At 44.1% G+C, this 72,089-nt stretch overlaps 2 pseudogenes; one reads left to right on the plus strand and one right to left on the minus strand.

The window, feature by feature from the left end:
- Nucleotides 1-28,616: 28,616 nt before the first annotated feature.
- LOC123041444 (23.2 kDa heat shock protein-like) lies at nt 28,617-29,588 on the plus strand (annotated as a pseudogene).
- Nucleotides 29,589-29,881: 293 nt separating this feature from the next.
- LOC123041446 (syn-copalyl diphosphate synthase-like) lies at nt 29,882-45,336 on the minus strand (annotated as a pseudogene).
- Nucleotides 45,337-72,089: the final 26,753 nt, after the last annotated feature.

Raw genomic sequence — 72,089 nt, forward strand, 5'->3', positions numbered from 1 at the left:
GAATTCTTAGGATAATAGTAGAAGTTTTGCACGAAAGTATTGGTGAGTAAGAGATACTGTTTGATCCGGTCGTGGAGGAAGTCGGTGAGGCCTGCATTATCAGCCAAAGAATAAAAGTCTTCATAAATCCCGACTGCTCTCAAGAAATTATCACAAGGCCATTCACACAGCCGTACTTCCGCTACACGTGGAAGATTATACTTGGCCTTTTCTTTCTCCTTAGCTTGTTTGTCCTTGGAGCCTTGGCTAGAAGAGCCCCTCAAAAATCTCTTCATCATTTTCTGAAAATGTCTGAAATTTTTAGTAACTCAAAATAATAGTGAATCAAACTCAATAAAACTAATACCAACTACTCCCACAAGTGCCTAGAGCCTATATCATGCATTAGAATTACTTGGGACCTCATAAATTTGACATGCAAGCTCAAGAACAGGGTCACCTAGGTAACAAAAATTTGCAATGAATAAAGCACTAGAACAAAAACTAATTGGACCATTGGAGGAGTCACATACTAAGGAACAATCTCCCAAAGCAGTTTTGTGAATGGAGCTTTGAACAAGGAGTTCGAAAATCGTAGCAAAATGAGCTAGAACTCGTGCTTGCGCTGGATGGTGATTTTTTTGGGAGGAAGATGAAGTGTGTGGGTGCAGGAATAAGTGGAGGGGGGCCACCATGGGCCAACGAGGCAGGGGGCGCGCCCTGGACCCTCGTGGCCAGGTGCTTGTCCCCCCTACTGTGTTCTCAGGGCCTAAAATCCTCAAATATTCCATAAAAAATCATACTAAATTGGCAGGGCATTTGGAGAACTTTTATTTTCGGGGTATTTTTTATTGCATGGATAATTCAGAAAACAGATAGGAAATACTATTTTTTTGCTTTATTTATTCTAAATAACAGAAAGTAAAAAGAGGGTACAGAAGGTTGTGCCTTCTACTTTCATCCATCTCATGATCATCAAAAGGAATCCATTAACAAGGTTGATCAAGTCTTGTTAACAAACTCATTCTGAATAACATGGAACCGGAGAAATTTTGGATAACACTAGGTTACCTCAACGGGGATATGAACATCCCCAATAATAAGAATATCATATTTCTTCTTAATAGTAGGAAGAGGAAATTCAAAACCTCCAATAATAATACTTATTTTTCCAATAGAATTGATACTGTGAACTTGAGGTTGTTTCCTCGGAAAGTGTACCGTATGCTCATTACCATTAACATGAAAAGTGACATTGCCTTTGTTGCAATCAATAACAGCCCCTACAGTATTCAAAAAGGGTCTACCAAGGATAATCGACATACTATCGTCCTCGGGAATATCAAGAATAACAAAGTCCATTAAGATAGTGACGTTTGCAACCACAAAAGGCACGTCCTCACAAATACCGATAGGTATAGCAGTTGATTTGTCTGCCATTTGCAAAGATATTTCAGTAGGTGTCAACTTATTCAATTCAAGTCTACGATATAAAGAGAGAGGCATACCACTAACACCGGCTCCAAGATCACATAAAGCAGTTTTAACATAGTTTCTTTTAATGGAGCATGGTATAGTTGGTACTCCTGGATCTCCAAGTTTCTTTGGTATTCCACCCTTAAAAGTATAATTAGCAAGCATGGTGGAAATTTCATCTTTCGATATCTTTCTTTTATTTTTAATAATATCATTCATATATTTAGCATAAGGATTTAATTTAAGCATATCAGTTAAGCGCATACATAAGAAGATAGGTCTAATCATTTCAGCAAAGCGCTCAAAATCCTCATCATCCTTTTTCTTGGATGGTTTAGGAGGAAAGGGCATGGGTTTCTAAACCCATGGTTCTCTTTCTTTACCGTGCTTCCTAGCAACAAAGTCTCTCTTATCATAACGTTGGTTCTTTGATTGTGGGTTATCAAGATCAACAGCAGGTTCAATCTCTACATCATTATTATTGCTAGGTTGAGCATCAAAATGAACATTATCATTAACATTATCACTAGGTTCATGTTCATCACCTGATTGTGTTTCAGCATCAGAAATAGAAATATCATTGGGAATCTCAAGTGTTTCTACAACAGCTTCACTAGAAGCATGCAAAGTCCTACCATTTTTGTTTTTCTTCTTTTTAGAGGGACTAGGTGCATCTAAATTATTTCTCTGAGAATATTTCTCAATACTCTTAGGGTGGCCTTCAGGATACTCTTAGGGTATCCAACGTATCTACTTTTCCAAACACTTTTGCCCTTGTTTTGGACTCTAACTTGCATGATTTGAATGGAACTAACCCGGACTGACGCTGTTTTGAGCAGAACTGCCATGGTGTTATTTTTGTGCAGAAATAAAAGTTCTCGGAATGACCTGAAAATCCATGGAGACATGTTGTGGAATTAATAAAAAATATTGGCGAAAGAATCAACATCAGGGGCCCCACACCCTATCCACGAGGGTGTAGGGCCCGCCGCCTGCCTCATGGTCCCCCTGGACCTCCACGGAGCTCAACTCCAACTCCATATATTCACTTTCGGGGAGAAAAAAATCAAAGAGAAGGATTCATCGCGTTTTATGATACGGAGCCGCCGCCAAGCCCTAATCTTCCCCGGGAGTGCTGATCTGGAGTCTGTTCATGGCTCCGGAGAGGGGGAATCCGTCGCCATCGTCATCATCAACCATCCTCCATCACCAATTTCATGATGCTCACCATCGTGCGTGAGTAATCCCGTTGTTGGCTTGTTGGACGGTGATGGGTTGGATGAGATTTACCATGTAATCGAGTTAGTTTTGTTAGGGTTTGATCCCTAGTATCCATTATGTTCTAAGATTGATGTTGCTATGACTTTGCCATGCTTAATGCTTGTCACTAGGGTCCGAGTGCCATGATTTCAGATCTGAACCTATTATGTTTTCATGAATATATGTGAGGTCTTGATCCTATCTTGCAAGTCAATAGTCACCTACTATGTGTTATGATCCGGCAACCCCGAAGTGACAATAATCGGGACCACTCCCGATGATGACCGTAGTTTGAGGAGTTCATGTATTCACTAAGTGCTAATGCTTTGGTCTGGTACTCTATTAAAAGGAGGCCTTAATATCCCTTAGTTTCCAATAGGACCCTGCTGCCACGGGAGGGTAGGGCAAAAGATGTCATGCGAGTTCTTTTCGATAAGCACGTATGACTATATTCGAAATACATGCCTACATTACATTGATGAACTGGAGCTAGTTCTGTGTCACCCTATGTTATAGCTGTTGCATGATGAATTATATCCGACATAATTATCAATCATTGATCCATTGCCTACGAGCTTTTCACATATTGATCTTTGCTTAGTTACTACTTCGTTGCCACTGTTACGATTGCTACAAAACTGCTACTGTTACTTTTGCCACCGTTACCGTTACTTCAATACTACTTTGCTACTAAATACTTTGCTACGTATATTAAGTCTTTCATGTGTGGTTGAATTGACAACTCAGCTGCAAATACTTGAGAATATTCTTTGGCTCCCCTTGTGTCGAATCAATAAATTTGGGTTAAATACTCTACCCTCAAAAACTGTTGCGATCCCCTATACTTGTGGGTTATCAAGACCCTTTTCTGGCACCGTTTCCGGGGAGCATAGCTCTATTCTTTGAGTCACTTGGGATTTATATCTGCTGATCACTATGAGGAACTTGAAAGATGAAAGAACCAAGATTTTCCCTGAACTACGAGGGGATGTAAGGAACTGCCATCTAGCTTTGCACTTGATTCACCTTCTGTTATGAGTAAATTTGCGACACCTATACTTGCACCTAGTATTGATTCTGATATGTCGCATGTTATTGATGATGCCACTTCTGCTATGCATGATGCTTATGATGATACTACTTCTATGCTTGATAATACTGTGCCATTAGGTGAATTTCTTGATGAACAACTTGCTAGGGTTAGAGAGAATGAAATTATTGCAACTGGTAATATTGATGAAAGTGTTGATGAAGATTCTCCCCCTAGATATGAATTGCATGATGTGCTTGAGAGTTATGTTATGGATGAAGAAACTGCTAGAGACTTTTTTGCTTGCAAAGATACATATGATCTTAATAAACGGTTAGCTAAGCTGAAAGAAAAGTCTTTGAATGCTAGAATGAAATATGAATTTGCTTTTTCTACTTCACCTATTTGTATCTCTGATAAGGATTATGATTTCTCTATCGATCCTAAGTTAATTACTTTGGTTGAATCTGATCCTTTCTATGGCTATGAATCTGAAATTGTTGTGGCACATCTTACTAAATTGAATGATATAGCCACCCTATTCACTCACGAGGAAAAAATTCGTTATTACTATATCCTTAAATTGTTTCATTTCTCATTAAAGGGTGATGCTAAAATATGGTTTAATTCTCTTGCTTCTGGTTGTGTGCGTAGTCCCCAGGATATGATTCATTACTTCTCTACAAAATATTTCCCCGCTCATAAGAAACAAGCTGCCTTAAGGGAAATATATAGTTTTGTGCAAATTGAAGAAGAGAGTCTCCCACAAGCTTGGGGGAGGCTTCTTCAATTACTTAATGATTTTCCTGATCATCCTCTCAAGAAAAATGAAATACTTGATATCTTTTATAATGGACTAACCGATACTTCTAGAGACCACCTGGATAGTTGTGCTGGTTGTGTTTTCAGGGAAAGAACCATTGAGCAAGCTAAATTTCTATTGAATAATATATTGAGTAATGATAATTATTGGATACTTCCTGAACCAACTCCTAATCCAACTCCAAAGAAAAGGGTTATACTATTTCTTAGTCCTGAAGATATGCAAGAGGCAAAGAAATCCATGAAAGAAAAAGGTATTAAAGCTGAAGATGTTAAGAATTTACCACCTATTGAAGAAATACATGGTCTTGATAACCCGACATAGGTAGTAAAGGTAAATTCTCTCTATAGATTTGATGAAGGTGATATCCCTCATAATAAGTCTGCTAGCCAATGCTTGGATGAGTTCGATAATTTTATTGTTAAACAAGAAAACTTAAATGCTTATGTTGGTAGACAATTGAAATGTAATGCTTATATGGTCAAAAATTTGAGTGATTATATGTCTAGAGTTAAAGGTGACCTTAAGCTTATTAGTAAACATGCATCTATGGTTACCACTCAAGTAGAACAAGTACTTAAAGCACAAGATGATTTGCTCAATGAGTTAGATAATAAGAAAAATGATAATGATGTTAGAGTTATGACTAGAGGTGATAGAATGACCGAGGAACCTTTGTATCCTGAGGGCCATCCTAAGAGAGTTGAACAAGATTCTCAGAGAACTAATGTTGATGCACCTAGTCCTTCTAAGAAAAAGAAAAAGAAAATTATAGGGCTTTGCATGCTTCTAGTGAACCTGTTGTTGACACACCTGAGAATCCCAATGATATTTGTATTTCTGATGCTGAAACACAATCTGGTAATGAACATGAACCTAGTGATAATGTTAAGGATGATGTTCGTGTTGATGCTCAACCTAGTAATAACAATGATGTAGAGATTGAGCCTGCTGTTGATCTTGATAACCCACAATCAAAGAATCAACATTGTGATAAGAGAGACTTTGTTGCTAGGCAACATGGTAAACAAAGGGAACCATGGGTTCAGAAACCCATTTCTTTTCCTCCTAAGCCATCCAAGAAAAAGGATGATGAGGATTTTGAGCGCTTTGCTGAAATGATTAGACCTATCTTTTTGCATATGCATTTGACTGATATGCTTAAAATGAATCCTTATGCTAAGTATATGAAAGATATTGTTACAGATAAAATAAAGATACCGGAAGCTGAAATTTACACCATGCTTGCTAATTATACTTTTAAGGGTGGAATACCAAAGAAACTAGGAGATCCAGGAGTACCAACTATACCATGCTCCATTCAAAGAAACCATGTTAAAACTTCTTTATGTGATCTTGGAGCCGGTGTTAGTGTTATGCCTCTCTCTTTGTGTCGTAGACTTGATTTGAATAAGTTGACACCTACTGAAATCTCTTTGCAAATGGCCGATAAATCAATTGCTATGCCCGTCGGTATTTGTGAGGATGTGCCTGTTGTGCTTGCAAATGTTACTATTTTAACGGACTTTGTTATTCTTGATATTTCCAAGGACGACAATATGTCGATCATCCATGGTAGACCTTTTTTGAATACTGTAGGGGCTGTTATTGACTGCAGCAAGGGCAATGTCACTTTTCATGTCAATGGTAATGAGCATATGGTACACTTACCGAAGAAACAACCTCAAGTTCATAGTATCAATTCTATTGGAAAAATTTCAACTATTACTATTGGAGGTTTTGAATTCCCTCTTCCTACTGTCAAAAAGAAATATGATATTCTTATTGTTGGGGACATGCATATCCCCGTTGAGGTAACCTAGTGTTATTCGAAAATTCTCCGGTTTCATGTTATTCGGAAGAAGTTTGTTAACAAGACTTGATCAACCTTGTTAGTGGATTCCTTTTGATGAGCATGAGATGGATGAAGTTAGAAAGAACAACTCTCTGTACCCTCCTTTTACTTTCTGTTATTTAGATTAAATAAAGCAAACATAGTATTTTCTGTCTGTTTTCTGAATTATCTGTGGAATAAAAAATACCCCCAAAATAAAAGTTCTCCAAATGCCCTGAAAATGAAGTATGATTTTTGTAGAATATTTAAGAATTTTTGGCACTTAGAACACACCATGGGGACCCACCATTTGGCCATGAGGGCAGAGGGCGCGCCCACCCACCTGGGGCGCGCCCCCAGTCTCGTGGGCCCCACATGCCCCCCTTCACTTATTCCAGCACCCACTCACTTCGTCTTCCTCCAGAAAATATCATCCCATAGCTCAAACTCGTGTTCTAGCTCGTTTTGCTGCCATTTTCAATCTCCTTCCTCAAAGCTCCATTCATAAAACTGCTTTGGGGGATTGTTCTTCGGTATGTGACTCCTCCAATGGTCCAATTAGTTTTTGTTCTAGTGCTTTATTTATTGCAAATTTTTGCTGCTAAGGTGACCCTGTTCTTGAGCTTGCATGTCAAATTTATATGGTCCAAAGTAGTTTTAATGCATGATATAGCCTCTAGGCACTTGTGGGAGTATTTGCTATCAATCTTGTTGAGTTTGGTTCACTTCTATTTTGAGTCACTAAAAATTTCAGAAATTTTTTAGAGGAAGAAAAATGTTTAGGAAAATGTACCAAGATGCTTCCTCAAGGAAACAAGAACCAAGGCTCGCGATACGTGAGCTAGACGATGAATCACCAAGGGAAGCTCAAGTGCGACCTTGTGAATGGCCATCAGAAGAGTTTATGGCCCAAGCAGGCTATAAGGATGAATTTGAAGCGTACGTACGTAATGCTGAGCTTGAGGACTTCGTGTCAGATAAGTGCCGACAGTACTACTACCTCACTGATTCCTTTGTGAGGAGGTTTAAATTTTCATCCACACGCAACTCTCACACTGTTTTATTTGATCTCTATGATAAATCATATACCATGGACTTGGAAGATTTTAATACTGCTTGTAAAATCACGCAGTGGGGCAATGTTAGTGAACCACACAAATTTGAATCTAAAGACTTTCTTGCTAGTATCACTGTGGGAGAAACTAGAGATATCACACAAGCTACCATAGGGAGCATTCATTTCCCTTCCATACATTATTTTGCTCTCTTTATAGGTAGATGCATTAACGGTAAAGATGAGGTTTGTCACATGTGCGTTCCAGATCTTAGTGTCCTCAAGAGTGCGGTATTAGGGCATAAACAATATAACTTGGGGGCCATTGTTGCACGGTGGTTGCATATTAACGGTACAAGTGGAGATTTGTTTGGTGGAATTTATGCAACTTGTGTAGCTAGTTATCTTGGTGTACCCATAGATGGAAATGATATTGAGTTGCCACCTGCTTATCTAGATTATAGTGCTATGGTTCGCCATCAGTTTCTTGAGAGGAACGAACAGTTCCTCCAGTACCGACTAATCTTTTACAGACGGTATACTGTCCATGTTACTCTCCCTGCTCCTACTTTCTTTAACTTTCAGACAAAAAGGAGATATTTTATAACCAGGGAGGAGGCAAACGAATATGAGAGGAGAATGGAGGAAGCTCGTCTCCAAGCAGCAGTTCTCCACGTAGTAGTTGCTGCATCTTAGTACAACCCCAACTACGATTTTGGATATCTGCCAGGCCAGCCGTGGCCATAGACCAACTTAGGCCAAAAGTCTAAGCTTGGGCGAGTACGTATTTCTCACCGACATTACATTCATGTTCACACTCATTCTAGTTGTCGGTGCTCATACTTTTCATTGTACTATCCATGCTAGTTTATTTTCTTTTCTTGCTTTCTTCTTGTGTGTTTGAAAAACCTTAAGGAAAACTAAAAAAATAGTTGTAGCCTTTAGCTAGTTTACTTTCCATGCTTGTAGTAGTATTATTAAAAGAAAACACAAAAATATTTCTCGTTCTTCTTTTGCTTGTTGGGAGCTTTCCCATGTAAATAGTTTTAGTTCTTTTCTTTTCTTTGGGGGTCGAGAGGAGAAGACCAGGATGAAAATGTTGAGTGGCTCTCATATGCATTATTGTTGATCCAACCAAGAGCCCATATTACCTTGTCTTCTCCTTTGAATTAAATGTTTGTAGATTCCAACTTAGTCCAATGCACATGCACTATTATTATTATCCACACAGTTCGGTCATGCAAGTGAAAGGCAATAATGACGATATATGATGAAATGATTGAGATGAGAGAAGCTGGTATGAACTCGACCTATCTTGTTTTTGTAAATATGATTAGTTCATCATTCCTAATTCAGCCTATTATGAACGAAACATGTTTGCAATGACAATCATAGATTATAGTTGCACATGCCATGCTTAATTGGCTACGAGTTTATAATGGTTTGTCTTGCATGCCAACATGCTATTAAAATGGTTGTGATGTGGTATGATAGGGTGGTATCCTCCTTTGAATGATTTGAGTGGCTTGACTTGGCACATGTTCACACATGTAGTTGAAACAAAATCAACATAGCCTCCACAATATTTATGTTCATGGTGATTTATATCCTACTCATGCTTGCACTCATTGCTGGTTAATCTTAATGCATGTTCATGACTCTTGTCGCTCTCTAGTTGGTCACTTCCCAGTCTCTTTCTAGCCTTCACTTTGTACTAAGTGGGAATACTGTTTGTGCATCCACTTCCATAAACCCCAAATTTATTCCATATTAGTCCACCATTCCTTCCTATATGCGGTATTTACCTGCCATTCCAAGTAAATTTGTATGTGCCAAACTCTAAACCTTCAAATGAAATTCTGTTTTGTATGCTCCAATATCTCATGTATCAACTAGGGCTGTCTATATCTTCCATGCAAGGTGGGTTATTCTCACGATGAGTGGACTCCGCTCATCATTTACGAGAAAATGGTCGGTAACCGGAATGCCCAGTCCCATGCTCAAATCAAATCAAAATAAATGCAAACAAAACTCCCCCAGGATTGTTGTTAGTTGGACGGCACCCGTTGTTTCAGGCCAGCCATGGATTGATGCTCGTTGGTGGTGGGGGAGTATAAACTTTACCATTCTATTTGGGAACCGCCTATAATGTATGTAGCATGGAAGATATCGAGATCTCTTGGTTGTTATGTTGACAATGAAAGTATGCCGCTCAAAATATTATTTATGTCTGTTTCAAAACTCGAGCTCTGGCACCTCTGCAAATCCTTGCTTCCCTCTACGAAGGGCCTATCTATTTAGTTTTATGTTGACTCATCATCCTCTTATTAAAAAGCACCAGTTGGAGAGCACCGTTGTCATTTGCATGCATTGCTATTAATTTACATTGAGTATGACTGTGACTGGATCTCTTTTGCCATGAATTACAATGTCTAGTCAGTCCTTGATCTTCAGGGGTGCTCTGCATTTATGTTTTGTGGTCTCAGAAAGGGCTAGTGAGATACCATCTAGTTATATCATATTATGACTGTTTTGAGAAAGTGTTGTCATCCGAGATTTATTATTATTGCTCGCTGGTTGATTATGACATTGATATGAGTAAACATGAGACCTAAGTGTTATTGTGAATATGGTTAGTTCATAATCTTTGCTTAAAACTTGAATGATGGCTTTACATATTTGCAATAACAAGATCAAACAGAGTTTGTAAAAGTTTTTCTTTATCACTTTCAGTTTGTCAACTGAATTGCTTGAGGACAAGCAAAGGTTTAAGCTTGGGGGAGTTGACACGTCTCCAACGTATCTACTTTTCCAAACACTTTTGCCCCTGTTTTGGACTCTAACTTGCATGATTTGAATGGAACTAACCCGGACTGATGCTGTTTTCAACAGAACTGCCATGGTGTTATTTTTGTGCTGAAATACAAGTTCTCGGAATGACCTGAAAATCCACGGAGACACATTTTGGAATTAATAAAAAATAATGGCGAAAGAATCAACGTCAGGGGGACCACACCCTGTCCACGAGGGTGCAGGGTGCACCCCCTGCCTCGTGGGCCCCCTAGACCTCCACCAACCTCAACTCCAACTCCATATATTCACTTTCGGGGAGAGAAAAATCAGAGAGAAGGATTCATCGCGTTTTACGATATAGAGCCGCCGCCAAGCCCTAATCTTCCTCGGGAGGGCTGACCTGGAGTCCGTTCGGGGCTCCGCAGAGGGGAATCCGTCGCCATCGTCATCATCAACCATCCTCCATCACCAATTTCATGATGCTCACAGCCGTGCGTGAGTAATCCCATTGTTGGCTTGCTGGATGGTGATGGGTTGGTTGAGATTTACCATGTAATCGAGTTAGTTTTGTTAGGGTTTGATCCCCAATATCCATTATGTTCTAAGATTGATGTTGCTATGACTTTGCCATGCTTAATGCTTGTCACTAGGGCCCGAGTGCCATGATTTCATATCTGAACCTATTATGTTTTCATGAATATATGTGAGTTCTTGATCCTATCTTGCAATTCAATAGTTACCTACTATGTGTTATGATCCGTTAACCCCGAAGTGAAAATAATCGGGATACTTACCGGTGATGACCGTAGTTTGAGGAGTTCATGTATTCACTAAGTGCTAATGCTTTGGTCTGGTACTCTATTAAAAGGAGGCCTTAATATCCCTTAGTTTCCAATAAGACCCCGCTGCCACGGGAGGGTAGCACAAAAGATGTCATGCAAGTTCTTTTCCATAAGCACGTATGACTATATTCAGAATACATGCCTACATTACATTGATGAACTGGAGCTAGTTTTGTGTCACCCTATGTTATAACTGTTGCATGATGAATTGCATCTGACATAATTATCCATCACTGATCCATTGCCTACGAGCTTTAAACATATTGATCTTTGCTTAGTTACTACTCTGTTGCCACTGTTACGATTGCTATAAAACTGCCATTGTTACTTTTGCCACCGTTACCGTTACTTCCATACTACTTTGCTACTAAATACTTTGCTGCAGATACTAAGTTATCCAGGTATGGTTGAATTGACAACTCAACTGCTAATACTTGAGAATATTCTTTGGCTCCCCTTGTGTCGAATCAGTAAATTTGGGTTAAATACTCTACCCTCGAAAACTGTTGTGATCCCCTATACTTGTGGGTTATCAATGATGATAGATTGAAAGTTTTCCGGTGAAAAAAAGACAAAACTATGTTCGATAAGACCAGGTGACAGACCTAGTGAGCTATCCAGACAATCAACAGTGATAATTGAGCTGAATGCGATAGGCCTAGAATCTACTCTTAGGGTTTGAACGACATAGGCATATAAGCTCCTCTCACGTATGAACATCATGATTAAAGCTAACCAACATATCTCAGGTTCTTATATTTTCACCCGAGTCAACTCTCCATATCATGACCTCCTTCATAAAAGTGTCACCCTTAAGAATATTGCGGAAAATATAACTCATGCCTGCGACTATTGTGCTTCCAAGATGTTCCCATGGGGGGATTATTTTGCTTGCAAAACCTGGCCGCACAAAGAGTCCGGGTTTTAGAGGATTCGCCATGCCTGTCTTGTAAGCATCACTACGTTAAAGTCCAGGTTTCTAATTTGATTTAATCACCATAGAATTTTATCGGATGCAAACATTGATTATCTTATAGTACACAAATATAAGCATTAATTCTTAGAAAAGACACTAAAGGATACCATTGTATAATGTGTTTTATTGTCAACTTTATATATGGTTGCTTCAAAGAGGCTACCTTCTCTATGCCGATCGGAGCAACTTTGAATAATCACCCCCTGATAGCCCACAAGTATAGGGGATCGTAACAGTTTTCGAGGGTAGAGTATTCAACCCAAATTTATTGATTCGACACAAGGGGAGCCAAAGAATATTCTCAAGTATTAGCAGTTGAGTTGTCAATTCAACCACACCTGGATAACTTAGTATCTGCAGCAAAGTATTTAGTAGAAAAGTAGTATGGAAGTAACGGTAACAGTAGCAAAAGTAACAGTAGCAGTTTTGTAGTAATTGTAACAGTGGCAACGGTAAAGTAACTAAGCAAAGAGCAATATGTGAAAAGCTCGTAGGCATTGGATCACTGATGGATAATTATGTCGGATGCGATTCCTCGTGTAATAGTTATAACATAGGGTGATGCAGAACTAGCTCCAGTTCATCAATGTAATGTAGGCATTACTCCGAATATAGTCATACGTGCTTATGGAAAAGAACTTGACATATTTTCTCCTACCCTCCCGTGGCAGCGGGGTCCTATTGGAAACTAAGAGATATTAAGGCCTCCTTTTAATAGAGTATCAGACCAAAGCATTAACACTTAGTGCATACATGAACTCCTCAAACTACGGTCATCACCGGTAAGTATCCCGATTATTTTCACTTCGGGGTTAACGGATCATAACACATAATAAGTGACTATAGACTTGCAAGATAGGATCAAGAACTCACATATATCCATGAAAACTTAATAGGTTCAGATCTGAAATCATGGCACTCGGGCCCTAGTGACAAGCATTAAGCATAGCAAAGTCATAGCAACATCAATCTCAGAACATAGTGGATACTAGGGATCAAACCCTAAGAAAACTAACTCAATTACATGGTAAATCTCATCCAACCCATCACCGTCCAGCAAGCCTACGGTGGAATTACTCATGCACGGCGGTGAGCATCACGAAATTGGTCATGGAGGATGGTTGATGATGACGGCAGCGATGAATCCCCCTCTCCGGAGCCCCGAACAGACTCCATACCAGCCCTCCCAAGAGAGTTTAGGGCTTGGCGGCGGCTCCGTATCGTAAAACACGATGAATCCGTCTCTCTGATTTTTTTTCTCCCTGAACATGAATATATGGAGTTGGAGTTGACGTCGGTGGAGTTTCAGGGGGCCCACGAGGCAGGGGGCGCGCCCTAGGGGGGCTCCCCCCACCCTCGTGGACAAGGTGTGGGCCCCCTGACGTTGATTCTTTCGCCAATATATTTTATTAATTCCAAAAAGTTGCTCCGTGGATTTTCAGGTCATTCCGAGAACTTTTATTTCTGCACAAAAATAACACCATGGTAGTTCTGCTGAAAACAGCGTCAGTCTGGGTTAGTTCCATTCAAAGCATGCAGGTTAGAGTCCAAAACAAGGGCAAAAGTGTTTGGAAAAGTAGATACGATGGAGACGTATCAACTCCATGATTCATTTCATTTTTCCTTGTAGCTAGTTGTTGATTTAGTTCTAAAGACGCAACCCAACTATTCAGGATAACATGTCTATCATATCTATTGCGTGAGTCCACTTTATCTTATCATCTAGCTACCTTTTGACAAGAAACATTGTGTTTAGATTTTCTTGAGAGAGACTTAAATTTGTGTTTGTGAAGTAAATTTCCATTAGCTTTTCTTCGGAAGCACACTTTAATGGGGGATTCAGTGACAAACTGGCTATATTAATACAATAGATTCAGTACAACATAACAAAGAGGAACGAACACAAGCAATAGAGCTCATGCGAAATGGTTGACCAGCCACCACAAACCTTAGTACTATGGAGAGGAGTACAACAATGTTTACGTTTTTTTGACCACTTTCCTTTGCCTTTAGTGCCTTTCCTAGTGCACGGAGGCAATTTTAACCATGCATCATTGTTTGAAGAGTACGACTAAGTTTCTTCTATCTTAGGGTTGTGTGTCGATGATGGCGGCATCTCAATGATAGAGACCATGTAATATAGGGTGTTTGGGTCCCATGAATTGACTCTCGACAAGACTTTATATAGCGGCCGAGGGAGTCTTGAACTAAGGGGTCCTCGGGCTGCCGGTCTACCTCTTATGGGCCGGACAAATATGCCGCTTTTGTGATTATTGTTGAAAGGTCGAGCTATAAGGTGACTCTGTGTTCGGGAAGGAAACCTCCGAAGCCTTGGTGTGTTCTCCAAGTCAAGATAGAAGAATTGGCATGTTTATCCCCTAATGGAAACCGACCATGTGTAACCCTAGGTACCCCTGGTTTCTATACAAAACGGAGGGTTTATTTCATAGAGGCTAGAAGAACCATCATCCTACTCATCTAGAGTTTAGTTCATCTGATCTCGTGGTAGATCGACTTTGTAACCATCATACACACATCAATATAATCAAGAAGGGCGTAGGGTTTTACCTCTTCTAGAGGGCCCGAACCTGGGTAAATATTGTCCTTGTGTTTCCTGTTCCCCATTGATCCAAGATCCACAGCTCGGGACCCCCTACCCGAGATCCACCAGTTTTGACACCTACCGTGCCCAAGATGCGATTCTATCCCAATCACGTGATGAATTCATGATTGTGGCACAACTGCATTTTGAGCGCATAGCAAGGTGGATATCATTACAACATACCATGTACTGAATAGATGAGAATACCAGATACAGACTTACACTCGCCACAAGCTACAACATGAATACATCAATACATAGCAATCATCATACAAAAGAGCACAATTCGACTACGGATGGAGAAAAATGAAAAAGAAGAATGATATGGGTCATGCTAATCCCAGGTTCTTGACCGGGATCCCATCCTCTGATCGATGAGGAAGAAGAAGCATAAGAAGAACTCCAAAAGCAAGTTAGCATCACTCTCACGTCAAAGCATCGATTTACCTACACCTGCACCTGTTGTTGCAGTAATCTATGAGCCACGAAGACTCAGCAATCTCATTACCAAGGGTATCATGACTAAGAAAGCTTAATGGGTATGGAATGGTTAAATGGTGAGGTTGCAGCAAGCACTAAGCATTGTATGGTGGCTAACTTACGAGTACAAGAGTAAGAAGAGTAAACTATGCATAACGATCACAAACTAGTAATGATCAAGAAGTGATCCTGAACTACCTACGAGTCAAACATAACCCCACCGTGTTCTCTTCCCGAACTCCCTCGAAAAGAGACGATCACGGTTACGCACGCGGTTGGTGTATTATATTTGAAGTTTAGTGTCAAGTTCTCTACAACTGGATATTATAAATTTTCAGGCACACGGATTTTGAAAAGATTTAACCTTGCAGGGGTGTCCTAGCTTAGTCCATCATAAACTCTCATGATCTGCATAGGAAAAACCTCCATCTCGGGATGACCCGATTAGCCTCAGAATCCCGGTGCATAAGACATTTCGGGAATGGTAAAACAAAATCAGCAAGACCTCCCGATGTGCCGACACCACTTTAGGAGCCGTGCATATCTCGTCTCAGGCCACGGTCGGATGGGACATCCTATGAGTAAAACCAAACCTTGAGTTTCCCCGTGGTGGCCCCACAGTCTACCCGGTTTGGACCAACACTCATGTGGAGCACTGTACCAGTTTGTTGATTAATTATCCTCGGGTGCTAGCCGGTCTCTATGCAAGTTTTAGTTGTTATTAGGCAAATGGTAAAACCAAAGTTGGGCCTTACTAGAACAGTTTTATTCAAAGCAAACTATAAAGGGGGGCCATACACCCCGACCGTATAAGGAACGCAAATCAAGGAACATAACACCGGTATGACGGAAACTAAGGCGACATGACTGGAACAAAACACCAGGCAAAAGGTCGAGCCTTCCACCCATTACCAAGTATATAGATGTATTAATTAAATGAGAGATATTGTGATATCCCAAGATATGTCCCAACATGGAGCAAACTGCACTGCACCTGCAACTAGCAACACTACAAGATGGGTTGAGCAAAGCGGTAACATAGCCAAACAATGGTTTGCTAGAATGGTGGAGGTTAGAGAGGCCGATCATGGCATATTGGAAGGCTTGACAAACAAGTGGTAGGTAGCGCGACACAATGATAGCATTGAGACAAGTAGCACAGCAAAGATAGTAGTGATATCCAAGGTGACCATCTTGCCTGGAATCCCGCTAGGAAGAAGACCGGATCCATGAAGAAGATGAACGGCATAGTCGAACGAATCATCACCATCATAACGTAACCGGAACTATTGAGAAGAAGCACAAGCGGAAAGAAGCAAACCACATGGTAAACAAACAAACACATGGCATGATGCACAATCAAGTATGATGCATGTCCATTTTAATGAGGCATGGCATGGCAATGTGCAACAATCAAATACTACAAATTAAGTTGAGCTCAATATGCAACGAGTTGCATACTAAAAAACACCACATTCAATTATTTAGTTCGCTCTTGTTTATGTACATGACAAGATTAAATGTTGGTAAACATGGCAAGAGGTGAAGCATAAGTAAACTACCTGTTTAGGCAAGTTTAAATGAGGCCGGAAACAACAAACAACAATTCCAAAAAATCCCCATATGTAATTTTTGAATTTGCTATTCTTCTGCCTTATACACAATTTTAAAGTTGTTGAACATGCAAAGTAATGCCACCATGTCATCCTACACATTTTTCTACCCCATTTACTTATAAAGTTCATTTAATTTGGAGTGCTTAGTTATGAAATAAACCATTTTAGCATGACATTTATGCAAATTAATGCAAACAACAATTTTAAACATCTTAGACATGGATGAAAGTTGGATATTGTGAACTACATGAAATTCTACCCAAGTTTCATATACAACGTTTTTAATCCGATGCATGGTTAGTTAGTTATTAAATGCAGGAACACAAGGAATTTTCTATAAAATCTGCAGTTTTTGGATAAATGGCAAAATTCGCAGTGCATGGAAAAAATATGCATGGGCCGAATATGGAAGAGAGGCTGAACAAGCATGGGCGATTGATAATAACAAGAGAATTGAGCGCTAAACATCACTAACGCTATTGGGCCAGGCCCAACAGCAAATGGAGGTGGAGCTCACCTTGCGGCCCATCGAGTCCGGTCGGTGGGGATGGGCTGCGGATGGGCCTTGGCTCGCGGTTGGAGCGGCGGCCTAGGCAAAGACACGAGCGAGGCTAGCGGCGTTGGCTGTGTGCGTTGTCCCGCTTGATGTAGATAGCGGTGCGGGATTTGCAGGACTCCAGCGAGGTGTGGTGGTCGCTGGCAGGCAACATGATGGGGGCGAGGTCGAGGCAGGGGCGCGGAGCTCGAGCACGGGACTGTAGGGGAGGAGCGAGCAGCGGCGTGGTGTACCGGCGGCGGGGTTTCTCGGGCCTGCGATGGGCTCGCATGGCTGCGACCGGAGAGGTGGGAGGTGGCAGTTGTGGAGTGGAGGAGGCTCGTGGTGGTGCAGATTTCGAGGAGGAGGCTAGGGTTTCCAAACCAGGAGGGCTAGGCCTTCCTGTTATAGGCAGGGATATAGGGTTAGGGGTTTTGGGGGTTTCGGAGCCCTCCGATCGCGATCTGACGACTCCGGTTGGAGGGGTAGGCTAGGTGGGCTACAATGTGTGTGTAGAGAGGGCTTGTACTGAGATAAGAGGGAATTGGTGCGTCCCGGCAACAGTTTCGGAACCAAAAACGTCTGACGCTTATCCGACTATAGTGCCTCTATAGGTTTAATGGTTGGGCTATCAAACCACCTCCGAATGCGGCAAAATTTGGCAGGTGGTCTATCTACAATATAACAAGACCGCACACCAACTTTCAACCCATTCCGAGGATGTTTTATTCCCACTTAGAAAATCATTTACCGGAGATGCCACAGGTGCGTGCGAGTGTGGTTGGTCTGGAAACGGTCAACGAAGAGGACGGGAAGAACCAACAACTACGAATGGATGCAAGTTTTGAAAAATGATGACAACAATGCCGATGCAATGCAAATGATGTGATGTTGAATGCATTAGACAAATAAAACACACGGCAACAAACAAAATAACTGGAAGGCATCTGGAGTGTCGGTCTCGGGCTGTTACACTTTACTTATCCAAACCGAACATTATCGGCTTAGATTTTCTCTCTAAGAAAGGTTTCTTTTATTGGATCTCCTCTTGTTCCTCAATCTTCAAAGAATATGGTGTGGGATTAGAGGCAAAAAACATGACATGCAAACATACTGCTAAGGCTTTTTGTAAGCTTACATTCCCGAGCGGCGGTCAAATGAAGGCGTGAATGCGGTAGCTTGCTCACAAGCAAGTGCTTGCTTACGCTTTATGTACAAGTCGGCCTTCCTAGCAAAATGTGCATGGCGAGCATTGTTTTAGCTTATTTATAAGTTGTATTGTTCATTTGTTTTCAGTTTATGGTGTGCTAAAACACTAAATTATTTTTGAGCCAAGTCAAGCGAAAGACTTAATCGAAGAAATTTTTAAGTGAGTTTGTTGTAGCATTGTAGGTCGCCGGGGAACCAGAAGGTTGCCATGAATACAGTTGGGAGACCAAAGAGTAATAAGACAACAACCAAGTGTTCCTGCGACCAGCCATGACGCTCTTCTCCACATAGGGTAGACATTGAATGAAGGTTATACATAGATCCTTTGATATCCTTGGCAGTCTGAGACTACACCATCGCAACAACTCTAGTGGGACAAGGCGAAGAGTAAGCATCTAACTGAATCTTTACAACTTGGAAAGATGGCCCAACCCAACCAATAATGATTCTTTTAACTAGGATAACATGTTGGGAATTCACTAGAGTTTGAGTGATTGTTACGCAACATTGGTGATCAGCTGATGGCAAATGAGAAGCTATTCAAGAACATAATAGTCTAGCTCGAGTGGCTTCTGTCAATGGTTAAGGTTGAAGGCGGATATGGTTTTTGGGTTTCATCCTTTCATGCTCTTGGCCACACCTTCCCTGACTATCGAAGAAAGAAGCGATAGTTCAACATATATGTTACAAGAGGTGTCTTCGTGCCACAGTGTTCACAATGGCATTATGTGCTCACCTATAAAGATGAGGACTTATGCAACTCTTAAAATCCTTTGAGGTTAGCTTGGCCTATGAAGCAATAGCATGTTGCAACTTCTTTACCAAAGAAATTCAAGGTTCAAAGAATGGTGTTGGCAGCAACGAATACGGATGACTTTAATAGAATGTGTATTTCTATTTTGGATTTGCTTTCTATTTCTTTTCATTTTAGAGATTTGTTGGCTTACGTTACGCAGTTTACAAATCAGGTAATGTGTTTGCTTTAAGTTCAACTCGGCCTATTGTAAGCGCAACTAAGAACTTGTTCCATGAGCCTAGCCACTGTTTCGTTCTAGCCTGCTCTTATAGGACCTCTTTTTTTGAGAAATTCTTATATGACCTCTTATTCCAAGTAGTGCGTGCCAGGAAGATGTAGAGCGCGCACCACCCGCTCCGTCGGGTGCCCTTTTGGGCCGACTGGGATGCCCCTATTTTTTATATCTTTTTGCCTTTTTTAATAATTTTGGATTTTAAAAAGTTCCAATTTCAAAAAAAAGCAAAATAGTGTTCTCAAATAAAAAAACATGCTTTGAAATTTGTTCATGAATAAAAAATATTCAAATTTTTAAAAAAATCATGAATCTGGAAATTGTTTGTGATTTCAAAAGTGTTCATGAGTTAAATAAATCATGAATTTGGAGTTGTTCTTAAAATAAAAAATAATCTAGAATGGCTCTCCCACCTCCCACCCCCTCCCTCGCGACTCCTAGGGCGAATCCACCGGCGATCCATGGCTCTCCTTCCACGTGATCCACTCCGGCCAAGATGGCTCCACCCCTCCTGGATCTTTCTCCGGGTGTGGGTTTCGCTAACAAGGTTAGAGCAAGATTCTCCACTCCTATTCATTGCCTCGATCCAAGAGATGATTTTCATCTTGTTGTCTCCTTTAGTCACTCCACCTTTCCCCTCAGTGTTGAGCACATTAGCCTTGCGCTTGAGGCATGCGTCAGTGGATCTCCATCTGACCTTCATGTCAATCATCTTCGTGGTCAAGTTTATAAATTTTCTATGATATCTAAGGCGGTTGGATTTATGATCTACCAACTTAGATCATTTAGGTGCCCTAGTTTCTCTTGTTTTTTCCATCTATGGGGTTTTGGTGGTCTTGCTTGGATCAGAGAATACAACTCGTGGCTTTTACGAGCTACATCATGAATGGACCATAGTTGCCAGATCCCCACGACGCATGCTCACCGGTGCAAACTCCTTTCCCGTTGGCCACCGTCCACCCTCTCCACCGACGACGTGCAGTACCTCGGCCATCACCAACAATCATGCGTCCATCTCGAATCACGAGCCAACTTCGGGCGCGATGGTTACATTTCAAAATTCCGTTCCTATTCCTCCCACCTTGGCCCAACAACCCCTAAACCAAACCCACAACAGTGACCCCCCACTGCAGGCCACGGCCCATCAACCTCAATACAACCACGGCCTGCCCAACCAGACAGCCCAATCCCCTCCCATTGCCACTACTTATCATCAAAATTCTCAGCATTTATCCTTATGTGGGAAATGCTTATCTCCTGACCACCTCCGTACTGATTGCAAAAATCAATTCCGATGCCGAAGTTGTTATCGATATGGCCACATATCTCGTATTTGTTATAACTCCAAACGCAATATTCCCGTATATCGGGTCAAATCCCACCTACCTACCAACCCATTACCCGTAACCAATAACCCGCATGATGACTTGTCTCCCCAAAAACCCACCCCCTCCTCTATTCGACCACCCAACCTGCCAAACTCCCTATTTGCCAACTCATCCCTGGTCTGCCCCGCCATTGTTCTCCATCGCCTCATCAACTTCTTCTAGCTCCATGGCCACCTACCCATGCGACCCGCTTCCTCTCCTCCCTCCTGGCACTACCATCATGGAAGCTGACGGCAACCGACGATGCCGCACCTACCACTTCCTTGGTGGCGAGCCTCTGGTCCAATCCGGGGACTGGGCCATCATCTCCCTCGCTCCACCACCTGATCCTAACCAGTTCGATACGAATGCCATGCTCATACGTCATTTTCTTAACCATGAGCATGGTTTTCGTATTGTTGAGATCTCTAGGTGCGGGATGGGAGCTTCCTACGTCAGATTTCAGCACGCCTGCGACATCGACACTGCCATCGGCAACAACCCTTACTTTGTTGGAGACTCGATTCTCCGAGTTATTTGTCACGACAGAGGTATTAATCACAGAGACTGCACCTTCTCACATGATGCCTGGATTATGATGGTTAACTACCCACTTGAGGCTTGGAGACCTGATAAAGTTCGAGAATCTGTCAGTGGTTTTGCCAAGTTCTTAGTTTGGAACAGAGACATGTCTAATAGAGCACATATACTGGTCAAACTTAGAGTACCCGATCTGTTGGATATTCCTGTTAGTCATGTTATCCATGAGAGTTTAGATGACTTTGGTCATCGGAAATCCTGGACTAGTGATGTTTACATTCTGCAATCTGATCTTCTTGGAGCTATGGGAGGGGATGAGGATCTGATTCCTCCTGATGGTGTTATGCATCCAATGACCCTTGCTCCATTTGGAGGAATTTGGCATGACACTGATTTCATTGACCATGAAAACCATCAGGCTGCACCAGCTGCCCATCATGCTCCTGTTGATGACAATGATGACATTCCTATGGTTCACACTTCCCCACTGAGCCCTGAAATTGCTCAGCAGAATCAGCCTCCCCAGCTTGTTGTTGAAGCCACTGATGCTTTCATTGCTATGCATGACATGATGTCAAAAATTATGGCTACTGCTCCTGTCATTCTTGATCAACTCTTAGGATCTGACGTGGTTAGTACGAGATGTCAGATAATATGTGTGGATGATGAACATGGACCTGTCAAGAAGTGCCTGCTGACTATTACTACTGTTCTCCCTCATGAGCCAGTTAATTCTTCAGTTATGATCTCTGAACTTCCTGGACTGTCTGAATCTTCTAGCATGCTAAACCATGAGCAAGTCCCATCCCCCGCTATGCTGGACTTCATGGCCAACAATCATAGTTCTCCTGTTGATGGGCCACCTCATGAGCTGGCCAATGCACCGCCAGTTGCTGTCACTTCTCCAGCTGTCAACAAAAGGAAGAAGAACAACGCCCCGTTGGATGTTAACGATCTTCGCCGCAGCCGTCGCCTTGCTGGCCTGAGTGTGGGGTTTAAGAATGAAGATGCTGCAAACAAATAAAAACATGAGCAAGTGCAAGAAGAACCTGAATGCAGAGTTTGAGCATGAGATTATTGACCCTACTGCCCGTCCTCCGCCTGAACTGCCACTTGACACCATCCAAGCAATCGCCACCAAGCAGTGTCTGATACCTCCCGAGGAGGTCTCTCGGGAGAAACTGAAGGTCTCGATGGATTATGAATAATCTTAGACATTATCTCAGTTGGTCTTGCTGTAAAAAGACCCTATCTGGCTTTATGCCATGCTTTTATTTTCATTGGTCCTGGACTACTGCTTTTGCTTTATTTATGAACCTGGTTTGTAAGGAGTTAAACTCCAATATTTGCTTATGTTGGTGGAACATCAAGCTTTATTTATGCTACATGATTAGTTGTCTGAATGGTCAGCTCTGTTATGGATAATTATTCTATCAGATTAGTCGATGGATCATCATGTTTTGCTTATATCACAGTTTAAGTTGGCAGAATGGTCAATTATGTTGTGAGCAATTAATCCCTTGCTCGCCTATAATTGAACTTATCAAAACTACTGGTTACAATTTTGCTCGCCTATAATTGAACTTTATCATAATTATGGGGGTATGATTAAATCATTACCCTATGGGCTATATTTTCCAATACATTTCAATGAATAGGAATTGGAATATATTAAATTGGAATGTCAGAGGAATAAATTCTCAAACCAGATGGGATGATTTGAGAGCCAAACTTGAGGAAAGTAATTGTAGTGTTATTTGCATTCAAGAAACAAAAGGAGATTCATTTGACCAGGCTTACCTCAGAAATTTTTCACCTAGAAGATTCAACCAATTTGCATATAATCCATCAGTAGGCTTATCAGGTGGACTTATTACTATATGGAATGGCAGCCTTTTCAGTGGTTCTATCATCAGTCAATCTTCCTATCAAATTACTGTCAAGTTGTTATGTAATCTATCTGGACACATTTTTTATATCAGCAACATATATGGGCCCTATCAGAATGAAGATAGAGTGGATTTCTTTGACTGGTTAAATAATAGGATGCTTCACAGATGGACCACTGGATGTTAGTTGGTGATTTTAATTTAATAAGGAGCCCTCATGACAGAAATAGGCTTGGAGGGGATACAAATAATATGCTTATGTTTAACAGCCTTCTCCAACAACTTGACCTTGTGGAGATCCCCCTCAAAGGAAGAAATTTCACCTGGAGTAATATGCAAGACTCCCCATTATTGAAAAAACTGGATTGGATATTCACTTCTGTAAACTGGACCCTGGCATTCCGAAACACACCAGCCCATCCTCTTACCAGAGTAACTTCTGACCATGTCCCAATACACATTCAGATTGGCAGTGACATTCCTAAATCCTCCATCTTCAGGTTTGAAAACTACTGGTTTGAATTTGATGGTTTTTATGAAATCGTTATCCAATGTTGGAACAAGAACCAATAGCTGGCCAACTCTGCTCAAGATATTGCTGCTAGATTCAAATGTCTTGGAATGGGACTCAAGAAATGGAGTAAAAACTTGTCTAAGCTCAACACTAACATTTCTGCTTGTAACTATGTATTATCTATGTTGGATGGCATTGAAGACCAAAGAAACCTTAGCACTATGGAAGCTCAGAAATATTCTGAGGAAGCACATCACCAAGTTATTGGAAGTGAAAAGAATTTATTGGAAATCCAGATTTAAAATGAGGTGTGTGAAGCTGGATGATGAAAGTACTGATTTCTTTCATGCCATGGCTACCCAAAAATTTAGGAAAAACTTCATTACTACTATAAATGATGAGGATGGAAATCCTATCCAAAATCATGATCATAAGGCTGCAATCATTTGGAAATCTTACAAAGATAGATTGGGTAAATCAATTGACCCACCTATGCTTTTTAACCTTGAGGAACTTATTCAGCCTAAAGACCTATCTGAACTTGAGGCCCCTTACTCTATGGATGAGATTGATCAAGTGATTAAAGATATTCCAACTGAAAGAGCCCCATGACCAGATGTCTTTAATGGATCTTTTCTAAAAAAAATGCTGGAATATTATCAAACAAGACATCTATACTACGATTTGGGATTTTTTTTAAAGGGAATAGTGATATTCAGAGTATCAACACTGCTTTCATTACTCTTATTCCAAAGATTGCAAATCCTCTCAATATGAATGATTTTAGACCTATTTCCCTGGTGAGTCTTCCTCTAAAAATTATCACTAAGCTTATGGCTAATAGAGCTCAAAAAATTATTATTTCAGTTATCCATCTGAATCAATATGGTTTTATCAAAGGCAGAAACATACATGATTGTTTGGGTTATGCTTTTGAGTATCTCCACTTATGCCATCAGTCAAAAAAGCCCATCATCATACTCAAATTAGATTTTGAAAAGGCTTTTGATAAGGTGGAATACAAAACCATTATTGCTATGCTAAGAGCCAAAGGTTTTGGACCTAGATGGATTAACTGGGTGACCAACATTCTCCAATCTCCAGCCACTTCTATCTTACTCAATGGAGTGGCTGGAAAAAAATCATCTGCAAAAGAGGAGTCAGACAAGGGGATTCTCACTCCCCATTATTATATGTTATTGCTGCAGATCTTCTTCAATCAGTTATTAATGTTGCCTGGTCAAATGGAGAACTATCTCTACCTATCAATCATGCATATGGACAGGATTATCCAATCATACAATATGCTGATGATACTTTGATGATTATGCCTGCTAATGAAGACCAGCTCAGCCACCTTAAATACCTTCTGAACCTCTTTAGTTTGTCCACGGGTCTTTTTGTTAACTTCAGCAAATCCTCCATGATTCCCATAAATATTGATCACCATGCTATCACCAGATATGCCACATCATTTGGATGTAAGGTTGAAAGCCTCCCTTTTACTTATCTAGGTCTCCCCATGGGCACCACCAAACCTTCAATACAGGATCTCATTCCTGTCATATCTATAATTGATAAGAGATTATCTGGGGTTGCTAGATTCATGAACCACTCTGGTAGACTTACTATATAAATTCTGTTGTTGCCTCAATGCCAATATTTGCTATGTGCTCCCTCAAAGTTCATATCACCATTTTAGATCATGTTGATAAATCAAGCAAAAAATTCCTATGGTATGGAAATGAGATTAATAAAGGAGGCAAATGTTTGGCAAGCTCGCAGATGATATGCAAGCTAAAGCAACAAGGGGGTCTTGGAGTTCTAAATTTGAGAGAGCAAAACAAAGCCCTTCTTATCAAGCACCTTTTCAAGTTTTACAACAAGATTGACGTTCCTCGGGTTAAATTAATTTGGGAGGCCCATTAACAAAATAATGAAGCCCCACATTCAAACAAAGCAAAGGTTCTTTTTGGTGGAAAGATTGCATGAAAATGTATGATTATTTCAGAGATATGACAACTTGTGATATTAAATCTGGTAAAACCAACATGCTTTGGGAGGACAAATGGAAGGGTGACATTATGAAGCTAAAGTTTCCTGAACTACACTCCTTCACTTATAAGGAAAATATATCTGTCAAGGCTGCCAAAGAATTGGAAAATTTATATAGTCTATTTCAGCTACCTCTGTCTATTTAAGCCCACCAGCAATTTCATCTGCTTTCTGATGAATTAAATAACATCAGGCACAACAATGATCATGATATTTTGGAATTTCAACTGGGGCGGTAACAACAACATGACCAAGAATATTTATGATTATCTAATGAAGGGTGAAGATGTTGCTGACACTTCCATATGGATATGGAAATCATGGTGCCTACCAAAACATAAATTTTTTACTGGCTAATGCTATATGACAAAATAAACACATGTGATCTATTGACACGAAAGAGCATGCAACTTGACTCCACTACATGTGTCTTATGCAATGCTGAAGATATGGAAGACATGACTCACCTCCTTTTCACTTGCCCTTTAAGTCAAGGTTTTTGGTGGACTATTGGTTTTGAATGGAATTCTGACCTGGACATCCACAATATGGTCATGGATGCTAAACACAGATACAAAATTAGACATTTCATGGAAATTATGACATTGGGCTGCTGGAGCATTTAGAATCAAAGAAATGGGATGATATTTGATGGGATACCTTGCTCAATAAATGAATGCAAATATGATTTTATCAGATCTTTCAAGATCACCATGATGAGAGCTAAACCATCTCTGAAGGATGGCATGTCATCTTGAATTGACAACATTTAGATCTATATTTTAGTTATTAATTCTTTCCCTTTTCCATTAAAATTTGTAATTCATTATTTCTCTGGTTGTCTCCCCAACAACCATTGTACAGACCATTTATTTTGTCACTTTTTTATATTAATGAAAAATGACACACGGTAGGGTTTTTGCCCTGCTGTTCTATGGTAATAAATAAATAAAAATAAAAAGGAAAAATAAGAAAAAAAAGGGAAGAAATAAACAATGAAGAGAAAAGAAACAAAAATGAAAACAAAAACAAAATAAAAACAAAAAAGGAAAAAAATAAACTGGTTCAGCAAAGGTTCTAGAACCTTCCCCAAACAGTTTTTAAGGGATACCTTTCCAAGAAGGTTTTTTCTTTTTGAGAAATTATTCCCCAAATAGGTAGGGGAAGAAACCTGGAATGGGCCGTCCAAACAGAAGACCAGACGAGCGAGCGGGTACACGCTAGGTGGCAACCTACGAGTCAAATAGGACTGGCCTGCTCTTGTTTTTTGACAGTGGACTGATCTGCTCTTACTTTTAAGCCCAGACTCTCTAAAGAAAAACCTATAAGCCCCGACTCCTTCCATGCTAGGGGAATTTTAGAACTTTCTCAAATCTGGTAGGGAAAGAAATCCAAAATCATTAATTAATGAGCACTCTTTGCAAAGTTAACTCCCACCTTCTCATGTTGCAATAAGTGACACACTTGCGCCACTTGTTGCAACATGATAATTTCCTTTTTTTTTCATAGATCCGTTTATTCAAAACATTTTATCTCTTAAACCGCGCGTTAAAATCTCGAATCGTTTTTACCATTAGATTTTTTGCATCGAGATCTTCAAAATTAGACTCCATGTTGATATGATTTTAATGAACTTTTTTTCACGAAAAAGCAGACAAAAAAGCCGAACCAAAAAACCAAACCGGAAGCATGTTTTTTTTTCCGAAAGACGAACGACTATGCCTCTCGCCGAAGCAAATTCGTGCCTCCACGAGAAGTAAACCCGTGTCTCCTGCGAAAGTAAAAAAAAGGAAAACACATATTTTTTGTTTTTCGAGAAGCACAACCGTGTCTCTCGTAAAAGCAAATCCGTGCCTCCACGAGAAGTAAAACCATGCCTCTGGTGGAAGAAAAAAAAGAAAACACATTTCTTTTTTGTTTCCGAGAGCATGACCGTGGCTCTTGCGAAAAAAAACACCTTTTTTTTCATTTCCGAGGGGCACGGCCCGGAAGGCAAATCCATGCCTCTCGCGGAAGGAGAAAAGAAAAAGAAAACACATTTTTCATTTCGAAGACGCACCTCTCGCGGAAATAAATTCGTGCCTCTCGCGCAAGTAGAAAAAAAATGCGTTTTTCCGTTTCGGAGTGGTACGGCCGTGCCTCTCCCGGAAGAAAAAAAATAGAACACGTGTTTTCACATAAGTTTCTCCGTTTTCGTATTTTTTGTCGAAAAGCTAAGAAAGACCAGTGAAAATCGGAAAGCCAAAAAACCGAAAAAAAATTATATATAGAAAACCAAAAACACGTGAGGAAAATAATAATAAAATTTTATGAAGGAAGCGTTCAGAGCACGACACGTGATGGCAGTCCAGCTCAGGTGACCCTTGCGGGGTTCCCGAAGGAGTATTTCTACGTTAGTTGCTCCCGAAGATTTTCATCGACCTGGGCAGAATAGGACTGGTCTGCTCTTACATTTAAGCCCAGACTCTTAAAGAAAAACTATGTATAAGCCCAGACTTCCTATGCACTAGCAGGAACGTCGATTGGCCCACTGGGAGCGGACACTTCGGGAACTCTCTCCCGCCATCGCCAACCTCTGAACACGCTCGAAACCTCTCGACCGCCCCTTGTCTGACGAACCTTCTCGCTCGCTCGCCACCTCTCCACCTTCCACCGCTTCCCACCTCTCCCAGCCCTTATAAATGGAAGACACCTTCGCCGTCCGTCGTCACCAAGTTAGCCGCTCGCATTGTCACATTCCACAAGGCAACAGATCACGACCCACGAGATCGAAGAATACACGCCGACACAGAGCGCTTGCGCACACGCGATCAGCGTAGCATCCCAGGGAAGTGCGTCCTCGAGTTCGGTAGCAATGTCGACTCGATGCTTCTTGGCCCTTTGCTGCATTGCCGTGGCGGCAATGTCGCTCGCCGTGGCGCCGGCGGACGGCGCGATCCTCCCATGGTTCGGGAGCGGCGGCGGCAGTCGCGGCGCGCGCGATGACGCGGTGGCATCGCCGATCCAGGACGTGGCCCTGCTCGCCGACCCGTTCCGGATCCTGGAGCACGTCCCCTTCGGCTTCGACCGCGACGACGTGGCCATGGTGTCCATGGCCCGCGTGGACTGGCGCGAGACCTCCGACTCCCACGAGATCGTCGTCGACGTGCCAGGGATGAGGAAGGAGGACCTGAAGGTGGAGATCGAGGAGAACCGGGTGCTGCGGATCAGCGGCGAGCGGCGGCGGGAGGTGGAAGAACGGAAGGGGACCACTGGCACCGCGAGGAGCGCTCCTACGGCAGGTTCTGGCGCCAGATGCGCCTCCCCGACAACGCGGACCTCGATTCCATCGCGGCGAGCCTTGACGCCGGTGTCCTCACCGTGCGCTTCCGGAAGCTGGCGCCCGAACAGATCAAGGGCCCGCGCGTGGTTGGCATCGCCGGGGGCGACGACGGCGCCGCTGCCAAGAAGACCATCGGCGACGCCGGTGCCGGTGGAGGTGAAGAGCGCCAGGCCAAGAAAGTTGAGCTCTGAAATTCTGAACTTTGCACTCAGTACGCTTGTCAGTTCCTCTTCTCAGTACAGTGTGTAGAAAAATGTGATGTACTGCTATTTTGAACGTAAGCGACACTGAGTAGTCGATTCACTCTCGCATGTAAGAGAAGTTCACTGAGGAAATAAAAAACCACCGATCACTTTGTTTTGCCCGTGTTGAGAACATTCACACTTTATTGATTGATTTTTCTCTCATCAATACATGTTCAGAGACTGAATCTACTGAGACGTACTCCCTCTATATCAAAATATAAGACTTTCTTTGGCACTATGGCAGTGTCAAAAGAACGTCTTATATTTTGATACGGAGGGAGCATGAATCATCCAGATCTCTACATAGACATTGTCTGGATAGAGTGGCAGACTAACAGTGAGGTTTGTTTCCGCAAGCACAAATTTATTTCTTCACCAACAAGAACATAAACAGGAAAGAAGGTGGTTCATCCTAGATGACATCCTGGAATATGATCTTTGCGATGTGGCCATCAACTGTTCCAGGTGAGCAATGAGCCGAGTAGTAGAAGCTTTTCACAACGTGGAGAAAAGTCTGCCTGGTTTCTTTCCGAGTAGTAGAAGCTTTTCACAACGTGGAGAAAAGTCTGCCTGGTTTCTTTGTTGATGCCATGGCCACCCTGATGAACACGCCAAAATAGCTCTTGCATCTCCAAATCCACTTGCCGGTCCAAGTCCACTGTACCCACACTTCCTCCATTCTGTTCTCAGCATTGAACATTTCTTTGGTTATAGTTTGACAGGTCCCACACAAGTTCTGTTCTCAGCTGCGTTTGGGGGGACGCCGGGGCAGGAGGCCCTGTCTCCTCCCTCTACGCCGATGGTCAGGAGGACCACCTCGCCGATGGCTACGCCGTCTGAGCTGGCGGCTGTGGCGGGAGGAGGGCGCGGGCAGGAGGCCCCTGTCATCCACTCTTCCCCACTACCTGGTGTGGGGCACCCGTCTAAGGAGATCGAGAGCCCGCAGACGCCTTCTCTGGTAACTTTGGCACCACCTTTCAGGGTTTCGGTGCCAGGTTATACTAGGGAGGAGGTGATCGCGTTTGGTGGGATCCCGGACCCTATCTCCGAGGGGAGACGGATGAGTACTCGCATCCTCGACATCCCTGAGGTGGACGATATGCAGCAGCGGTGCGCTATGAGGGCGGCCAAGCTTCAGGAGGCTGCTTTATTTTCTGGTATGTCCGTCAACTTATCTAATTCCCTATTGCATTTTTCTAATGAGGACATTATAAATAATGCAAACTAATTAGGAGTTTCACTAGGTGCTACGGATAGTGAGACTACCAATTCGGTGAATGATATTTTAGATTTGGAGGCGGAACGTGCTTTAGAGACTATTCGCAATCTTGCAGCAGTTAAACCAATGAATGATGATGAGATCGATGTGTTAGGGGTTAGAGTGCTTGATAGTCTGTGTGCGGATCTAGCACCCCCCAATCATGACGCTGAGGAAGATGATGTACCCCTAGAGAATGATGCTAGTAATATTTGTGAACCCGGTCATGAGGACCGGGTGACTGAACTTAGTAAACCTAAGCGTAAGTGGAAACGGAAGATCTATCCCGATTCCGCAGTTCGTAGGAGTGCTAGGATTCGAACCACCAAAAATTCCATGATGAACTATGAGAGGAATTTTTTGGAATAGCAGAGGTCTGAAGGACTTGGCTAGAAGAAGATTCCTGGCTGAGACAGCTTTAGAGCAGAAGCTAGATTTTGTTGCTCTATCAGAGACGGGTAGAGATAACTTTGCACCGCAGTTTCTCTCCTCTCTGATCGGTGGTATTGATTTTGATTGGCATTGCCTCCCTCCGCGAGGAAGATCGGGTGGTATCTTACTAGGTGTGAGATGCGATTCGCTTCAAGTCTGTAGTGTAGTGATGGGCGACTTCGCGGTAAAGTTTCGAGTTAGGTCTAGGATTGATGGCTTTAACTGGGCTTTGGTGGCGGTATATGGTGCTGCGCAGCCAGAGTTTAAAGCGGAGTTTCTCGCGGACCTTGTTCGAATCTGTGGGTCAGAGCAGCTGCCAATCTTAGTTGGAGGTGATTTCAATATCATTAGGAGGAAAGAGGAGAAGAACAATGATAACTTTGATGGCAGATGGTCCTTCATGTTCAACATCATTATCGAAAGCTTGGATCTGAGAGAGATAGAGCTCTCTGGTCGAAAGTTTACATGGGCTAACGCTCTGCCAAACCCAACCTACGAAAAACTTGATCGAGTTCTTGCGAGCGTGGAGTGGGAACAAAAATTCCCACTGGTTATGGTGCAAGCTCTTTCGAGGGGAATATTTGATCATACCCCATTGTTCGTGGACTCAGGGAAGCCGAACCACGTGGGTAACAAGAACACCTTCTCCTTCGAGACGTCATGGTTTGAACGTGAGGGGTTCTTAGATTTGATTGCCAGGGAATGGGTTAAAGATGTACGAGGCAAAACTGCTATTGAGCGGTGGCAGAATAAGATTAGGAACTTGAGAAGCTTCTTACGGGGTTGGGCTAAGCACCTTAGCGGTGTGTATAAGATTGAAAAGGATAGACTCCTGACTCTTATACAGGACCTGGACATTCAGGCCGAATCCAATATTTTGTCACCAGCAGAGCTTCAGGTTAAAAATGAGGCGGAGGAGAGGTTAAAAGAACTACTCCGCGAAGAAGAACTGAAGTGGGCTTTGCGTGCTAAAGTACGCAAAGTGGTCCAGGGGGACGCCAATACTCAGTTCTTCCATTTGATAGCTAATGGCAAACACAGAAAGAAGCGAATCTTTCAGCTTGAGCAGGACGAGGGTACTATTTTAGATCAGGATAACCTAAAAACATACATTACCGACTATTATAAGCAGTTATTTGGACCTCCGGAGGATAATACTGTGTCCCTTGATGAGTCCAGAACTAAGGATGTACCTCAGCTATCGGCTGCTGATAATGAGATTCTGGTTGCCCCGTTCTCGGAGAAGGAGGTTTTTGATGCTATTGCACAGATGAAGAATAATAAGGCTCCCGGACCGGATGGTTTCCCGGCTGAGTTCTATAAGAAGTGCTGGCACATTATTAAGGGGGATTTACTACCTATGTTCCACGATCTGTTCTCTGGACAGCTTCAATTATTCCACTTGAATTTTGGGACTATCACACTACTTCCTAAGAAGACGGATGCTGTGAAAATTGAGCAATTCAGGCCGATCTGTCTCCTTAATGTTAGTTTCAAAATTTTCACCAAGGTCGGGACTAACAGACTCACACAGATTGCACATTCTGTAGTGCAACAGTCCCAAACCGCTTTCATGCCGGACAGAAATATCCTTGAAGGGGTGGTAGTCCTACATGAAACGCTCCATGAAATCCAGTCTAAAAAATTAGATGGAGTGATTTTTAAGGTGGATTTCGAGAAAGCGTATGATAAGGTCAAATGGCCATTTCTCCAACAGTCTTTGCGTATGAAAGGTTTTGATGAAGCCTGACGCCGATAGGTTGAATCATTTACGCAAAAAGGTAGTGTGGGAATTAGAGTTAATGATGACATAGGCCACTACTTCCAGACACATAAAGGCCTAAGACAAGGAGATCCGATGTCCCCTATCTTGTTTAACATTGTGGTGGATATGTTGGCAGTTTTGATAGGAAGGGCTAAGGAAAATGGTGAAGTAGGTGGATTGGTGCCTCATCTTATTGATGGATGTGTCTCTATCCTACAGTACGCTGATGATACAATCATCTTTATGGAGCATGATTTGGCTAAGGTGAGAAATATGAAGCTGGTGTTATGCCTATTCGAACAATTGACCGGGCTAAAGATCAACTTTCATAAGAGCGAGCTGTTCTGTTTTGGTAGGGCCAAAGATGAACAGGATGCTTATAGGCAATTGTTTGGATGTGAGTTGAGAGAGCTATCATTCTCATACTTGGGGATTCCTATCCACCATCGTAGGCTGACAAACAGAGAATGAAAGTGCATCGAGGACCGATTTAAGAAGAAAATGAGCTGCTGGAAGGGCAAGCTCATGTCATATGGAGGCCGATTAATCCTAATTAATTCGGTGCTCACGAGTATGCCGATGTTTCTTCTATCGTTCTTTGAGGTACCAGTTGGTGTTAGGAAGAGACTGGACTTCTATAGATCGCGGTTCTTTTGGCAGGGTGATGAGCTTAAAAAAAATATCGGCTTGCTAAGTGGGATATCATCTGTAGACCGAAAGACCAAGGGGGTCTAGGTATTGAGAATCTCGAAATTAAGAATAAATGCCTTCTTAGCAAGTGGCTGTGGAAGCTCTCTTCGGAGAATGATGCTATGTGGGCTCGAATCCTTCGTGACAAGTATCTTCAGTCAAAAACTTTGTCACAGGTCACAGTACGGCTGACCGACTCGCCCTTCTGGAAGGGTCTCATGAAGGTCAAGCAGGCATTGTTTAATAGGACAAAGTTTGTTATTGGAAACGGCACGAGTACACGTTTCTGGGAGGATACTTGGCTCGGTGACACACCCTTAGCCATCCAATACCCTTCTTTGTACCGCATTGTTCAACGCCGTGAGGTGGTTGTTGCATCGGTCTTTCAATCTACCCCCCTTAATATCCAGTTCAGACGAGTGCTAGCGGGCAATCGTTGGGAAGAATGGCTCCGTCTAGTTAGGAGACTGATGAAAGTCCAGTTTTTTCAACAACCCGATGAATTACGCTGGAAGTTGACTAAGTCTGGAGCATTCACGGTTAAATCAATGTATATTGATGTTATTAATTCGAACTCCATCCTACGTCCAAACATGTTTGGGATGTCAAAGTTCCTTTGAAAATAAAAGTGTTTATGTGGTTCGTCCATAAACAAGTAATTTTAACTAAGGATAACTTAATAAAGCGTAATTGGACAGGACCTACTAGGTGTAGTTTCTGCGATCGGGATGAGACTATTAAACACCTCTTTTTTGATTGCCCGCTGGCCAAGGTACTTTGGCAGACGGTCCACATTGCTTTTAATATCAAACCCCCGAATTCTGTTAATGCGTTATTTGGGACATGGCTTAATGGGATTGAGCCTAACTTAGCGAGACATATTCGGGTTGGAGTTTGTGCTTTGCTGTGGACTATCTGGAATTGCAGAAACGATTTGGTCTTTAACAGAATATCATGTATACATTTTTTGCAGGTCTTATTCCGGACTACGGCACTGATCCGTTCGTGGTCGCTACTCACCCAGACGGAGACCAGGGGGCATTTGGTTACTGGGTCTTTCCGCTGGGAGATGGTAGCTCGGGATATCTTCAACCGGTTTGGATGGCGGTCATGTAATAGGATAGGCATTTAGTATCCCTATCTAGTTCAGCCAGCCGGTTGTGGCATCTTGATTTGGCTAGTTGATGTTTCTAGCCTTTTTTGGCTCTGTGTGAGCTTTTTGTGCTTTTCTATGACTTGTGGAGACCTTTGGAACCATGTTGGCACTTCTTTATTTTGATAATAAGATGGCCGTATGCATTGTTCTGATGCAGAGGCCGAGGAATCCCCTTTTTCGAGAAAAAAATGTACACATACGTACCTGAGCATGAACTTTTGCGGCAAGCTTGCGGCAGATGGAAGAGGTGAGCTGCTCGAGCTGGGAGTACTCCCAAAGGTTCAGTTTCTCCTCGGCGGAAACATGCCTTCCCGAGCAGATCTCGATTGTGCGAACCAGCAGCAGTGCTGTATCTCCGTCAATGAATCTATGGTTCCCATTTGCAGTCCATGCCATGAGCCACTGCTTCCACTGCAGTTACCAAAGAAAAAAAAGAAGCTCGGCTGCATCATATCCGGTGAAGACTCAGCATCATAATACCAGCAGTATATATATCTAAGCGTAGGGTTTGACGAATTTTACAGCTTCACAAAGGCTGCCGGAAGCGTCGTCAAAGGAAACAAGGTCGATAAGCTCTTCAAGGTTCTCCGTTGAATCCTTTGGTCCCCTGCAACTGCAATGCGTGCACACAGGTAGGCACATGTTACATTTTGTCTTTTTTGAAAAAAAAAGAGGAAGATCCTCGGGGGCCTCTTAATCGAGTGATGTATTATTAATTATTAATAATACGAATAAATTAGCTTATAAAGAGGAAAAAGAAAGAAAAAAAAAACTTGAGGCCATCCACGTAGAACACCTCGCGATTGTGGCATCCCCAACTCGTACCGCCAAATATAAACATATATCCCGTGAAACAAAATTCCGGAGAAGGAAAACTGCCAAGCTGCATACCCTGTGTGTTTGAAGTGAGAGGTCACCGCCTCGGCAAGCACCGCCGTGCGAGCCCATGCTAGACGCTCTGATGCTCGGCTTGGTTCGAAGATGTTTGCTGCGGCTAAGAAGTAGGTCGTCAGCGCGCTCTTTGGAGTCCCACCATACCTCTGCAGGCGGTTCCTGAAATACCACCTGCGCATACATATACAGGCAAGCACTCTTGGAATAAGAATAGTTGTCATATATGAACATATGTGCTAGCTAATTAGTTGAACTTGAGGATAGAGGTGGCAAAAGTGCCCGTGACTAACTTTCTGAGGCCATTCCACTCAAGTCGGGAGAGCCTTTGGTATTGCCTGAAATCAGCTTTTGCCATTTGAAGGTACAGGTCATTGCTCACAAGATCCATTCTGAAAAATTGAAGTGTCAGAACCAAGGGTGTGACCAATATTTGGCCACCAGAAATTTCTATTAACAATCGCTCTAGTATCACAAGTTAGCTGGATACTATTACCTCCGTCCCAAAATGGGTAGATACATCCGTATCTAGAGACAAGCATTTTGAGACAGAGAGAGTACATATATAGGATGGTAATTACCTGTAGAGGACCTTGGCGATCCAAACATCGGTGCTGCCTCCATACTGATCAAGATACATCCTTGTTTCAATTCGGGGCAAACTTGCTTTCCAGGGGAAGTTCAATGTGTAGTCGACCTGTTTTTACAAGTAGTACAAAGCACCATAGAATTGCATATTACTCTGTTGTTTTCTGAAGCTCTGAACAGCAGAAAAAAAATTCTATGGTATTTTCATAATAAGTATGGTAGAAAATATGGGGTCGGGGGGGGGGGGGGGGGGGGGGGGGTGATAAATAATAAGAAACTTAACTAATTAAAAAAAAGGGTCAACCAATACCAGCTCTAGGCAGTGTAATTATACTTCTTTCTAATTATGTGACTGAGAATGCTCAAATCTTCCTTGAAAGAAACAAAGTTTGGATTTTTATTTCTGGAGATTTTTTCATTTATTTGCAACCATGGCAAAAAACATTGACAAAAAGGCAGGGCCACTGCTTCTAATATCCATGGCAATGGCTTGGGCAATTTTTGTTGTCAATGATCTAGCTGAATTGTTCACAAATAACTTGAGTTTGTTGGCACATACCTCGCCTGGCAGGTCCTTGGTGATGATCCACTTGTCATTCAACTTGTTGGAGGCATGTCTCTGTTTGAGAAATGCTCGACAATAGCACCCAGCCTGTGCCAAAACGTCATCATCACTGGGGAACATGAGCTGAGAAGCACGGTATGTGTTGTACATTGGGGTGACAGATGCGTGGTTGGTCTCCATCTCCATGGAGAGGCAGAAGAACTTGTCGTCCTTCTCGAAGTGCTTAAACACGGCTGCATTATTGTAGATGCACATTAGTCAAAGTAGATCCAACATAACATAGTTGCGTGCTAAAGCACCATTTAGATGGAGTATTTACATGGAGTGACGTCGTAGCCATGCAGATGGAGCAGACGGAAACCCATGGCCGTGTCATCAATATCCGTGATTGAGCAGTGCACGGTATGAGCTAGTCCCTTCTGAGTCCAGCGGCTGTTCAAAGTGTATACATATAGCTCCTCTCAAACTAGCATCCATGCCTTTCAAATTATTTGAATTTCTATTTTTTAAGTTGAACATAAGCATAATTAACGCCTGATTAGGTGGGATGTGATAAGTCGTCCTAAGGAGCAAGGAGGTCTAGGGTGGAGCATATAGAGATTAAAAATAAGTCTCTTAAGAAAATGTCTATATAAGATAATCCCTCCGTTCACTATTATACGATGGTTTATCTTTTTTCTAAGAGAAAAGTATATTTTTGGTCCCTCAAGTTCCCCAAAACCATATGCTTGGTCCCTCAAGATTTTTCGATAGACATTTGGTCCTTCAAGTCTCAAAACCGTATAAGTTTGGTACAAAACCAGATTTTGAGCACGTTGACAGGATTTGACCGATGAACAGTAACTTCGAAAAAAAAACTGAAATTGAGTGACAACCAAGATGCTTGGGTGCTTTAGGTGCGTATAAATTTTTGTTGTCAAATAACTCCTGAGGACCTCTAGCAAGAAAACACAATTTTTTGCTGTTTTGAGCCATAATTTTGTTTTTTTTGCCATGGGCTCCTCTAATGCCGAAACACCACACAAATAGTTCACGCACCTAGCACACCCAACCTTCTTGGTTGCCACAAAATTTCTGTTTTTTTATTCTTTTGCAATTTTTTTAATTTACTGTTCATTGGTCAAACCGGGTCAACATGGTCAAAATCTGGTTTTGGACGAAACTTATCTGGTTTTGAGACTTGAAGGACCAAATGTCTGCCAAAAAACCTTGGGGGACGAAATATATGCTTTTGGGGAACTTGAGGGACCAAAACATATCTTGTTCACTCGTTTTGAGAAGAGGAATGTAGTTTTAGTGTGTAGGTAAACCTTGAGGGACCAAATGTCTACCAAAAACCTTGGATGTAAGTAAACACATTTTAGTGTGTTTGTTCACTCGTTTTAGTCCGTATGTAGCTCATATTAAAATATCTAAAACATCTTATAATGGTGAATAGAGAGAATACCTACTAAGAATAGAGTTTGATAGGAATTGCTTAGGAATAAATACCTATAATGCTCTGTTTGGATGTTGATATTCAAGGCCTTGGAATTGAATTGGCCCCAATATCAAATCCTCCCGACTTTGATATTGACATTGTTGCACCCGAATTCTGGTGTTTGGATGTTCACAGAATTGACATCTGGAATTTGCATGAGAGGGCCAATTGGAAAGCATGTTTGGATGGCCAATGTGTACATTGGAATTGGTTATTGTCATAGGATGCACATTGTACTTCTATGTAATTTTTTAGTTAAATTCTATGCATCATGTGAATATATTTTTTAATGTTTAAATTTAAAGAATACAACCACAACACTTGCAAAAAAAGCGTTACTTGCACAAAAAAGGGCATCACTACTTATACAACAACAACTTTTTCTTCCACAGCCAAATACAGTACAACTATACTGAGCTACTCTTTGTGAGATAAGGTATGCCATCTAGACAACTACACAATAATTAAGTAATTATGCATCAATTTGTACAACATATATCAATCAATCAAGATAATGTATGTTCAGTCAAGCATCGGAAGGACTGGAAGCAAAATTTGTATCAACATCACACGTTTATAACAGACCAATATCACACACAAACCACGTCAAGTACTTTGGATCTGCCTGCTGGGGAACAAAGCTCAAATCGATTGACCTGCAGAAGACTGTTGTTTTTCAGAACATCAGCACATAGTGTGGGGGTTTGAAGGGATCAGGGGATTGGGTTTTCTGCCTAGGAAAGGGAGGGGGCTAGTGGGACGGACGCACGGGGAGGGACGGGAGCCATCTGCCATGGGGGCATGCGCGCGGTGGTGGGTCAGGCCAACGACGGCCAGTGGGACGGACGCTCGGGGAGGGAGGACGGGCTCGCAAGGAGGGAGGCAGGCGCGCGGAGAGAGAGGTATGCACATAGGGGAGGAGCGGATCCGCCGGAGAGATGGGAGAAGGAGGAGGGTGGAGAGGGGCTGACCAGCACCGTCGGGACCTCCCGCGTCGTGCTTCCGTTCGTCTTCTGTAGCACACGTCTGGCCTATTTCTTTTCGCTTGAGAGCGGGCGAAGCGGTAAGTCGAACGAGCAATCCCGAATATCTCACGAAGTCGAGCTCTTGTGCTCTGAATTTAGGAACAGCCAGGCGGGCTAGGAGAGTGGGCTAGCGAATATCGCGGGCCAATTCAGCGAGTCAATTCTGTGACCATCTGAACAATGGCATTCGGGTTGCCCAATGCCAATATCAATTTTTAGGCCCCAATATCAACATTCAAACGAGGTGTAATCTAAAACTCTCGCTGAGGTTCAGGCCAAACCAACCGGTTCACCCTTCTCGAAAGGTATCATGGGAGTCAATAATGAATTCTTTTGTAAATGGACATTTGTGGTAGGCAATGACCTAATTACTAGCTTCTGATAGGATGTATGGCTGGGTCATACGCCACTAGCTCTGCAATACCAGCGACTTTACCATGTTGCACAAGAGAAAGATGTCCCCATTGACTTGGTGATGGTACATGTGTAGTCGAACTTGGCTTTTCGGTGGCCACTGCTTGGTGACAAGTGGACATAAGGTTGATGATTCCAACCTTTAGGATGAGGCTGGTATTTTTTGTTGGAAGTTGACTATGCACGGGATATTCGTAGACAAATACATGAACATAACCTCATTAACGAGGAACTATCTTTTCACCAGCAATATATTCAGAAAATGAACGTTTCTTCAAAAATTAAGATCTTCATGTGGTATTTAGATCGGAAGTCATCCTGACAAAAGATAATCCAATTTTTTTGGCAAGGTTGCACTAGGGTGTTGCTTCTATGGTGATGAGGAGTCAATTCAACTCCTATTGTTTCATTGTCCACAAGCCAAGCTACTATGGAGCTCCGTCCATATAGCTTTTAATCTACCTCCACCCACGAGTAGTATGAATATGTTTGAAAACTGTTAGTCCGGGTACATCCCAAGTTGAAGTCTCAGATCCGTGTGAGAATTTGTGTTTTACTTCTGTCCATTGGTAACACTCATAATGATTATAATTTTATCTGAATGAAAGTTCCAATTTTTTGTACGTTATCTTCAAGGACATCAGCTACATCCATATCTAGTCCTTACTTCACAAGGAGGGGGAGCGGCGCCCAAAGTCTTTTGGTGCAACTAATGTGAGGTGGTCACTCTGGATTTATTCAACCGATTTGGTTGGTAGCTGATGAGTGATGTTTTTACACTCATTTACCCTTAGTTTAAACCGAGATATTTGCTCCAATATTGCTACTAATGACTAATGAATGCAAAGGATTCCAAAAACTCCTCTCTTTGATGTGTTTCCACAGGAAATGTGCTAAAAAGGAAGAAATCACGTGTGAACATGGAAGAAATGGAAATGAAGAAAGAAGGAATCACCAAAAGGCGCACTAGAAGAAACAGTAGAAAAGACGACGTTTCATACGACCGTGAGCAGTGGTCATATGACGTGGATTCCGATGCAGCTCGTCGACCTGAACAACTATTATAAAGGGGACCCCATCAAAATGTCAATAGGAGAGCGTCGAACGAAGTCAGAACATAACCATCGTCATCCCCTCACATCAATCCTAGCCGCCGCCATTTCCATCTCCATAGCCGCCATCACCACCATAGTCCAACTCCCTCTAGTTCATACTTGTAATCATGCATCACACAAGACAGCCATTGTAAGACATATTGAAATCAATCAATCCTTAAGATGTGTTCTTCAATGTCTTCTTCTTGCGATATGATCTTCATGTTTGAGTAGTTCGGTAAGGTATGGTTGAGGCATAGGCCTTGCAACCCTCTATATTTGTTGTGGGGATCAATGGAAGGGTTTTGAATTAACATCCCGTTTGTGTGAAATAAAATTGTTCTATAGATATCTCTTGTCATGTCTGCGATCTTCATCTCTGTAGGTACCCAGGATCATGGAGATCGAGCAATGGTAAGACTAAGTGCAGGGAGAACGTGAAGTGTTATTCTGAACACCAGTGATAGAAGGGATTACTATAGTAACACGGATCCAATCCTTGGGGATTCATGAGATGTGGTCATTAAACGCCCAAAGCTCTTGTTTGATTATTATTATCTTAATTATCGGGGTAACCCCGCGCGACGGATATGGCCTGCGGTAGGACAACTGATTCTTGATGCAGGCTCATGCCGGTCAAGATGTTATTTGGACACATCCCCCACTTCGGTTCGTAACAAGCACATTTCGATGGGTGACTTCTAGCGCATAAATTAAGATCATATATGGTCGCAACACAAATGCATGGTTGTAAGCATTATGACCTCATATCCGTACCTCTTCTTATTATAAGTGTTTGAATCATCATTTGCTTGATTGATCCGGTTAAAAGTTGGAATTGATCCTTTAACGAAAGCTTGCTAGAGACCTTCGCTTCAAGGGGACCTTTCTCCCGTGGGTTCGATAACACAGGGTCACCTCTGGAGAAATAGGTGTGGGATACATTTTTGCTCCTTTACGGGGTCACTAAAAGGAGGTATCAGTAGCCTACATGTAGGATTTATGATGCATGCGACTCATTTTCCTACTTTGTTTGTTTTTCCCTCCAGGAAACCATTTGTGGCTATTTTGTAGATGAACTATTTTTGTAAAGGGATATGTTGAACTTTGAGACTTGGAATAAAAGGTTGCATGCATGACTCGATGCAGAGGTAAGGGTGTTGTTTCCTTTTTATTTTGTTATAAGTTTGACTCATTCAATAGAAAATTATACTATATTGGAAACGTCAAAGACATAGAGTATACAATACTTTATGGTGAGTCTAATGAAACTAGGATGGTGACGATGCACTACACCATGGGTGGCCTGCTTACCATTCTGGTAGGGTGCTCCATGCGGATTAATTTGCTAAATTTTGAGGAAAATGAGCACACTAATTGGTTAGTTTTGCGAATTACGAAATTTGTTCCATCACTCGCCATTTGTCTTGGTTGGCGAGGTTTTTTAGTTAGCCTTTTTAAACAGAAAGGCAAGGAGCAGAAGACTTGTTGGGCGAAAATAGTATCACTAGATTTATTAATACACACATTAATGCTACAAGTTTTACAGGTTTGTACTAACATGTTGGTATCAATACATATGTCATGAGTGTGGGGCACTACTCCCCCGCTCAAATATATATGGTCTAATACATTTTTTGAGATTGCTTTTTTTTAACCGAGGCATAAGATTTTTGGACCACTGGTTTGAAATATATGAGGCATATTTGACCACCGTTTCGAGCAATAATATATGACATGCATGTTACATGAAGTATACCATCAAATTCGTAAGTGAAAGGAGTTTCTAATGATATATTTTTTATATCATGCATCTGTATGTGCTGTCAGTCTTCAGTATGCTACTTTGACTGCTATTTTCTTATGGATATGTTGGTAAATACTTCCTTCATAAATAAATGTAAAACATTTTAGATATTTCAATATGAATTACATATGGATTGAAATGAGTGAACAAATACACTAAAATGCATCTATATACATCTAAATCATAAAAGAGTTAAACTATCTTATATTTGTTTACGGAGGGAGTAGTAAACAATTTATATTTTATATATAATTGATGCAGCCTCTATACAATGTAAGTAAGACTTTGTATAGAGGCTAATTTGGATCAGATGGAGTAACCAGTTTTATATAGGCCGGACTAGTTAGGTTCAAAAATCTTGATTGAATGTATTTTAGGACCCAGTTCATGTTACCTGTAAATAAAATCTAAGCATTGCTCAATTTCAGTTGTGAAGTGCATTGATATCCCCAGACACACCAGCCGATCGACCACCCATAGTTGCTCAAAATTATCCATAGAGTGGCAGCAGCGCACTGAAGAAAAGGAATTTATTTGAATGGCAATATCAGTATGGGCCAATGCAAGGGAAAAGTGTGCATTCATGCTGGTGGTGCAAGAAGTAGTGATTTTACCTCCCCCCTTGAACTTTCTAACGAGATGTTCCAGGAATGCAGGACATTCCTTGTCGCCGGTGTGACTGAGTGCAGCAGCTGTGGCAGCAGGCGAGGAATGAAAGGAGCTGTCCGGAAAACGCAACTTGAGTAGCTTTTCCCAGTCCAGTTGCAAGTCTACCATTCCTTCCACGCTGAAAAGTAGTGTCGTTGGTACGGCGTGTAGTACATCCAGAGGTATCCTATAATTTGAGTCAGATGATTGCTTAGTTACATACAAATGAAATCCAGGTTTATGTGTGTAGGTATGCATACCTAGAAAGCTTTAGATTCCTCTTGGTGTATATCTCTTCCAAAACAGGGTGATTATACGGAATATCCAAATTCAGGTCCCTGGCCTTCTCTAGGAGGGCTGGGAAGTTAATCTCGAAGCCGGATGGCATCCAGTCTTGTTCCTCTTCTACCAACCTGCTCATATTTTCTTGGATAAATGACACACCTACAACAGAAATGGTCATCTCTAAATTACACATTTGGTCTTTCCCTTTGAAAATGAAATGTTGAGGGTCTGATATATATGTTTCTTTAAGCGGGCAAACGCCCCTTTCCTTTACTTTTGTTTCCAGAAAAGGAGGATGACCCCAGTCTCTGCATCGAGCAATGCACACCCCTTTCTTTTAATAAGCATAACGAAAATACTCCAATAGTTTGACAGTCAAGAAAGGATAAAGGGGAGAGAGAGTTCAAACATTGTCAGAGAACCTGTACACGTCGCAATCTAAAAGTAAACTATGGGGTGAAAACCTGACAACACCTTCAAAATACAGACTATAATACAAGGAGTGTGGCTAGGTCCTATTCGACTAAGACTTGACCAAGTCTCAGTCAAGTGATATAACATGTAAAAAGAAAAAGAAAACGGAAAAGTAATTTTTACATAGATCTTAATGTAAAATCTCACGAGTATAACAATGACTGAGATATAACAAAGACTTAGTCGACTAAGATTTACCAAGACGATATATATGTTCTTGAAGAAGAAGCCCTGTATCTAGTATGAGTTGTATCAGTGGCTCTCCTTTGGTAATTTGATGATACCACGGACAGGATTTGGTTAAGTTAGGCTTAGTTCTCACTCTTTTTTTTTCTCTCTTTTGCTTGTGTAAATATTTTTCCTTTATCTGATTAATGAAAAAAAACGTGTAGGTAAAAGGAGAAGTTTGATCAAAACGAACCTCTTTCACAGCTGTCGTTGTCAATGTTCCAAGACTTGACTGCCACCACACAAGCTAGGGTGCTGATCATCCGATCTTGGACCATAAAGAAAGCAGGATCACCCCACGAACCATCTGGTAGTTGATTTTGAACAATCCAGTCGATGCATGAGGGGAATTGCGGTCCATCTCCTCCGTCAAGGTTCTTAACAAGGGCGACCAACACCGTGTCATAGGCTGAAACATTCATTGATGTCTCATCATCGCCCAGTGACCCAGTGCCATTCTTATGTCATTGACCATATGTTGCATCTCGCTTGGTTCATCCTGTAGGAAGTTTTGTTCAGGGTTCGCTCAATATGTATGTTTGTCAGCTTGTGTGTGATAGTATTAGTGATTATTCAGCTCAAAATGAGTTACTTCATATGTATATAAGCTCACCTTGTGTCGTATGGATTCACCACCTTTCCATTCATGCACTACCGCCTCAGGATATGATGGAGATTTGCTACTTAGCACGAACCCTGAATATCAGGCATGACAAGTGGAAAAGAACATCCAGGTCATATGGAATATTAAGTTAAAATGATGAATATAAGCACATTATCACTATTAGATGTAGTACGCATGAAGAGATTTCCGGCCTAAATTTCTAGTTCAACATCACTCCAGAGTCCAAACCTTAGGGGGCTTGTCTGGTTTTAAAATCGAAGGATCAAATCCACACTAATTAACAACAAGTTAAGGAACTGAATATGTATTGTTGTTTTGATAGATCATGATTACCACATCGTCGACGCTGAGGGTGTAGGTTCACGGAAAGTTGTTGCCATGGCTTGGCCGTCGGGTGGTTGAGCACCAGAACATATCGGACTGCAGCGGTAAACGTGGCCATATCCTTCGACTCTCCGGCCCCCGCCCCCTTTTAGGCAACCTTTCTGGATGTTGGCTTGTCGCTATCATTAAGGAATAGGAAGTCTTTGATAGCTCCATGGTACCGCTTGTTTCTAAATCGAGAGAGCTATCACGCATCCTCATCAAGCTTGTCAACCCCTAAATCGAGATAGCTATCATATATACTTTGTTTCGAGGTATCCCGTACAAGAATCTTACACAGGACTAACAGACAAATGCACTCATCACGTCAGAAACGATGCCCGTTTTCCATTAAATAAACGCATTGACCTTAGGGCATCTTTAACGATGATCACCGATGGGACGCCTTCAAAAGTGTCCACAGAGTGTTCGTACGTGTCTGCAGACATTCGGCCAGTCAACCTAATCCCCGGCCAACTCCAACTCAAGACTTTTGTTCGGATTTTGTGCATTTGAATAGGGCAATGGAGTGGCGTGTCTGGCCGTTTTTTTTGGATGGGCTAGCCGGGCGCCCAACGAACGGACACATCTGATCCACCACAGTCGGCCGGAGTCCCATGTTTACATATTTTTTACCACCGAAAACACATTTCTTTTATTTCATGAACGATATTTTGATACATTGTAGTACATATTTCATCAATTATTCGCTAGGATTGCAAGACCAAAGAAAACAAGAGTCTTAATTACACATTTTAAAAGATATCAAACTTCCGTAACTGCTCTCACTAGTTTGGATCAATATCTTCTCTATATCTTCATTGTTGATCTGCGGGCTGCGGCTTCTCGAGCTTGCACATTTCTCTCTTCTTCGGGTCTAAAGAAGTAGACGTTGCTTCGCATCCAATATCATCAGTAACCTCTATTCTAGCAATGAGTGCACGAACATCTATCAAATTTAGTTCTATCAATAGATCGATGTATCCTTCTTCCCAATATCAAAACTTGCATCCATTCTACACACAAATTTGACCAAACAATGAGCTATCGAAATTGCGCTCAATCCGGTGAACGACCGAATCAAAGAAGCACATACCCCTTCTTTTTGCACTTGAAGAACACCTATCCAAGATGTTCTGGCGTGGTAGAAACGTGGCACACGACCTTCCGCGGGGGGTTGTCGCACTTAACCAGCAACGGTAAACCGACGAGCCGTTGGGTTAGCGCCGAGCCTGGGTGACGGCCGGGCTCGTCTTTGCCACCGAATCATCGGCGCCGAACAGCTAGAGGCCGAGTCAATACCTGCAATGCGGCGTGGAGGTGTTGTCGAGGCTATGCGCTCCGGTACCAGGCCAATCCATCACAAGCCGCAGTCGCCGGCGGCCGGATGCGGCAAATCCGACGGTCGGAGGCGTCAAATCGCACCGCCGAAGATCTAGTGGTTGGCCGCCGACATCAGGGCAAGAGAGGCATAAATCTGGTGGTTGTGCTTGGGGGCGGACAGGCTGAACAACAAGGCAGCCGGGAAAATGGGCGGCGGCGGCGGCTATGGCGGGGGGTAGGGGCGGGGGAGGCGGGAGAAGGAGAGGGGAAGGGGAAGAGAAAAAAGTCCGTCTAGTCGTTTTGTTTTGAGGTACTCGTACAAGAATCTTGGACTAACAGACAAATGCACTGATCACGTCAGAAATGATGATCGTTTTCCTTTAAATAAACGCATTGACCTTAGGGCATCTTTGACAGTGATTACCGATCGGACGCCTTAAAAAAATGTCCACAGAGTGTTCGTGCATGTCTGCTGACATTCGGCCGACCGTCGCCTATTCAATGTAATCTCTTAGAGCAACTTCAACGGGGTGATTCATTTCCTCCGCGGGCGTCCATTTGGGTCGGTGCAGATAGAAAAATTGGCCTAACGCGCCGATTCAAACGGACACGCGTCTACTTTTCGTCCGCCCGCCGACCAATTTCCGGCCTATTTTTGAGCCGGATTTACTTCGGCGCGGATACGAGACGGACACGTGCCGCCTGCCTACTCCTTCCCCCTGGCCCGCTGGTCGATGGCACATTGGTCATCCTCTTCCATTCCAACAGCAAACCCTTGCCTGCCTCTTTCGTCGCCGCCGCCGCCGCCCATTTTTCCGGTGACTCTGCCAGCTGTCGGCGCCACAACATCCCCTCTGCAACGCCTCCACCTCCCATGTCGCCCGCCACCACCATCGTGCCGCCGGGGAACCGAAAGCTTCCCACCCTCGCTCCCCCGACACAGTCGCGACCACGACCAAGAAACCGCCTCGCCGCCCCGGCCAGATCCTCACCGGCACGCTCGTCGGACGCCGGCAGGGCAGCTAGCTGGTCCGTGTGCACCTCGACTCCCTTCGCTGGTCATCTCCTTCGTTGATGCCTCGCAAGCTGTTCGACAGTTTGCGAAGGTACAAAATGGACTCCGCCGACGAGTTCTTTTTTCACAATTTTCTTTGTGACTCCTACGATTCGTCGTCCAATGATGAGGAGGAGATCTTGGCTGCCGTGTTGGTCCATCACGACCTCAATAGCCAGCGTCCGGCGTTCTGTGGCTCCATTCCAGGCCACCTTCTGGCATTGAATCGCAACCAAGAGAACGGGCATTTCCTTCTTTGGAAGGACTACTTTGACACAACAAATCCATTGTTCAAACATCAGAAATTCCGCCGCCGTTTCCGTATGAGTAGGCATCTTTTCAACCGTATTAGAGAGGGGATGGTCGGCTATGATGACTATTTCGAGTGCAAAGAGGATGCCATTGAAAAGATTGGTTTGTCCTCTTATCAAAAATGCATTGCCTATTGTGATCTATGGTAGGGTGCGTCGACTGCAAATTAAAATTTTCCTACGCGCAGAACAACCAGGAACATGCTACGGGAATGGATCACATATCGTTACCACTAGACGCACAGTGTCGTGCAACGGAAGAAGAGTTGGGGCAGCGCATCTACGTGGTTCATCTCCTCCTCGTCCGATCTCCCTTGAACAGACGGTCGTCGGATCCCTCGTACAGGTTCACTGGAGCAGCGCAAGTGTACCGCCTCTAATGGTATCCGCGCATGCAGGAGGAACACAGTGCGGCGGACTGCTAGGTCCGATCACACAACCGGCAGCGAGTGGAGGTGGCTATTCGCAACACATGCAAACCCTAATGACAGCGCCGAAGCGATCAACTGAATGATTGTGCTGCACCTCCACTTTATATAGGCGCCCGTCGCGGGCTCAACACTTGGGCCTCGCACGGACCTTAAGCCCAAAATCTGTTCGGCCGGGATCTGAGTCCGAGTAGGATCACATATGACTTGTGGAGTCCGACCCGGCCTCACAGGTTCCTTCCCTTAAGCGCGCGACCCCTTAGGTTCAACTCGGCTTGGTCGCAGGTAGGATCACCTCCGACCTGCTCGGCTGGTAGCGGCTTCTAGCAAGTCGTGGCGGCCACCAAGCAGACAATGAAGCCAGTTGGCGAACCTGTACATCACACTTCCATTCCTTTTTCCGCACGATATATGTTGTCGAGCTCAAGGCGAGTCTGTCATCCTTGTGCTAGCCCGACCTCTTTCTCGTTCCAGTGATCCCGACCATAAGCCAGATTATCTCATAATCCTTGTCGCATGGCCATGCTTATCTTGGTCGGATCACACGAGGCGCTCAGCGTATATCCTTCCTGATCGGAGGGGCAAATCCCATCTTGCTCGACGATGTCTCGCGGCATGGGTCTAGACAAGCCTGAAACCTACCTTTGTAACTATCCAGTCACGGAGTAGCGTTTGGTCGGCTCAAAGCAGGTCTGTCACCATCCTGAGTACATGCGCCAGCTCAGGTCTTAGGACATAGAACGTATGTTGTACTAGAGACTCACAGATGACATATCGATGCGTCTCATAGTTGGGTCTGTCCGACTCGGACCTTATCTCGACTCGGATCCGACTACGTCAAATCCGATCAGATCCTTCCGACTCTATATTATCCGGTTAGCATCCAATGCTCCATGGCTAGTGAGACCAAACCATCGACCGTGTCATATGCTAGTCTAGTTGGTTGCGCGTCCACACAGACCTTTCGACTAGGGACCTTTTAGGACAATATTCATACAATGCATAGTCCCATAAACAAGTCATGTACTTGCCGATATACATCATTGATAATGTCCAAGGATTATCTTTATTCATAAACACAAGGAAATATCATCATACACATGATTGCCTCTAGGGCATATCTTCAACAGTCTCCCACTTGCACTAGAGTCAATCAAATAGACATGGAATGCCCATAGTTCTAACGTGCCCCTCATGCTTGGGTTGTGGAATCGGCTTAGTCAATGGATCTGCAACATTTGCATCCGTGTGAATTTTGCATAACTCTACATCACCATTCTTTACGATCTTTCATAACAGGTGATATTTCCAATCTATGTGTCTAACCTTGTGGTGATTCCTCGACTCCTTGGCTTGTGCGATGGCACTAGAATTATCACAATAAAGGTCCGATGGTTTTACCAAGGCTGGGAAAATACCAAGGTCATCCAGAAAGTTTCGGATCCAAACACCTTCCTTTGCAGCTTCACAAGCAGCAATGTATTCGGCTTCTGTGGTAGAATCGGCCACTGTATCTTGCTTGGAACTCATCCAGCTCACTGCTCCTCCATTCATGACGTACACAAATCCGGACTGTGATCGACAATCATCTCTGTCGGTTTGGAAACTAGCATCGGTGTAACCCCTTACGACGAGCTCTTCCTCACCTCCATAAACTAGGAACATCTCTTTACTCCTTTTTAGGTACTTCAAAATAGTCTTTACCGCTGCCCAGTGACTCTCACCTAGGTTGCCCTGGTATCTGCTTGTTAGGCTTATTGCAAAAGCAACATCAGGACGTGTACATATCATGGCATACATGATGGTTCCGATTGCCGAGGCATACGGAATCCTACTCATTCTGCATCGCTCATCAGATGTCGAAGGACTCTGAGTCTCGCTTAGCCTTATACCATGTGAGAGTGGCAAGAACCCTTTCTTCGCCTCACTCATGTTGAACCGCTTCAACACTTAATCTATGTATGTGCTCTGGCTTAAGCCAAGCAGCCTCCTCGATCTATTTCTATAGATCTTAATGCCTAAAATATACACTGCCTCACCAAGCTCCTTCATCGAAAACTTGCCATTCAATGACTCCTTGACCGAGTTTAGCATCGAAACATCGTTCCCGATCAACAATATGTCATCCACATACAAGATCAAAAACACTATCAAGCTCCCACTTAACTTCTTGTATAAACAAGTGTCCTCTTCGCTTTTGATGAAACCGAGACCAATGACGACCTCATCAAAACGAATATTCCAGCTCCGAGATGCTTGCCTCAACCCATAAATGGATCTCTTGAGCTTGCATACCTTACTAGCGCTAGTCGGATTGACAAAACCCACGGGTTGTATCATATACACATCCTCGGTTATATTTCTGTGAAGGAAAGCCGTCTTGACATCCATCTGCCATATCTCGTAATCAAAATATGCAACTATAGCTAGTATGATCCTCACCGACTTCAGCATCGCTACCGGCAAGTAAATCTCGTCGTAGTCAATTCCTTGAACTTGTCCATAACCCTTAGTGTCGTGGAATTGTCATGACCAATGTCCTAGTGTGAGGACTTAGTCATGAGGCCAACACATCTATATGGTAGCTTGAGAGGGGTTGGTCGGGATGAGAAACACAACACACAAGACAAGGATTTAGACAGCTTTGGGCCCCAGGAAACATCATCCGGTAATAACCCTACATGTTGTTTGTGGCTAGGTCTCATTATGCTCATGAGGGAGACGCCGTAAATCTGGCTCTCCTCTAGTTCTGTCTAGCCCTAATGATTATTTTCTTGCTCTCCCTCTTGGGGTGCCCTGCCCCTCCTTATATAAGTTGAAGGGGCAGGTTACATGACTAGTCCTAGTAGGATTAGGATTACTCTATTTCAAGTGGAGTCCTAGTCTTGCTTCCTTTGTAAGGGAATATTCCTTACGCTTTCCTCTTAAGCCGGCCCACCATAACATGAGTCGGCCTTCTGGGCCTTGGGCCTAGTCTTCTATCGGACCCGCCACCAGGGCCATCCATGAGTCGCCAAGCTCGTGAGTCGTCAGACCAGTGAACCGCGAGACTCGTGAGTCGCCAATCCTCCGGCGGGTTACCAATAAAACGCCAAGTCCCAGCCGCGTCATATATCCGGCCGGGTCATACCGCGGGGTATATCCCCGACATTAGCCCCCATTTTAATTTGGATTTATCCATGTTAAACTGATCCTGTAAAATAAACACAAGAACAAACTTGATAGGTTATGCTCCAGGTTAAATATTTTCCTGAACCGGCACCTGATCATCCTTAAGTCCTTGTCATTTCCTCCTGGCTGCGCATTCATGATCTCATAGCAAATCTCCTTTAGCAGATGTGTTCAAACATTACCAATGCAAAAAATCCGGGCACTTCTTCTGAAAAATCTGGGTCAATAGGCCAGCTTCATAACCAATTTGCTGACATTGGCTTCTTGTAGAGAAATATTATAAGAAATAATCCATTTGAGTCGGCCTTCAATGCTCGTCTTATAAATAGATGATGCCGAGCCATAATTGTTGCCGACGGCGGGTCATGATTATTGGTGACACCGGGTCATGATTGTTGGTGACGCCGGGTCAATCTGGTCTGCTCAAAACTGAGAATTTGAAGATTTTTCTCCCTTATATGTATATCACCTGTAGCCCCCAAGTGTCGGGTCATTATGAAATAATGAGCAAGGACTTTGTAAATATGATCATGTAGACTTGAGCAGCAATGTGTAGCCCCCAAGGGCCGACTCATTATAATGTGATGAGTCGGATCTTCAATAAGTGTGCCAAAAAATGACTTTGCATTAGCCCCCAAGTGCCATGGTGCATGCTAGCAGTGACATGGGACTTGTATATTTGATGTAATCTTAATCTAAATAATGTAGCCGCCAAGTGCCGGGTCGTAAGCCTGCAGTGACTCGGGAATATTCCTTCCATTGTAGAATAAATCATATTCATTGATAAAATAATAGCCATTGCGCCAAAGCGACTTTGAATACCTCATCTGTTGACAAGTAAATCCGGAGTTTAAATACCCGGCAGCTCTCGGCCGATGGCAATTTAATACGCCTCCATTGTAAGCCAGAATTTTTATAACCCGGCGGCTTATAGCCTTTGAGAAAATCCAGAACGGATAATCATTTTGAAGCATCAATTTTAATGATGATCTTGGACTTAAACATTTATATAAGTCATAATTCTACAAATCCTGCACAGAGTTTAAACAACATATGCCTTGGCGACTTAACGTCAAATGCCAGGGCGAGTAACAACCCAAACATAATATAGTCTTTATGCAAGTATGGAAAAGACTAGAATTAAGGCCATTCAAGCCTAAACATACTGGCGATTTATCATCAAAAGCCAGGGCGGGTTATCAAACCTCGCATATTTATATAATCAGGAAAACATACTTGTGGAATTGGCTCATACTGCCGGCTTACATCGCTGTATCCAATAAAGGCAACAATCCAATGATTGATAAGCGCATGATTCCAATGGCGCAATCCAAAATATACCGGCGACTTAAAGTCCATAGCCAGGGCCGGTTTAAACATAATCATGTATAAACAATATCATACCTGTGATATTGAATCATACTGCCAGCTTATGATACCTGTGCAGTAAGGGTGATAACCTAACCTTTAGAAGCCAAAACTTCCAAATGTTGATGATTGTCATATGCTGGCGACTTATCATCCAAAGTCAAGCCGGGTTAATCGAAACCACATATATGCTTCAGATATGAGCAAAAAGTCTCAAGACAAACCCAGAAGACTGTTTTCAAAAAACTTAAGTCAAACAGAGAGAAAAGGCGAGGCTTCTGATTCGAATACGATCAGTAAGTCGGACCAAAAGGAGTTAAGCTATGATTCGAATATGATCAGGAAGCCCCCTAGTGGGTTTGGCATTGTGCCAATCAAGAGGGTACCGACAGTTATGTTCTCTTTGGTTCGAATACGACCTATGTTTGCATAGGAAGCCCCCAAATGACCTTGAGACTTTTTTAACGACTCTGATTCGAATACGGTCAAAGTCGGACCCAAAAGGGGTTAAACTATGATTCGAATACAATCAAGAAGCCCCCTAGTGGGTTTGGCATTGCGCCGATCAAGAGGGTACTGACAACTATGTTCTCTTTGGTTCGAATACGACCTATGTTTGAACAGGAAGCCCCCAAATGACCTTGAGACTTTTTAGTGACTCTGATTTGAATACGATTAAAGTCGGACCAAAAGGGGTTAAGCTATGATTCGAATGTGATCCATCCCTCAAATGATCAATTGTTTTTTGATCAGCTATGATTCGGATACGGTCAGGAAGCTGTGCCAAAGAAGTTAAGCTAGATTCGAATACGATCAGCCCCCAATTGGTCTTTGGAGCAGGGTACCTATGTTTGGGTTGTGCTTTGCAATAGACTCTCTTTGGTCCCTTTAATTTTTCTGAGAATTTGAACTTTTAAGTAATGAATTCTTCTTGAACCGGGTGTTGAGCCGGATATTGAAAGCTTCAGAGCTTTGTGGGAGACAAATTTCCCTTGAGCCGGATTTTAAACCAGATACTGAGCTTCAATGCTTTGTGAGAGACAGATTTATCTTGAACCGGATTTTAAACCGGCATTCTTCATTTTGAACCAAAATTTTTTTGACGGCCTTTAAATTTTCATCAATATAGCAGTAGCCTCCGGGACCGGGTTATCTTCGCTCCATTGACCCGGAGTTCTTGAATCTATCTTTAAACTGGCAATCATTTACTGAGTCATGTGATCGTAACCCCCGAGTCTTAAGACGACTCAAGGAGTTGTCTTGAGTGTCACATCCCTAGCTGCTGGTAGTGCTCTAGGCTAGCTCATGTGTGCATCACCTAGCTGCTGGTAGTGCTCTAGGCTAGCTCATGTGTGCATCATGTTTAAATTCTGAAAATTTGAACTGAGGGAATTTTGGAAGCCTCAAAAACTTAAATAAAAGAGGGGCAAAAACCCTAGAAATCTCATTCATTGCTCCAAAATGCTCTTCTTAAATGTTTGATAATTTTTGGTAAGGGTTCTGGTCCCAACCAAAATATTGAACATTTTTAAGGATTTATTTTTGGGACTTTGGATTTAATTCATTAGCTATTTGAATTTGAATTATATTCATATAATTAGAATATAATTTCAAATACCCCTGAAATATTTTATAAGCTTTTGGAAAAGTCCATCTAGCAATATAAAATATTCAGAGGAGTTTTTGGCATTGTTTGAATTATTTTAAATTCAAAACAGTGGCAAAATAAATTAAATAAAAATAAACAGAACAGAAAAAAATAATAATAAAACAGAGCAGAGGACTACCTGGCGCTCACCTCAGCCCACTTACCTGGCCCAGCTCCTCCAGCGCGGCCCAGCCGGCCCAGCCCATCTCCACTCCCTCCCCTGTCGTCTTCCTCCCTGCCAGGAGGACGGGCACGCGCCCGGCGCGCGCGGCCACGCGCCCCGGCCACCTCCTGCTTCCCGGCCACCTCCTGCTTCCCCCCCGGCCTCCCTAGCGACGCCACGACGAGGCCTCGTGTCCCCTCGCTCCTCTTCCTCCCCCGCTGCATCCCCTCTCTCCTCTGCTCCCTCTCTCTCGCCCGGACCGAACGGAGCCGCCGCCACCGACGAGCTCCCTCGCGGCCACTGCCACCCCCTCTCCTCCCCGACGTGCTCCCGAGCTCCTGCACCTCGTCGCCAACCCCCTCACCGAGCCACGTGACCGGAAGAGCCCTGAAGCACCGCCCCGACGCTTTTTCCCCTCCTCGGCCACCGAGGATCGCCGTCGTCAAATTCGTCGCCGTCCGGCCTCCCTCAAGCTTGCCGTCCACCTCTACAGGGTCTATGTGAGCTCCTCTTCCATTTCCCCTCCTCCCCGCGCTCGTTCCCGCACGCTAGCCGCCCTTTCCACCGGGGCCGTGAGCTCCTCGCCGCCGGCGATGACGCGGACAAGGCCAGAGCCACCGGAGCTCCAAATGAAATAAATTATATATGAAAAATTATCAGAAAAATTCAAGGAATCCATATGTACCATTTTCATGCATGTTAGAACAACTTATAGCTGCTGTTTAGCACAAATCATATAAAGGGCATTTAAATATCCACATATGGAGTTTTGAATTTGAATCTTGGATTCAAACCAACTTCATTTAATCTGGTTTTAGTTGCATTAGCTCAAAACACATTCATTTTGCCATGTCATGATCATGCATCATATTGTGCATTGCATTGATTGTGTTCCCTTCTGTGTTGCCGGTATTTGTCCCCTCTCGATAGACGTGATACCGATGATGTGATCATTGACACTGATGAAGACTCAATGTTATCTTCAGAAGTGCCAGGAAAGCAAAACCCCCTTGTTCATTCCGATAAAATCCCACTCTCTCGCTCCTGCTCTCTTTTACTGCATTAGGACAACACCGATTCATCTGTTACTTGCTGCGGTAGTTGAACCCCTTTATCCTTTGCATGACCTGTCATTGCCACAGTAAATAGATGAAACCCACTAGCATGAGTAGGAGTTGTTTGAGCCCTGTTGTGCCTACTCATTCATGCTTGTTTGTCATGCCTGCTACTGCTTAGAGTCGAGTCAGGTCTGATTCATCCGGGATGAATCAGAGGTGTGTGAACATGTCCTACGGTGTGTGAGCTAAGCGTGTGAACACGATTTGGTAAAGGTAGCGGTGAGAGGCCATGTAGGAGTACATGGTGGGTTGTCTCATTGCAGCCGTCCTCAGGAACTGAGTTCTGTGTTTGTGATCCATGATTCAGCTACTACCACGCATTGGGCCCGAAACCAATGGACCCTCTCGGCTTCTTAATCACCCTTGTTCTCTGTCCAGGAGTTGCAAGTAGTTTCTGGTGTTTGTAGTATGCTGGAGGCCATGCGCAGCGCTGACCGTAGGGGTGGGCTGTGATGCGGTAGGCACGTGGCCGGTGTACCAGGCGCCCGTTTGGTGTCTCGGGAACCCTGTTCACATCGTTTGGGGCTGTGAGCGAAACTCCGGCCGGATCTCCTCATGGATGGAACCCGAATAGGCGATAAACCTGGACTAGAGACTTGAGTGTTTAGGTAGGCCGTGGCCGACACCCACGTTGGGCTTCCGCTTGAAGGTTGCCGAGTACATGTCGTGTAAACGGCGGTAAGTGGTGAGAGCGTGTGTGAAGAAGTACACCCCTGCAGGGTTAACATCATCTATTCGAATAGCCGTGTCCGCAGAAAAGGACTTCTGGGTTGCTTATATCAGTTCATAGACAAGTGGAAGTGGATACTCTAAAATACGCAAGATAAGCGTGAGTGCTATGGATGGCGTTCTCGTAGGGAGACGGGAGCGGATCCATAGTGGTGTATTGATATGGTGAATATGTGGACTCATGTGCGCCACCTCAAAAGAGTTGCTTGCAGTCGTAGTTTAGGATAGCCACCGAGTCAAAGCTGGCTTGCTGCAGTTAAACCCCACCACCCCCTTGTTGATAATGATGCATATGTAGATAGATCTGATGTAAGTCTTGTTGGGTACATTTGTACTCACGTTTGCCTATTTTATGTTTTGCAGAGAGACTTCAGTCTCACTAGTAGTTCCGCGTGGACTTCGACGTTTAGCTTGTTACCTCAGCTACGATCTTGTGCCCTCGGCAGGATCTGGTAGATAGTCAGGCTTCTCAGCCTTTTTCATTTATAGATGTCTGTACTCAGACATGATAGCTTCCGCATGTGCTTTGACTTGTATGCTCTGAATGTTGGGTCGTGAGACCCCTGTTTGTAATATCTCGCTCCTCGGAGCCTATTGAATAAATACTTGAGTCGTAGAGTCATTTTGTGATGCCATGTTGTATTGCACATATCGAGCATATTGTGTGTATGTTAATGAAATGCTTGGTATGTGTGGGATCTGACTATCTAGTTGTTTATCTTTAGTAGCCTCTCTTACCGGGAAATGTCTCCTAGTGTTTCCATTGAGCCTTGGTAGCTTGCTACTGCTCCGGAACACTTAGGCTGGCCGGCATGTGTCCTTCTTCGTTCCTGTGTCTGTCCCTTTGGGGAAATGTCACGCGATGAATACCGGAGTCCTGTTAGCCCGCTACAGCCCGGTTCACCGGAGTCCTGCTAGCCCAGTGCTACAGCCTGGATTCACTCGCTGATGACCGACACGTTCGATGTTGGGTCATGGATGCATGTCCCTGTAAGTTTGTGCCACTTTGGGTTTACGACTAGCCATGTCAGCCCAGGCTCCTTACCATATGGATGCTAGCGACACTATCATATACATGTGCCAAAAGACGCAAACGGTCCCGGGCAAAGGTAAGGCGACACCCGTGGAAATACCGTGCGTGAGGCCGCAAAGTGATATGGGGTGTTACATGCTAGATCGATGTGGCATTGAGTCGGGGTCCTGACATTGAGATTCTCCGTATTTGACCATAGCAGAAGGTGTATATCATTGGCGTTGATAGCGCGATGTGAATCCATAGAATGTTGAGGTGACTGCGGCGGGTTATAAATGATCCCGTATGAGCCGTGTCAGCAACTCGGCCAATGGTTCCTTCCAACCGGCTGTTTGAAGTTAACCAGGCTCTAGTGGTGGCGACTTGTGCGTCTGCCCATTGAGCCATCCAGTGCAGTCGGTGGCTGATAATACATGATAATTTTGCCTCCAGTTTGTTGGAAGAAAACCGGGCTACCCAAATAGTGACTTACTCATACTCAATAAACAACTCATGCAGATATGTGTGGTTTGGTATGTTGATATAGACCAGGCCGCGAGAGACAGACGGTAAAGACAACCGCAGCATTAGAGGCACCACGGACATAAGCGAGCCGGCCATGGGCACGGACAGATGAGTCGGCCGCAGCGTTGTAAACCGGCACGGACGGGCGAGTCAATCACATGAACGGTCCCGGTGAGTTGAAGTAGTCCAGGCCGTAGGGGCGGCGTCTTGCGCACATCCATTGAGAAACAATCAAGTGTGATCCTGGCAAGCTGATATATATCGGACCGCAAGGGCGGCGGCTTGCGTGCGTCCATTTACCGGGTAATGTGGCACAGACGAACACTGGGTACAATGTTGCCAGCGTCTGCTCTGTACCTGTGGTATGAACCACATTTGCAGTGTATCCCGCGTACAAAAAATACAGCAGGGCAGAGTAGATGTTTGTCAAAGGAAATCAACATGTACTTAAAAAAATATATAGGATAAATATCACCTGATTTTAGGCGATGGATGATCACTATACGGCATGTGTAGATAACCAAGAATTTTTATGTTGATCCTTTCAAGGGCCTTGCCAGAGTTTGTCGTAGTTTGTATAATCTTCACTGCATGCAATTGCAGTATAATCTTTAGACCACACTTTTGTAGCAGAAATAGCTTCGAATAATTTCTGCTCATCATCGTCATAATCATCTCCAAGAAATTGGGGTATATCTATCCTCAGGAACGCCTCATATATCTTCTGACATGATCAAAAGTTTTTTTTATTATAACGAAACTGCCCGGGGCGGTGGCTCGAAGGTGCGGCCACAGTGAAGGTGCGGCGGTGGAGGCCCCATTGCTGCTCAGGGCGCAACTCGTCGGGTCAATGGAGCGGGTCAACGGTGGAGATGGGCCGGGCGTGGCAGCCGGGTGATTTGGCGGCGTATTAACATACCGTCGCGCCCGCGGCTTGCAGTGGTTGTGGAAACAGCTCTCGGAGACGCGACCACGAGGACCAAGTCGGAGTCTGGCTTGTAGGCGCGGCAGCCGGTAGCTCCAAACGCTGTGGCAGAGGTGAGCACGACAGTCACAGCGGAGGTGAGCACGACAGCAACTTGCAAGCAGTTCACCGCAGCGGGTTAGAGCAACAGTGGCGATTTAGCCCGGCCGTGAGGGTAGGCGGCGCTCGGCCATAGCTGAGCAGTTGGCTCTTCGGAGCAAGCGCGGACCAGCGAGCGGGATGGCACAGGCAGTCGGAGGCGGTTCGGCACTGTTGTGCTTGAGGCGGAGTCTGGCCGATGGCTCACGGTGTAGAGCGGTTAGGCAGAGGTGAGCGATGGCAGCTCACGGGCCCGACACCTCTGAGCGGTGAATCGGATCAAAGCAGTTCCGACGCGGCGAGCTGGAGTCAGCCGGCGGAGATGAACCGCGTTAGAGGCAGCGGCTTCACCTCAAAAGTGGCAGACTCGAAGACGGGGGGCGCTCATGCGGCCAGGAACGGGAGCGAGGGCGGCTTGATGAAGATAGAGGGGCGCTGGCTGATGAGGATACAGACCCAGGGTAGGGTCATAGACCTGACCTATATGCCTTACCCATGGTCACTACCCTAGAAGCAAAGAAGTCCAAGAGACAACAAAGAATCTCCAGTCAAAGGTGTCGAGTGCAATCCACTCGACCAATCATATCACTCGGGTACCCCTCCTTCTTGATGTCACTCGACCATACAAGAAACCACTCGACCTAATGAGAACCAGTCGTCACTCAGCACTGCAACGGTCACACGTTCACTCCGTAGTCTTTAAGGTCATTAATAGCACTTATGGCTGGCGTTATCGGCAACTCCCCGTCTTTATGTACATTGAACCCCTTGTAATGGAGGACGGCTGGGGTCCTGGCGCACTCTATATAAGCCACTCCCTCCTCTGGCACAAGGGTTCGCACCCCCTGTAACACCACACACATATAATCCAATCGACCGCCTTCGTGCACCGAGACGTAGGGCTTTTAATTCCACCGCGAAGGGCCTGAACTCGTAAATCCTGTGTGTACAACTTCACCATAGCTGAGATCTTGCCTCTCCATACCTACCCTCCATTCTACTGTCAGTCTTAGGACCACGACAGTTGGCGCCCACCATGGGGCAGGTGTCTTAGCGACTTGTTGGTGAAGTTGCGATTTTTCCGATCCCCATCATCATGGTTTCTGGTGGTGGATTGGCTGAGGGTTGCGAGATCCGTCTCGGCACGCTCGTTTTCGTCACCGACGACTCCGTCTGGCTTCCAGAAGCTCCCCTTGACATCGAGGCGCTCCCCGTCTGAGGGGCGACGCACTTTTGCGCGTGCGTACGCAACGTCCTTCTCCGACAGCCATCGACCCAGTATCAGTCGACTCCCGTGGTGTCTTCTCTCCTCGCTGTTCGTCGTTGTAAGAGATCTGGTCGGTTGCGGCTTCAGCGGTGGGTGAAACATGCGGTGGCTCGTCATTCGGCCACCCATCAAGTCGCGGCAATTGAGCCCGATGAAACTCTCTATGGCATGTTCGATTGGCTCCGTCGAGACCACATCCGAGTGCGATAGCAGAGATCCTGCGGCTGAAGTTTTGATGGTCGACGGACCATGTAGTCTGCCCGACTTCCGCCGCGACGACGGCGGTGATGGTGGCGGCGATCCGTCGAGCATTCACGAGGAGTACCGTCCTGGACCTCTTTCTTCACAACAGAGAGAAGAAATTCGTCACCACAACATGGATGCACTCCACACACCCATCGTTGGGGAAACCCCCGAGGCTCGGGCCTTGGAAGAGGTGCGAATGGCCAATTTGGCTGAGCGCACTCGATTGGAGAACCTTCAGCACGCACTCGAGGAGCATGCTCGGGAGCAGATCCCTGAGTCCAGTCGACAACAGCTTTTTCCACCTCAACCTAAGGTATACCGCACTCCAATTCAAAATCTCACAGCTGTGGCCCGTATAGCAGAGTCAATTCAGCCTTCTCAGTCGGAGGCTGGCAGAGGTTTGATGCAAATCCGGGCCTTACTCCGGACAACAAGAGAATAGAACACAGCGGTGTCTCAGTTGCGGAATAGGATTCGTAGTAGGTCTGTGGTGGCGGATACAGTTCAGTCGGCCCACAACCCAAGATCGCCCCTGCGGCGTGAAGGTCATGGGCATCAGCAGGATCAGTACAGGAACCATGGGCAGTATGATCACCGACTCAGCTGTGACGATCGTCGTCGACTTCCCACACCTCCCCCAAGGAGTGGGTCGTATGTGCCTTGACAATATGATGACAAACGCCTTCACAGTGGAGAGCGCAGAGTACTGGTCGACCCAAGAGAGCCAGGCTTTGATGTGAGATCTATTCTCGTCCAAGGTCTGGTCGACCGAAACAGAGCGCACAGGGAGGACCTTGACAGATATCATTCGGTAGGCAACAGAGTTCATGTTTCGGGTCCGGAATGTTTCAGCAGAGCCATCAGGGCTGCAGTGATTCCTCCCAACTTCAGGTTGGTGACTGGAGTCAGCAAGTTCACTGGAGAGTCCAAGCCTGAAACTTGGCTTGAGGATTACCGAGTGGCTGTGCAGATTGGTGGCGGAAATGATGAAGTGGCCATGAAGCATCTTCCTCTGATGTTGGAGGGTTCAGCCAGAGCGTGGTTGACTCAGTTGGCCCCGGGCAGTATATTCAGTTGGGAAGAGTTTGCACAAGTATTTGTCAGAACTTTTGAGGGTACTTGCAAGCGACCAACAGGATTAATAGAATTGCAGCATTGCATGCAGAAACCGAGTGAGACTCAAAGGGATTACATTCAGAGGTGGACTACTTTGCATCACACAGTGGAAAATGTGTCTGAGCACTAAGTAGTGTGCGCCTTCAAGGAAGGCGTTAAATATCGAGAGTTGGTCCTGAAGTTCGGCCGGACTGGAGATATGTCCCTAACTCGGATGATGGAAATAGCCACCCGGTACGCTAACGGGGAAGAAGAGGATCGACTCCATAGTGGAAAGAGCAAACCAGTCGGCCAGGACACCGGTGGAGGCAATTCCAATCGGAAACAGAAACGTAAGGCTGAACCTGCATCACCTGGTGAGATTGTGGCAGTAGTTCAAGGAAAGTTTGAAGGAAAAACTAAGGGGCCCTGACCCCTAAGAAGGTAAAAGATCAAGCGGGAAATGATGTGTTGGATTTACCATGTCACATCATACAAAGAAGGATGAAGAGGGTAATCTAATTTATCCTAAGCACACCACTCGGAAATGTCGACTCCTGATCCAACAATTCCAAGAGAAACAGCCCAGCGAGAAGGAAAAGGAGTCAGACAAGGACGAGGACGAAGAGGAAGATGATGGTTATCCTAAAGTCAATTCCACCCTGGTGATTTTTGCTGATGTTGAGAGCAAAAGTCGATTGAAAGTTATCAACAGAGAAGTAAATATGGTTGCTCCGACAACGACGACCACATACCTGAAATGGTCACAAACAGCCATCACATTCGACCGTTGGTGGTCCACCCAGTGGTTGAAGGCACTCGACTTACCAAAGTGCTAATGGATGGTGGTAGCGGCCTAAATAATCTTTATGCTGAAACCTTGAAGGGCATGGGCATTCCGATGTCCAAGCTTAGCGAAAGCAATATGAGTTTCCATGGCATTATCCCTAGAAAGAAAGCCGAATCACTCGGCCAGATCACCCTTGATGTGGTTTTCGGTGATTCCAAGAATTACCGCAAGGAAAAGTTGACATTTGAAGTAGTAGATTTCCAGAGTGCTTATCATGCTATTCTGGGTAGACCTGCTTATGCACGTTTTTGTTGGGGAACGTTGCAGAAAATTAAAATTTTTCCTACGGTTTCACCAAGATCCATCTATGAGTTCATCTAAGCAACGAGTCAAGGGAGAGAGTTTGCATCTACATACCACTTGTAGATCACGAGTGGAAGCTAGCCAAGGGGATGGTGATGATGGAGTCGTACTCGAACGTGATTCGGATCACCGATGTCCAAGTGCTGAACGGACAGCACCTCCGCGTTCAACACACGTACGAGGCAGGAGACGTCTCCTCCTTCTTGATCCAGCAAGGGGGAAGGAGAGGTTGAGGAAGATTGCTCCAACGGCAGCACGACGGCGTGGTGTAGTTGGTGCAGCAGTACTCCGACAGGGCTTCGCCAAGCATATACGGAGGAGGAGAGGTGTTGGGGAGGGGAGGGGCTGCGCCTTGGCTTGTGTTAAGCTCCCATGCGCCTCCCCACTATATATAGGGGTGGAGGGGCTGGTTTCTTGCCCTCCAAGTCCATTGGGGCATTGGCCAAGATGGGAGGAAAGAAATCCCATCATTTCCTTCCCCACCGATTGTTATCCCCCCTTTTTAGGGATCTTGATCTTATCCCTTCGGGATATGATCTTATTCCTTCTAAGGGGGGATCTTGGTGCGCCTTGACCAGGGGTGTGGGGCCTTTCCCCCACTACTCACGTTCATGTGGGTCCCCCCATGCAGGTGGGCCCCACTCCGGAACCTTCTAGAACCTTCCTGGTACAATACCGAAAAATCCCGAACATTTTCCGGTGGCCAAAATAGGACTCCCCATATATAAATCTTTACCTCCGGACCATTCCGGAACTCCTCGTGACGTCCGGGATCTCATCCGGGACTCCGAACAACATTCGGTAACCACATACAAACTTCCTTTATAACCCTAGCGTCATCGAACCTTAAGTGTGTAGACCCTACGGGTTCGGGAGACATGTAGACATGACCGAGACGTTCTCCGGTCAATAACCAACAGCGGGATCTGGATACCCATGTTGGCTCCCACATGCTTCTCGATGTTGTCATCGGATGAACCACGATGTCAAGGATTCGATCAAACCCTGTATACAATTCCCTTTGTCAATCGGTACGTTACTTGCCCGAGACTCGATCGTCGGTATCCCAATACCTTGTTCAGTCTCGTTACCGGCAAGTCACTTTACTCGTACCGTAATGCATGATCTCATGGCCAACACTTTGGTCACCTTGAGCTCATTATGATGATGCATTACCGAGTGGGCCCAGAGATACCTCTCCGTCATACGGAGTGACAAATCCCAGTCTCGATCCGTGTCAACCCAACATCTACTTTTGGAGATACCTGTAATGCACCTTTATAGTCACCCAGTTACGTTGTGACGTTTGATACACCCAAGGCACTCCTACGGTATCCGGGAGTTACACGATCTCATGGTCTAAGGAAGAGATACTTGACATTGGCAAAGCTCTAGCAAACGAACTAAATGACCTTTGTGCTATGCTTAGGATTGGGTCTTGTCCATCACATCATTCTCCTAATGATGTGATCCCGTTATCAACGACATCCAATGTCCATAGCCAGGAAATCATGACTATCTGTTGATCACAACGAGCTAGTCAACTAGAGGCTCACTAGGGACATATTGAGGTCTATGTATTCACACGTGTATTACGATTTCCGGATAATACAGTTATAGCATGAATAAAAGACAATTATCATGAATAATGAAATATAATAATACTTTTATTATTGCCTCTAGGGCATATTTCCAACAGTCTCCCACTTGCACTAGAGTCACCAATCTAGTTACATTGTGATGAATCGAACACCCATAGAGTTCTGGTGTTGATCTTGTTTAGCTCGCGAGAGAGGTTTAGTCAACGGATCTGCGACATTCAGATCCGTATGTACTTTGCAAATTTCTATGTCTCCATCTTGAACATTTTCACGGATGGAGTTGAAACGACGCTTGATGTGCCTGGTCTTCTTGTGAAACCTGGGCTCCTTGGCAAGGGCAATAGCTCCAGTGTTGTCACAGAAGAGTTTGATTGGCCCCGACGCATTGGGTATGACTCCTAGGTCGGTGATGAACTCCTTCACCCAAATCGCTTCATGCGCTGCCTCCGAGGCTGCCATGTACTCCGCTTCACACGTAGATCCCGCCACGATGCTCTGCTTGCAGCTGCACCAGCTTACTGCTCCACCATTCAACATATACACGTATCCGGTTTGTGACTTACAATCATCTGGATCTGAGTCGAAGCTAGCGTCGACGTAACCCTTTATGACAAGCACTTCGTCTCCTCCATAAACGAGAAACATGTCCTTTGTCCTTTTCAGGTACTTCAGGATATTCTTGACTGCTGTCCAGTGTTCCCTTGCCGGGATTACTTTGGTATCTAGCTACCAAACTCACGGCAAGGTTTACATCAGGTCTGGTACACAGCATGGCATACATAATAGATCCTATGGCTGAAGCATAGGGGATGACACTCATCTCTTCTTTATCTTTTGCCGTGGTCGGTGACTGAGCCGAGCTCAATCTCACACCTTGTAACATAGGCAAGAACCCCTTCTTGGACTGATCCATTTTGAACCTCTTCAAAATCTTATCAAGGTATGTGCTTTGTGAAAGACCTATGAGGCGTCTCGATCTATCTCTATAGATCTTGATGCCTAATATGTAAGCAGCTTCTCCAAGGTCCTTCATTGAAAAACACTTATTCAAGTAGGCCTTAATGCTGTCCAGAAATTCTATATTATTTCCCATCAAGAGTATGTCATCTACATATAATATGAGAAATGCTACAGAGCTCCCACTCACTTTCTTGTAAACGCAGGCTTCTCCATAAGTCTGCATAAACCCAAACGCTTTGATCATCTCATCAAAGCGAATATTCCAACTCCGAGATGCTTGCACCAGCCCATAAATGGATCGCTGGAGCTTGCATACTTTGTTAGCGTTCTTAGGATCGACAAAACCTTCCGGCTGCATCATATACAGTTCTTCCTTAAGATGTCCATTAAGGAATGCTGTTTTGACGTCCATCTGCCATATCTCATAATCATAGTATGCGGCAATTGCTAACATGATTCGGACGGACTTTAGCTTCGCTACGAGAGAGAATGTCTCGTCGTAGTCAATCCCTTGAACCTGTCGATAACCCTTAGCGACAAGTCGAGCTTTATAGATGGTGACATTACCATCCGCGTCTGTCTTCTTCTTAAAGATCCATTTGTTTTCTATCGCTCGCCGATCATCGGGCAAGTCTGTCAAAGTCCATACTTTGTTTTCATACATGGATTCTATCTCGGATTTCATGGCTTCAAGCCATTTGTTGGAATCTGGGCCCGCCATCGCTTCTTCATAGTTCGAAGGTTCACCGTTGTCTAACAACATGATTTCCAGGACGGGGTTGCCGTACCACTCTGGTGCGGAACGTGTCCTTGTGGACCTACGAAGTTCAGTAGCAACTTGATCCGAAGTACCTTGATCATCATCATTGGTTTCCTCTTCAGTTGGTGTGGGCATCACAGGAACATTTTCCTGAGCTGCACCACTTTCCCGTTCGAGAGGTAGTACTTCATCGAGTTCTACTTTCCTCCCACTTACTTCTTTCGAGAGAAACTCTTTTTCCAGAAAGCATCCGTTCTTGGCAACAAAGATTTTGCCCTCGGATCTTAAGTAGAAGGTATACCCGACAGTTTCCTTAGGGTATCCTATGAAGACGCATTTTTCCGACTTGGGTTCGAGCTTTTCAGGTTGAAGTTTCTTGACATAAGCATCGCATCCCCAAACTTTTAGAAACGACAGCTTAGGTTTCTTCCCAAACCATAATTCATACGGTGTCATCTCAACGGATTTAGACGGTGCCCTATTTAAAGTGAATGTAGCTGTCTCTAGAGCGTATCCCCAAAATGATAGCGGTAAATCAGTAAGAGACATCATAGACCGCACCATATCCAATAGAGTGCGATTACGACGTTCGGACACACCGTTTCGCTGAGGTGTTCCAGGCGGCGTGAGTTGTGAAACGATTCCACATTTCCTTAAGTGTGTGCCAAATTCGTGACTTAAATATTCTCCTCCACGATCTGATCGTAGGCACTTTATCTTTCGGTCACGTTGATTCTCCACCTCATTCTGAAATTCCTTGAACTTTTCAAAGGTCTCAGACTTGTGTTTCATTAAGTAGACATACCCATATCTACTTAAGTCATCAGTGAGAGTGAGAACATAACGATATCCTCCGCGAGCCTCAACGCTCATTGGACCGCACACATCGGTATGTATGATTTCCAATAAGTTGGTTGCTCGCTCCATTGTTCCGGAGAACGGAGTCTTGGTCATCTTGCCCATGAGGCATGGTTCGCACGTGTCAAATGATTCATAATCAAGAGACTCTAAAAGTCCATCGGCATGGAGCTTCTTCATGCGCTTGACACCAATGTGACCAAGGCGGCAGTGCCACAAGTATGTGGGACTATCGTTATCAACTTTACATCTTTTGGCATCTACACTATGAACATGTGTAATATTACGCTCGAGATTCATTAAGAATAAACCATTGACCATCGGAGCATGACCATAAAACATATCTCTCATATAAATCGAACAACCATTATTCTCAGACTTAAATGAGTAGCCATCTCGTATTAAACGAGATCCAGATACAATGTTCATGCTCAAACTTGGCACTAAATAACAATTATTAAGGTTCAAAACTAATCCCGTAGGTAAATGTAGAGGTAGCGTGCCGACGGCGATCACATCGACTCTGGAACCATTCCCGACGCGCATCCTTCGCCAGTCTCCGTTTATTCCGCAGCTCCTGCTGTGAGTTACAAATATGAGCAACGGCACCGGTATCAAATACCCAGGAGTTACTACGAGTACTGGTAAGGTACACATCAATTACATGTATATCAAATATACCTTTGGTTTTGCCGGCCTTCTTATCTGCTAAGTATCTGGGGCAGTTCCGCTTCCAGTGACCCTTCCCCTTGCAATAAAAGCACTCAGTCTCAGGCTTAGGTCCATTCTTTGACTTCTTCCCGGTAACTGGCTTACCAGGCGCGGCAACCTCCTTGCCGTCCTTCTTGAAGTTCTTCTTACCCTTGCCCTTCTTGAACTTAGTGGTCTTATTGACCATCAACACTTGATGTTCTTTCTTGATTTCAGCCTCTGCTGACTTCAGCATCGAGAACACTTCAGGAATGGTCTTTTCCATCCCCTGCATGTTGTAGTTCATCACAAAGCTCTTGTAGCTTGGTGGGAGCGACTGGAGGATTCTGTCAATGACCGCCTCATCTGGGAGGTTAATGTTCAGCTGGGTCATACGGTTGTGCAACCCAGACATCTTCAGGATGTGCTCACTGACAGAACTGTTTTCCTCCATCTTACAACTGTAGAACTTGTCGGAGACATCATATCTCTCGACCCGGGCATGAGCTTGGAAAACTAGTTTCAGCTCTTCGAACATCTCATATGCTCCGTGATGCTCAAAACGCTTTTGGAGCCCCGGTTCTAAGCTGTAAAGCATGCCGCACTGAACGAGGGAGTAATCATCAGCGCGAGTTTGCCAAGCATTCATAATGTCTTGGTTCTCTGGGACGGGAGCGTCACCTAGCGGTCCTTCTAGGACATATTGTTTCCTGGCAGCTATGAGGATGATCCTCAGGTTCCGGACCCAGTCCGTATAGTTGCTGCCATCATCTTTCAGCTTGGTTTTCTCTAGGAACGCGTTGAAGTTCATGTTGACATGAGCGTTGGCCATTTGATCTACAAGACATATTTGCAAAGGTTTTAGACTAAGTTCATGATAATTAAGTTCTAATCAAATTATGAACTCCCACTCAGATTAGACATCCCTTTAGTCATCTAAGTGTTACACGATCCGAGTCGACTAGGCCGTGTCCGATCATCACGTGAGACGGACTAGTCATCGTCGGTGAACATTCTCATGTTGATCGTATCTTCCATACGACTCGTGTTCGACCTTTCGATCTCCGTGTTCCGAGGCCATGTCTGCACATGCTAGGCTCGTCAAGTTAACCCTAAGTGTTTTCGCTGTGTAAAACTGTCTTACACCCGTTGTATGTGAACGTAAGAATCCATCAAACCCGATCATCACGTGGTGCTTAGAAGCGACGAACTGTAGCAACGGTGCACAGTTAGGGGAGAACACTTCTTGAAATTTTTGTAAGGGATCATCTTATTTACTACCGTCGTCCTAAGTAAACAAGATGCATAAACATAATAAACATCACATGCAATTATATAGTTGTGACATGATATGGCCAATATCATATAGCTCCATTGATCTTCATCTTCGGGGCTCCATGATCATCTTGTCACCGGCTTGACACCATGATCTCCATCATCATGATCTCCATCATCGTGTCTTCATGAAGTTGTCACGCCAACGACTACTTCTACTTCTATGGCTAACGCGTTTAGCAATAAAGTAAAGTGAGTTACATGGCGTTCTTCAATGACACGCAGGTCATACAAAAAATAAAGACAACTCCTATGGCTCCTGCCGGTTGTCATACTCATCGACATGCAAGTCGTGAATCCTATTACAAAGAACATGATCTCATACATCACAATTCATCATTCATCACAACTTCTGGCCATATCACATCACATGATCAATCGCTGCAAAAACAAGTTAGACGTCCTCTAATTGTTGTTGCATCTTTTACGTGGCTGCAATTGGGTTCTAGCAAGAACGTTTTCTTACCTACGAATAACCACAACGTGATTTTGTCAACTTCTATTTACCCTTCATAAGGGCCCTTTTCATCGAATCCGCTCCAACTAAAGTGGGAGAGACAGACACCCGCCAGCACCTTATGCAACTAGTGCATGTCAGTCGGTGGAACCGGTCTCACGTAAGCGTACGTGTAAGGTTGGTCCGGGCCGCTTCATCCCACAATACCGCCGAAGCAAGAAAAGACTAGTAGAGGCAAGTAAGATGACAAAATCCACGCCCACAACAAAATTGTGTTCTACTCGTGCAAAGAGAACTACGCATAGACCTAGCTCATGATGCCACTGTTGGGGAACGTTGCAGAAAATTAAAATTTTTCCTACGGTTTCACCAAGATCCATCTATGAGTTCATCTAAGCAACGAGTCAAGGGAGAGAGTTTGCATCTACATACCACTTGTAGATCACGAGCGGAAGCTAGCCAAGGGGATGGTGATGATGGAGTCGTACTCGAACGTGATTCGGATCACCGATGTCCAAGTGCTGAACGGACAACACCTCCGCGTTCAACACACGTACGGGACGGGAGACGTCTCCTCCTTCTTGATCCAGAGAGGGGGAAGGAGAGGTTGAGGAAGATTGCTCCAACGGCAGCACGACCGCGTGGTGTAGTTGGTGCAGCAGTACTCCGACAGGGCTTCGCCAAGCATATACGAAGGAGGAGAGGTGTTGGGGAGGGGAGGGGCTGCGCCTTGGCTTGTGTTAAGCTCCCATGCGCCTCCCCACTATATATAGGGGTGGAGGGGCTGGTTTCTTGCCCTCCAAGTCCATTGGGGCGTTGGCCAAGGTGGGAGGAAAGAAATCCCATCATTTCCTTCCCCACCGATTGTTATCCCCCCTTTTTAGAGATCTTGATCTTATCCCTTCGGGATATGATCTTATTCCTTCTAAGGGGGGATCTTGGTGCGCCTTGACCAGGGGTGTGGGGCCTTTCCCCCACTACTCACGTTCATGTGGGTCCCCCCATGCAGGTGGGCCCCACTCCGGAACCTTCTAGAACCTTCCCGGTACAATACCGAAAAATCCCGAACATTTTCCGGTGGCCAAAATAGGACTTCCCATATATAAATCTTTACCTCCGGACCATTCCGGAACTCCTCGTGACGTCCGGGATCTCATCCGGGACTCCGAACAACATTCGGTAACCACATACAAACTTCCTTTATAACCCTAGCGTCATCGAACCTTAAGTGTGTAGACCCTACGGGTTCGGGAGACATGTAGACATGACCGAGACGTTCTCCGGTCAATAACCAACAGCGGGATCTGGATACCCATGTTGGCTCCCACATGCTTCTCGATGTTGTCATCGGATGAACCACGATGTCGAGGATTCGATCAAACCCTGTATACAACTTTGTCAATCGGTACGTTACTTGCCCGAGACTCGATCGTTGGTATCCCAATACCTTGTTCAGTCTCGTTACCGGCAAGTCACTTTACTCGTACCGTAATGCATGATCTCGTGGCCAACACTTTGGTCACCTTGAGCTCATTATGATGATGCATTACCGAGTGGGCCCAGAGATACCTCTCCGTCATACGGAGTGACAAATCCTAGTCTCGATCCGTGTCAACCCAACAGCTACTTTCGGAGATACCTGTAATGCACCTTTATAGTCACCCAGTTACGTTGTGACGTTTGATACACCCAAGGCACTCCTACGGTATCCGGGAGTTACACGATCTCATGGTCTAAGGAAGAGATACTTGACATTGGCAAAGCTCTAGCAAACGAACTAAACGACCTTTGTGCTATGCTTAGGATTGGGTCTTGTCCATCACATCATTCTCCTAATGATGTGATCCCGTTATCAACGACATCCAATGTCCATAGCCAGGAAATCATGACTCTCTGTTGATCACAACGAGCTAGTCAACTAGAGGCTCACTAGGGACATATTGAGGTCTATGTATTCACACGTGTATTACGATTTCCGGATAATACAGTTATAGCATGAATAAAAGACAATTATCATGAATAATGAAATATAATAATACTTTTATTATTGCCTCTAGGGCATATTTCCAACAGTTTTATGGCTTAGACATGTTACGTGTACCTCAAGCTGAAGATGCCTGGCCCTAGAGGAGTGATCACAATCACTGGTAATCGGCAGAAGGCAGAAGAATGCTTCTAGAAGGGTTCTAAAATTGCCGATGCACAAATGGCAGTAGTTGAACTCCAAGAGTATCAGAAGAATGCAGATTCGAGTGATTTGCTCCGGGCTAAGAAGCCTACCACAGATTCTGCATTTCAGTCGTCTGGAGAAACAAAGCCGATTCATATTCACCCGACTGATCCCAATGTTGCACCGACTCATATCTCAACAACACTCGACAGCAAATAGGAAGAAGCGCTCATCCAGTTCCTCTATGAGAATTGGGACATCTTTGCATGGAAACCTTCTGACATGCCGGGTGTACCCAGGGGACTGGCTGAGCATCGTTTGCGTGTC

Source organism: Triticum aestivum, chromosome 2B (assembly GCF_018294505.1).
Source record: "Triticum aestivum cultivar Chinese Spring chromosome 2B, IWGSC CS RefSeq v2.1, whole genome shotgun sequence".
Taxonomy (NCBI): Eukaryota; Viridiplantae; Streptophyta; class Magnoliopsida; order Poales; family Poaceae; genus Triticum; species Triticum aestivum.